We start from the raw sequence: 72,089 nt of genomic DNA, 5'->3' as shown, positions 1-72,089 counted from the left end.
CAAGAGAAGCTTCTTAGTCTGCCGAAGCATACAACTCTGGACTCGATGAGCAGCCGCGAAACCATTCGTGTAACTGAGAGTCCTCGAACGGACGAATTCTCCACTGTGGTAAATCCAAAACGCTTTGTTCGCTGACAGGACTTTTCGTTCTTCACAGAAGTCTGCGTTGTTTGTAACCCCTTCAGAAGCCTCGGGGGTTTGGTTTATTCAAAGGCAGGGTTTTCTTTTGACTTCATTTCCGCTTAACTCCTGCTGTCTTCCTGGGCCTATTCGCAACTCGGTGTATCCTCTGCATCTTGCCGCAGCACATTCATTGGTTCTGCTTGCGTCTTACATGTGCCACGTTGCGAAGCAAACCACTCCTAAAATTATTCGCTATCGGCGCGGCTCTGTCTTTTTTGCGACATTTCACGTGGTACATTCGAACTGCTAATTTAGGGCGCATAAAAAAGTGCGGAGGCTCCTGAAACGGGATAGCTTTTTCTTTTGCCCTTCAGATAAACATCGGCTGTCTATTTGTTGCGATTTCTTGTGCTGGGATACTTGAACTACTGCATTTGTTATGTCGCCAGCGGTGTTTTGTGCCTGCAATAGTTTCTCTTTATTCAAAAGAATTGCAGTTTGCTCAGAGCACTTATTGTCCGTTAGATTGCACGGGCATCTTAGGCACAGCAGCAAAGAGAGCCATTAACAATTGTCGGTATATTTGCAAACTGAATGCCTGTGTGTAATGGCGTTTCTGATTGGGATGGGGGGGGGGGCTAAGAATATTCATTTTATTCGGTGTCTCTATATTTTTAGTATCTATACCTTCATACCTTCGGCGTTGTCGGAGCACCTGCAGAATTCGGCATTTGAGTGACGGAATGCGAGCTTGCTGGTTAGTTCTGGACTAAGGTATCTTCATTCCCAATTTGACTTTTGCCGATTTAACACTGCCTTTTAAATCAAACGCATGAAACATCTCTTCTTCTAGATTCTCAATGTCCCCGGTGCTTTCTACTTTTCGGGTAATCTCGCTCAATGAATCGTTTTGCTCAGTCAAAGTTTTCAACAGGTGAATCAACTCATTAATGGGTTGCTGCTACATGCTAAGAAAATTTTCAGCCTTTCTGATCATATCTCTCAATCACTCCCCCATGATCTGCCGTGTTTTGATGAGGGCCTAGATGGTCCAAGGCATCCCAGATGTCGTTGATGATGGAATAGGATTCACAGGGCTAAGGATGGCGTGATCATTCCCGGAGGCACACCACCGCTAAGGCGCATTTTATAGGTCTCGGAAAGGTCAGCACAAACGGGTCCAGCTTGTTTCTTCTTGTTCTTTATGCGGATCCCGGCTTTATCGACGGGTACGTGGAAATGACGGCTTCATTCTTCCTCGCACAAGGCGGTCGAAGACACATAGACAAATTCGCTGGGAGTCGGTCGTGTCCGCAGGTGCCTTGGTCCCGGCTTTCTTGCGCGAAAAACGCGGAAAAAGGAACGAGCCGCCAAGACCTTTTCCGAGGAGTGCTTTCATAGAATATTGTAATGATGACAATGGGCACAATGGAAGCGAGGCATCTTTTTTTTTCAACAGGGTATTTGTGGAATCAAGGAGCAGGGCGCGTCGGGCTTTATTGTGCAGCACCATCTGCGGGTAATAAATGAAAATATCGGGGTGTTTGGGGGTTCGACTATGACAGCGCGTTCGGCGGCAGCGGCTATAGCGATTTCTTCTAGGGATGTACTAGCTGCGGAACTTTTTAAGGGGCAATGGTGTCTACAAAACGAGTACGGCAAGGCAGGGTATTAGCACCTCGTCTAGTACTGGAGTCACAACCGTCGTCTGCGAAGTTCATTCTCGTGGCATTCGGTTAAAGCCACTTGATGCATTTGTTCAATGCTTTTGTGAGTGGTGGTCTGCGGACGAAGTTGTGAGCAGGTTGCAAATGGCGCGGAATGTGTGCCATATCTATGCTTGGGAAGAAGCAAAAGGGAGGACGTTTGGGATGGATGGGATAAGGCTTCCTGTTGGGTAGTTTAAAAGGTGTTAGAGCTTCCAACGTAGAGAAGAGAGTTTTAAGCGTCCCACCTTGGCCTGAATGTGAGACGCGCTCTCTTCGTCTAGACTAATGTGGATAGGCAAGGCCGTGGGCGGTGGCACCAGAAGATACGCCATCCCTCGGCAAAACTGTATTCGACTCACTCACACTCACTCGAAAGGTATATTATTCTTCACGTACTCACTCGCACACACGCTCACCAAACACCCGCACCATTCTCACTTACTCCCGCTCACGCTCACGACTCGCCGTTAACACTGGCACTCACCCAAGCGGACCCCTCGCCGTCGCCACTCGCAATTACGCCAACGTTCAGCACTCGCGTTCACAACTGGGTCTTACTCGCCCGCATGCTCACCACTCGCCGTCGCCACTCGCACTCACTCCCGCTCCATTCACCACTCCCTCTCACCTGTCGTACTCACTTGCGCTCGCACTAATGACTCGCCATCACAATGAGCACTCACTGTCTCCTACGCTCAACATTCGACCTCATCACTCGCACAGCGTTCGCGCCCACTGCTCGCATTTGCCTTTCACGTCTCTGCACACTCAGTCTTCACTCTGGCTACTGCCCTTCGCAATCGCCCCAACCAATCGCATCCTCCATTCACACAGTCGTACTGCAGGTCACCACTCACACCCCCGCTAACCACCCACAACTCACAACCGCCCTTGATATTTAATTGCATTCATACTAATTTTGCTTCAGTTTTTACAGCATGGGAAGTTTACCGTTTGTTTCTCAACCACCTGAATCCTTCCGTCCGTCATGGGGAAGTCTTCAATGCGGGGACATCGAGGCTGATTCGTAATGCGAGTATGATAATTTCGTTACTTTACAAGTATAAAACACCGACATTTTGCTGCTTTACGGCAGGCCTCCACGTTGGCAACGAGGCATGCCGTAACAGAGTAAAGGAACTCTTTCAAGCACCCTGAGATGAAAGCGCTTTTTTTCAGTAGAAGTGTAGCGGATGGTCACACCAAAATCCCGAGGAGGAAGCATTATCTAGCATTTGCAGTATGAGCGAGCTCCTAAATGAACAATTGGTCTTCTATTTCATCGCCATCTGACCCTTTTAGCTCCACAGGCACGCCAATTATGAAGCGGTTACTGACTGTCCCCCCATTACCGATAGCCACGTCAGAAAAGCGCCACGTGAAGTTTCGAAAATATTTATATAGTTTTGCTGGTTGCAGTAGCGACTACACATGCGATGAAGAGCTATCTGGGGCCTCATTCGTTGGCGCCGCGAACCATTCGCTGATTCTACACAAAGTTCATAGAACACATCGATCAGGGCTGATCTTGGGCGCTAATCATCAGATCAGGCCTCGGCGAGGCGTTGCCGCGGCCCCGACAGCAGTTACGTTTACCAGTGCTATCCCGCTTTTGTTAGCTTTAAAAAACGCTGCCAATGCTTTTTAAAGTTTGTTCTCTTTTTCTGTGTGTGTTTGCGGCGAGTGTGAGTGGGCAGTGCGCATTTTGAGTCTGAGTAAGTATTAAAAGCGAATGCTAGTGGTGCGTGCGAGTGCAGTACTAATGGTGTGGTCATCGTAAGCGCGAGTAAGTGCTATAGATGAGGGCTGCGCTAACCAACACACATTTGTGTACAGAGGTTCCCGCAAAGGCGACCGTGCGTCTGGCCAGGTAGGCAGCATCACCAAAGGGTTAGAGGGGGGAAGCGGGACGTTAGACGGCGGGAAAGTTTGTAAGCGAGAGTTTTGGGGGGGACAAGCTTTTTTTCAAATGTGAGGCCGAGTCTCAGAACACAAAAGAAGCGAACGGTGCGCAAAAAACCGGCACCTGCGCGTAGGTGAAGCCAAGGTAAAAAAAACCAAAGGCGTAATAAGTGGTGCAGTTCCACACGAAGGATACCAGCGACATAGAGCCGCGGTTACGCAACAAACCGAGGCAAACTTTGGAAAGAATTGTCCAAAGAACTAATCTATCGGCAATGTAAAGCCGCTAGAATAGTTCTCTTTTAAAATATTTTTCACTCACTGTCTGATGAATCGGTTATCATTCCCAAGCATGGCACATCTTCCCACTTTAACAACCAAAACACAGTTTACCCTGCGCATGGCCGCGAAACTGTTTACATTCGGTTATATGTGTTAAAACAGCAAAGGATTGGATGACCTTCAGCCCCACCTCGTGCACGACTCCAGCCCCATTCTTTTCAAAACGCACATTAAAGAAACCCTGTATAAATGCCTTCCCATGATGTAACACCCCGCCCTGGTGTTTTCGAGGTATAGTAAATAAACAAATAAAGGAATAAAAAACAAATAAAAATTAATAAACATAAGATAACAAAACTTTATTAAAGAAGGAGGACACGTCGTTCGGCATGGGAAATAAAAGAAAACGGGGACAGGGGAGTTTAAAGGTCAGGCGTCGACCGTCGGCAGTCGGTGGTCGTCGACTGACGTGCGCGTGAACTCCGACAGAGAAAGCTGCATCTGGCGTGTAGTGGCGGGTTGCAGCGACGCTGTCAAGTCCACAAGCCGCTGGACGCCGGGCGGAAGATACTTAGAACTACGCGTTTGAAGGACGGGACACTCCCACAACATGTGGTGTACAGTGGGTATGGCTTCTGTGGAGTTGGAGGTGCAGGCAAATGCGGCCTTAGGTTACTCATCCTGGACGGCATGCTGGTGACGTTTTGGCACAAAGGCACACCACTTGGCCAACACATCGTTTAGCACGGCAGCAGCCCGCGCCTTGTGCAGAAGCACTTGTGCGCCAAGGGCAAACCAATGGGCAGGGGAGCGGGGTCTGGTGCAACCAAATTCCGTCCAGGTTGCTTGGACGCGCGCCTGGCTGCAGCTTTTGATTCTTACGGGTCGAGGTCATATTGTGCGAATGGGGCGGGTAACGCCGGGTTGAAGCGGAGTTCAAACTGTTGGCTCGCCCGTGCGTAAGCGTTCTCACTGCCCATCCGGCCTGCTTGTCCCGGGAGCCAGTCTACCCTAACGACTCTACTGCGGTGTCCTGCAGTCTGTGACAAATGGTCTTGATGAGATCGCAGGTGGTTCCGACGTATGTTGGCTGGTGGTTTTCACCGGTGCCGTAAGTTGCCTCAATGTGCTCCGCAGCGAGACGAACTGCCTCGAGGCGCGCCTGACATGGGCTTGGGAGGCGAAGAAACTGAGTTGTGTGGGACATGCGCATTTAACCGTCAATACCCGAAAGTGAAGCGTGCAATGGTTTTTTTACGACCACTCTAGTAAAGATGGCGCCGGCTCGGCGGTTAGCGCGTGCAGCATCAGCGGCGCGCTTACGGTGGCTATGGTTACGGACACTTAGGCAAGATAGAGGCTATAGCACACAAACCAAGACATCTTCCCAAGGGTCTTGAACAGAGGGCAGTTGCTGGGAAAGTGAGTCGCCCGGACCGGAATCCAAGTTTTACATCAGCAGACCAGCGCGGGTGCCTGCGCGTCTCCTGTTATAGCCTTCGGCCCTCTAGATTATAACAACGCGGAGCGGGGAAATGTGAATAGCGCGGATGTGTCGAGGTAAGTCAGTAATTGCTCTTAAGCTTTCGCGGTGTAATGTCTCCAGTCGATCAGATTTCGTCTTCGTAAGGGCAAAGCATGGAGCACCACAGCACTCCTTGGAAGTCAAGTCGGCCTGCGCAAGTGTGAGCAGGACCTGCGTTGTTCCCCGCCGAAGCAGCCGCCAGTTCTCGTAATGATATGAAGCTGCTTGATCCAAACATAAGTGATCTGCAGAATCCATTCCCTCTCCCTACGTCTTCGTGGACTGGCACGCGAAGTATCCGGAGCCAGCGGTCGGCCGCACGCTCGAGTGGTTGACCATTCAGCGTTAAGAGTATTTGTGCCTGCGGGTGGTCTAGCACTCCAATGATGAGCTATTTTGTATTTTCTGGAGACAAACTCATTCCATTCGGGGCAGGCACCTGCCAACAATATCAAGTCCCAGCTTAATTGCGTCGATGATGCGCTGCGTGTTGAGCGTAGTGCATCGAGGGTCAACCCAGATGGTGATGTCATTAGCATACATAGTGCGCTGCAGGTGTGGAATGTTCCCGGCCGCGGCGGCCGCTTTTCTGATGGAGGCGAAAATCAAAAACGCCCGTGTGTACGAGATTTCGGCGCACGATAAAGATCCCCAGGTGGTCAAAATTAATCCGGAGCCCTCCACTACGGCGCGCCTCATCGCCTGCGTTGCGTCGGCGCGTTAAACCCTACAATCTATCTATCTCTAATCTATCAATGTTATGAAGTTCTTTCGCAATCTTCCACATCGCTAGGTGAAACAGAGTGGGCGAGAGGATGGCTCGTTGCTGTACGCCAGTTTTATTGGTGAAGACGCGGGGAAGGTTTAGTTCTGTTCTAATGTCGAACGTCCGGCCGTTCAAAAAGCTATAAAAAAATTAATCAAGCGCCTACCCTTGCCAAAGTCCTGGAGAGCTTCGATAATGGCGCTGCGTCGGATGGTGTCGAAAACCTTTTTGAGGTTGAGTGCCACAATCACAGCAGGGATCTTCGTTCTCATTTCACGTCGGCGCTTCCTGCCGGTCAAGTTGCCGATGAGCACCAGGCTGTCATAAGTGCAAAGACCGGGGTGAAGTCCAGTCCCTGCGTCGTACTACGGCTCTGCGCCTGCGTGTTCAAGAATGTGGTTCGCTCAGGTTGCTTCCAAAGTGTGGAACTTGGGGAGATCCGCATCATGTTGTTGATATTCTTCACCTGTTTTTGTGCCTTTGGAATGGGGAAAAGTACAGAGTACTTCTAGTCGACTGCAGCTCACAGGACATCCACAATGAGTTTAGTTCTGACAACAGCTGCATTTTGGCGTCTTCATGCTAGTTCTGAAGCACGCATCATGTAATGTTATCTTTGCCGGGGTCGCTCTCCACGTTGATCGCCCCTAGAGCTATTGTCATTTCCTGTGGAGTGAAAAGCGCATTCTGGGCCGCATCATTCTCCGGTGGTTCCCATCGACAAGTAGTCGGCGGAGGGGGAAAGCTGGGTTGCGGGTAAAATGTGCGAGCCGCCTCCTCGTCAAATTCCGCAGCGGAAAGGCTGCTTGCCAGAGAAATGTTGCGGCACGTATGCGCGGCTTTATCCTTCTACGCAACGGTACGAAATGTGTGTCATAGCTTACTTGAACCAGTCTTTTCTTTGAAGGAGGCACAGTAGTCGAGCCTCCGCGATAATGCTAGTTGTTTAGCGTACTGTCGAGCCTGAGCCGCCTTTTTTCGTACACCCAGAATGCCTTTAAAGAGCCTGCCGTTGTTGACGTACTGAATGTAAAGTCGTTCCCTTGTATTCCAGAGGTTGACAAAGTGTTTGTCCGGTACCGGCATGTCCTCACTGACTTGGATTACGCGCGTGCAGTCTTTAACTGCCTGATTCATCTTTTCATGACGAAAAGATTGCTTTCGCATTCAGCCATAGCAGCACGGAAGGAGTCCCACTTGACTGCTTGTGTAGTACGCTTTGGCTGTCTGAGGCTTTGGGCGTTTAACTACAGCCATATCAGGTAGTGGTCAGAGCTCATGGGATATCCTCCGCAGCGCTACTCTTTAACGAGGCAATAGTCTGCTCATGTGAGATCTACGGTGGTATCGCGCTGTCTCACGTGAAGTCCCCGCCTAGTAGGTCATTCAGGTCATTGATGAGTGTATTGATGAGTGTATTTCAGGTCATTGATGAGTGTAAAGTGGGCTGCTTTAGTAGTCTCCTGAAGTTTGTTGCCACGTGCGTCCTCCGTGCTGTATACTCGGTCTGGCTGGTGTGCGTTCAACTCTACTGCCACAAGGAAGTGGTCCTCCGTGTACTGTTTTCTCTCATGTCGAGCACGCACTGGTACCCGACCTTGCCCCTTGAGACTGGCGGAGGCGGCAGCTGAGCTCAGGAAACCCGTTATCAGATGCAATGAGCATATTCTTTGTACCAACGGGTAAACTTACAACCACGATCTCTTGGAAGTTACTGCAGTATTGAGCAGCATCGATTTGCGCGTGGGGAATAACCGGGCGCACACACTCAGCCGCTTGTTCCTCCACCTGGTTTATTATTGTTGACTTCTGGGCGCTAGATATTGAATGGCTGATTGGAAATAGCCTTTCATTCCGGAAATACCAGGTGTATCTCCCCGCGTTTCTTGCAACAGGGGTGCGACGGGCTTACAGACACTACGGCACAGTTCCTTCCGCTGGGCCGTACACTGTCAAAGAGACCAGGAATTCCATTGTAGTAGGTCGGGACGGGTGCCCGATGTGGATGCTTTACTGGCTCGTTTCATTTGATGCCTGCTGTTTTCTCTCTGTAGCATGTTGTGGAACTAGTGTCGTGGTATTCAACGCTTGCTGAATTACGCCGTTCTTCAAAAGCAGCACGCTTATGTTGCCGTTCAATCTGCTTCGCTGCTATCTTCCGTGCAATCTCTGTCGTAAGTCGCAAACACGCCGTTGTATAATTCTGCATTTTCTTCTGTGCGAACTGTACCCTTGGAGTATTTCACTGGAGTTGCTGTTACTGAATCCACTCTGGAAGGGTTTTCCATTGCCTGATGTTGGCACTTTGACCGGACACTGTAGTAGGTAGCTGTTCTGGATAATTCCCGTTTCTTGTAATTATTCCACTATTCTCTTTTGCCGGACTCTCAGGGTTGATAGCGAGGTTATTGATGTGCTTAAAAAGCACGCACTACTTCTCCCTGTCGTTTGAACAACCCTCCGGCGCTTCGCGATGCTGCTTACCACACTTTCCAAACACGGCAGCACCTGCGGGGCAAGTTGCGCCTTTGTGGCCTGGGCGATAGCATCGAAGACAAACCTAACACCGCTGCTCGTATCGCCTGACTGTGTGGCGAGAACTTCAGTAAAAGACCTAAAGACCTCTTGGTGGGCTTGGCGACGCAAGCGTTATGAGGATGGTCCCAAGGCATGCAGCAAAAAATTTCTTCCATATCAGCGCGAAGAGCCTTCACCAATGTTTTGGATGTTCACAGGGCCTGTGACAAATAACTAAATAAATAAATAAATAAATAAATAAATAAATAAATAAATAAATAAATAAATAAATAAATAAATAAATAAATAAATAAATAAATAAATAAAAATAAATAAATAACTAAAATGTCAGTAAAACTCGACTGGGATGCCCATTTCGGCGAGCTAGAGTAGCACGCATGGCGGGGACTACAGTGTTCACGCAAAGCACAGAGCGAAATACGAAAAGAAACCAGGGCAACCAATTTTGGGGACCCCGGGGCCTAATTTTAAATGGCACATACAGTTTCACAGCCGTAATGGCTAGTGATCATGGATGAGAACCTATCAGAGCGAGCTCCGCGTGTGTTACCTTTCGGGATCTGAAGATGTAAAATATATATTGCAGAAACTCAACGCAACAGCAGGAATTCGTAATACCTGATTTGATAAGATGAATGAAGAGTTAGACATAGCGTATGATTCTTGCAATCCGAACAAACGCATACGCCAACTTTGGCGGGAGCCAAAGAACAAATCGAAGGTTCGCTGTCGGTGATCAATGATGACAAATACTAGCTCCTGTCCTAGTGAAGGAGAGCTAATTCATCTGCTGCAGAGTAGCGAAAGGTACGCACACTGGCGTAGAGAAATCAATCTAGTCTGTAAGCAGCATAGGGCAACGCAGGAATCTTGGCGCATTTTGCAATAAAACACCAGCGCTGAAGTTTTCAGGTGTGTAAAACAGGAACAGCAGCAAATCGCATGGGTAAAGGATAGCACCGTAATTGCCGAAGAGGAATGTGTGCCGCCGGGCCCGGGAGAAAGCGAAGTATCATGACATATCTTTGCCATAATGCTAATGACATATACTGATACATTTAGGATGCCAAGGTGTCAAAAAAGGGTACCTCTCTCCCAGCAGGCCATTTGCCACTCAGAACAGCTTTGCCTTACTGATCTGCATCACCATCATCATCATCATCATCATCCCCAGCCTAACTACACCCACTGCAGGGCAGAGGCCGCTCCAAGTATTCTTAAATTATCCCGGTTTTTTGCTAACTGCGACCAATTTATCCCCGTAAACTTCTAGATCTCATCTGCCCATCTAACGATCTGGCGCCCCCTCCCACGCTTGCCTTCTCCAGGGATCCACTCTGTTATCCTTAATGACCAACGTTTATCTTTCCTTCGCATTACATGCACTGCCCACGTCCATTTATTCTTCTTAATTTCTACTACTATCTCCCAACACTCGCTTGTTCCCCGACCCACTTCGTACTCTTCTGGTGCCTTAATATTATACCTATCATCTTCCCTTCCACTTCTCGCTGAGTCGCCCTCAATAACAGTTGAACCCTCTCAGTGAGCCTCCAAGTTTCTGCCTTGTAGGTGAGTACCGGTAAGATGCAGGTGTCATACACTTTCTTTTTCAGGGACAATGGTAGGCAGCATTCATTATTGGAAAATGCCTGCCAAATGCACTCCACCACATTCTAATCCTTCTGATCATCTCTGCCTCATGGTTGGGATCCGGGGTCGCAACTTGGCCTAAGTAGATATATTCGCTTACCACTTCCACTGCCTCGCCACCTATCTCAAACTTCTGTGCTGTCCCCAAGTTATTGATCGTTACTTTATTTTATCTGCATAATAATTTTTAGGCCCACGGTTCTACTCTGTTTTTAAAGTCCAGTAAGCATGCTTTACAGTTCGTCGCTTGAGTTACTTAGCAAGGTAACGAAATCAGCAAATGTGAGGTTGGGAGGTATTCTCACTTAAACCTTACGGGCACCGGTTCCCATTCAAGGTACTGTATATTTCTTGTAAACATTCTGTGAATAACATCGGAGAGATTGTGTGTCCTTCTCTGAAGCCATTCCTTGTCAGTATTTTACTGTTCTCCTTATGGAGGATGGTGGTAGCTGGGGACATCCCTACTGAAACTTTCCGTACATACGGAATTATGGGAATACGGAGTTCATACGGATTATTCCTCCCCCAAGCCCACCGAAAGTAGATGTCAGTATAAAAAACAGGGAATCACATTAGTGGGCGCAATAAAAACGTTTGGCACAGGTTTCATGTTATCTTCAATAATAAGCAAAATGACGCTCCGTATGTTTTCCTTATACTCCGTATTTACGGAATTCATACGGACAATGATTTGGCGGTTCTAGTAAACTTACAGACATAAAATCGGTGTCAAATATTTGGATAAGTATGCATTATTTAATTGATGGGTGTTTCTCAAAAATATTCCGTGTTTTGTTGCGGCTTTGTGTCATTCTAGGAAAGTACTCCATATTCCCATATTTCCGTATATACGGAACTTTTCAGGAGGGATATTGTAAATATTGCCCCGAACCATGTATTGGTTTCTTTATTCATTGTTTTTTTTGGCTGCCTGGCCGCGCCCGGCTCTGTTATCTGTGTCCCAAGCCAAGCGCGTGTCCTATTCTATATTTTTTTGCCGCACGGACTCTCTTATTCAGATAAGGAGACTGTTTCCCCCTAACGTCACTGGCCTAGAATAATCTTCTTTTATCTGCAATATTCTCGATGTAAATTGATGGTTCGAGAACCACGCGCGCCAAAAGATAAAAAGCCTGCACAGCCGACGCCGCGATATTTGATTCGCCGTCACCAGTCTGTGCACGTCACTTTGTTGACTGCTCTTTCGCCGCCCGTGTATGTTTTGAGTTGTTAGGAGAGCGCAAGTTTGCTCCAATAAACTTGTTTTTCCTTCAAGACAGCTGAGTCATCTTTGGCTACGTTACATCTAGTGGAGGTGCAGGGTACGCATCCTTTATGCTCCCAACGACCTCTGGAAGCCTCCAAGCCAGACCAACTATAGCCCGCCGCCGACTGCGAGGCCTGCCGCCCGATTTTGGTATCCTGCCAGACGGACCCAAGAGAAGGACCGCTGCACCCACCGCCACGGTGCAAGAAGCAACGTCACCAATCGTCCTGCAGCAGCCCTGGGAACCGCCATCATTCCGAACAGCCCCCGCAGAAGACCCAAAAGAATGGTTGGAGAAACTGGAGCGCGTCCGGATCTTTAACAGGTGGGACGACGAAGAAACGTTTCGGCATGCTTTATTTTACTTGGAAGATTATTCAGCTCGAACTTGGTTCGAGAACCATGAGAGCTCTTTTACCAACTCGTCTCAATTGAAAATCGAGTTCGTTAAGATCTTTCCTACCATGGTGAGAAAAGAATGCGAGGCACTTTTGCTCGAAACTCGAACACAGCACCCCAAGAAGCGGTTATGATCCTCGTCGAGGAGATAAAGCGACTTGTTCGCCGTGCGGAACCAGAGATAACGGAGGAAAACAAAATAAGGTTTCTGATTGGAGGGGTAAAGCAAGAACTCTTCGCGTGCCTTGTTCGCGCCCCCCCCCCCCCCCACCCAAGAGCGTGTGGGAATTCGCGTCCGAGTCCACTGCAATAGAAAAGACGCACGAAATTAGAGCGAGGCAGTATTACCGCCCAATCAATGCGCTGGTTTTGGAGGCGAGCGGAGCCGGGGCAATTAGCTCCGATACCCTACGCGACACCATCCGCGCAATATTCCGGGATAAGTTGCGGAAACTTTTCCCTACGACGCCGCAGCCCCAAGTCGCCTCCCTGACCGACACGATCAGAGAAGTTCAATACGCCCTGGTAACTTCTGCCCCGTCGGTCGAAACCCGTCATCCACAAGCTATGGACAATTCCGAGGCTGTTCGTCGACCTCGGCCAGCTCCAATTCGTCGTCAGGAAGCCCCGCTGTACCGCCATCCACTGTCGCCCGCCCGACCCCGTGTTAAAAACCAGACGCCGAGGAAGACGGATGTATGGCGAAACACCAATAACCGTCCGCTGTGCAACCACTGCGGACAAGCCTACCATATCTACCGTCTCTGCTCCTACAAAAGGCTCGATTTGCGAGGGTTCTTTGTAGGCGCACCACACCCTCGACTTGGCCAGCGCCCAGCTGAGATTCAAGAATACCTGTCCAACACCAGCCGTGGACCAGCCCGTTTCAACCGTTCGCCGTCGCCCTACCCGTACCAGTTGCCAAACCGCCGTAGCAGTGCTGACTTCGCACGTAGAAGGTCCCCAAGCCCAATCGAGGGAAACTAAGGGCAGCTACTTCTGGAAGTGAAATTGCACAAAGCGGAAAAACGAAAATCCTCCAACGACGCAACGATTCGCCAAAGACAATGACTTGCGACATGCCGTCATCCCGAGGACCCCACGTAACCCTGACGTGAAACCAAAACACAATAGCCACAAGGCGCGACGCGTGCCCGACATGACCGAGACTGCCCCTAAGAAGACTACGACGACGAGGACGCACAGTGCCCGACCATCAACACGCACAAGTCGAGATGCGAAGCCCCGACGAACCCAGAAATCGAGGAAGGCGGCGTCCGGCGTCAAGGTGCGCATCGGCGGCTTTGATGTAGTCGCCCTCATAGACACTGGAGCCGACTACTCAGTAATGAGCGGGTCATTCGCGTTCAAGCTGAAGAAAGTTACGACCATATGGGACTGTCCGCACATACGCACAGCAGAAGGCCATCTCGTAACACCAAGTGGACCGTGCACATCACACGTCACCATAGATGGTACCACGTACTCTGCTGCGTTCGTCAGACTCCCTGACTGCTCCCGCGACGTAATTCTCGGAGTCGACTTTTTGGCGGACCACGGCACAATAATTTATCTGCAAACCAAGTCGATAACTTTTTCTTCCATGACGCCGCCGCCCAACCCCGAATACTGTGCTGTTGTAAGGATCGCCGACGATCATGTCCCCCTGCCACCCCGCGCAGGCTTGATGATCACCGTATACATGGATTGCTCCGAGGAGTACCAGCATCTAAACAAGGGCGCTGCAATTACGTTCGTCGAAGGAACATAAGAAACAAGTCAAGTAATCGCGGTCGCCAACTTTAAACGCGCACGAGCAGATGCTTTCAAGCTGCCGCATCCTTTCGACGTCAACCCGGCGCTGCTGCAAGAAAACCGAGTCAATATATTAGATTTGCCGTGCCGCTACAGCGGGTGCTTTTCCTGGAACCTAAATATACGCCAGACACCCCTAGAGAAGCACCCAATTATAACTGAAAATGGATCCCGACCTACCTGACAGTCACCATACCGCGTGTCTTCCCACGAACGCGAAGCGATCCGGACACAAGTCGACGAAATGCTCATCGACGGCATTACACAGATATCAAAAAGCCCATGGGCTGCGGCGGTCATACTCATGAAGAAAAACGACGGAACATTAAGTTTCTGCGTTGAATACCAGGGACTGAACAAGATCACCCAAAAAGACGTGTACCCTCTGCCACGAATCGACGACGTCCTCGACCACCTCTGCCGCGCAAAATGCTTCTCTTCGATTTATTTGAAGGCAGGCTAGTGGCAAATTGAAGTAGACGAGAGAAACCAAGAGACAACTGCATTCAGAACCCTGGACGGTGTATACGATTTCAAGGTGATGCCAAATGGGCTGTGCACGGCCCAAGAAACGTTTCAACGAGACATGGACACTGTGCTAACTTACCTGAAGTGGCACACCTGCCTCAGATACCTCGACAACGTTATCGGTATTCGCCGGACTTTCGACGAACACCTTGCAAGGTTTGAGTCTGTACTCGAGGACTACAGTATGTCGCGGTTAACTCTGAAGCTTGAAAAGTGCCGGTTTGCGTACGAGGAACTGACGTTTTTGGGCCATGTTGTCAATGGCGCAGGAGTCCTGCGTGATCTGGCGAAAGCTTCAGCCATAGCAAACTTCCCAAGACCGAAAGACAAGAAGGGCGTGCAAAGATTTCTCGGACTGTGCGCATACTACCGGTTCTTGGTCACAAAACTCGCACGCATTGCAGAGCCAGCCACACTCTTGACGAAAGATAGCCCCCTTTCAGCTGGCAAAGTACCGAAGAGGAAACATTCTGCAAGCTGAAACACCTGCAAAGCCAGCACGTGCTCGGTCATTTCAACGAAAACGTCGAAACAGAAATGCACACGGAAGCCAGTGATATAGGTTTGGGTACCGTCCTCGTCCAAAAGCAAAGCGGTTGCGAAAAGGTAATCACCTATGCCAGCAGTTGTCTGTCGAAGGAGGAGAAAAACTACTCTTCCTCCGAGAAAGAGTGCTGGCTGTCATATGGGCCATTTCAAAATTTCGCCCTTACGTTTATGGTAGACCAGTCAAGGCTCTGACAGACCAGCATGTGCTGTGTTGGCTGGCCAATTTGAAGGACCCCTCTGGCCGTCTTTGACGATGGAGCTGGCGCCTACAGGAATTCGACGTTACAATTGTCCATAAATCCGGAAGGAAACACTCCGATGCCGACTGTCTATCCCATGCCCCCGTCGACCCACCACCTAAAGACTCTGATGCCGAGAGCGTGTCCTTCAGAGTCATGACGGATAGCGACCTCACCGCAAAGCAGCGTGCCGACCACAAGTTACGCGTCATGATCGACTACCTGGAATGACGCAATGTCGCCGTGCCTATGCCCTTCAAACGAAACTTACCAGCATTCAGCATGAAAAACTCCGTCCTCGTGAAGACAAATTTCAGCCCCGGAACGAGAACGAATTACCTTCTTGTCAACCCTGCAGACGTTTGTGAAGAAATATTGGAAGCGTGCCACGACGACTCGTCTTCCGGACACCCCAGCACAGCTCGCCGAATTGGAAAGGTCAAGGCAAGGTACTACTGGCCCCGCCTTACATCCGACGTCACCCACTACGTCCGGAGCTTCCGTGACTTCCAGCGACGAAACACGCCGCCGACGAGACCCGCCGGATTTCAGCAGCCGATCTCCCTCCCACCGAGCCCCTTCAAGATAAATTGGAATGGACTTTTGGGCCCGTTCCGAACGTAACAATCCGAGAACAAGTGGATTGTCGTAGCGACAGACTGCATGACGCGCTACGCAGAGACTGCTGCTCTTCCGAGGGGGACTGCAGTCGCAAAGTTCTTCATATCTCAAGTTGTGCTGCGATATAGAGCGCCTGAATTTCTAATCGTGGACCGCGGAACGGCCTTTACTGTGGAGCTGGTACAAGGAATGTTACGCTACAGCAACACGCATCACCGAAGAACGACGGCGTACCACCCCCACATGAACGGACTAGCGGAACGTTTGAACAAGACAGTTGCGCATATGCTGCCTATGTACGTTGATATTGAACGTAAGACCTGGGACGAAGTGCTCCCATATGTCACGCTTGCGTACAACACGGCTATGCAAGAAACTACGCAGATGACATCGTTCGAGCTTGTCTGCGGAAGACGGCCGACCACGATGCTTGACGCTATGCATCCGCACGTAGAAGACAACGACCTCCACGACGACGTCCGAGGATACTTCCAGCGTGCGGAGGGGGCCCGCCAGCTCGCCCTAGGTCGTACAACGAACCAACAGCTGGTGGATTCAGGCCACTACAACCTCTGATGCCGAGACGCCGAATACCACCCAGGGGTTCGCGTGTGGGTTTAGACTCCCGTCCGACAACGGGAAATCAGTGAGAAGCTTCTTCGACGGTATTTCGGAACCTACCAGATTCCACGACGTGTTGGCCAACTTACCTACGAAGTGATCCCCCATGGTGATTGCTGCATATCACGACGACGCACGCGACCCAAATTTGTCCACGTGGTTCGCCTTAAACTTTACTGCGCAAGATGGACTTTTTTGCTGTTGTTTTGTTGTTGCTGTTTTTTCGGGCTGCCGTTTTGTTTTAGCATCGGGTCGATGCACTCTTAAAGGGGGTAATGCCACGAACCATGTAGGGGTTTGTTTATTTATTGTTTGTTCTTATTGCCTGGCTACGCCCGGCTCTGTTATGTGTGTCCCAAGCGAAGCGCGTGTTCCATTCTTTAATTTAATGCCGCACGGACTATCTCATTCAGATAAGGAGACTGTTTCGCCCTAGCGTCACTGGCCCAGAATAATCTTCTTTGATCTGCAATGCTCTGGATGTAAATCGACGGTTCGAGAACCACGCTCACCGAAAGATGAAAAGCCTGCAGAGCCGACACCGGGATAGTCGATTCGCCGAAACCAGTCTGCAAACGTCACTTTGTTGACTGCTGTTTCACCGCCCCTCTATTCTTTCAGTTGTTAGAGGAACACAAGTTCGCTCCAATAAATTTTTTTTCCCTTAAGCACAGCTGTGTCGTCTTTGGCTACGTGACAATATCCTCTAGTATTCTCTAGTCAAATTCTTTCTCATAATCTATGATGGGTATGTATAGGAGTTCAGTATACTCCGAGCACTTCTCTATCACCTGATTGATCGTGTAGATATGGTCTATTTTTGTGTAGCTTTTACAAAACCCTGCTTGTTTTTTAGGCTGACTGAAATCTAAGTTGGCAGAAATTCGGTTATCGATAATCTCGGTAAGTATCTTGTAGACGACTGACAGTAATCTCATCGGCCTGTAATTTTTCATGTCCATCATGTAACTTTTCTTATGAATTAAGATTATGTTCCCGTTCTTCCAAGATTGCGATACACTCTCCATCATTAGGCACTGCGAATACGGTTTTGCCAGTGTCTCTAGTACAAATTTTCCACCATCCTTCAATGAGGGTCTTGTATTTGATCTTCACCAGGAGTTTACCCCCTTGCTTTGCTTTGGAAGCCTGCTTTATTTCTTCTGTCGTTACTGGTGTGATTTCCAGCCCCTCTGGAAATCACACCAGTAACGACAGTAACGACCAGTAACGGCATTATCCTGGATGTCCCGGCTACTCATGACAATTTTATCTGTATTTGTGATGAGATTGCCTTGCTGGTCTTTAGGTGCATACATCTGATTTTCCACACACCTAGACGCCTATTCACTGCTTTCAGTCTGCCTACGTTATTTACAGCATATTTGATCCTGTTCATATTATACTTCGGTATGTCGGTTGACTTACGCCTATTGATTACCTATCAAAGCTTCGCTAGTTCTCCTCTGTCACCAGAGGTAGTAATTATCATGATTTACCATTACCTAATTAGATATTTCGTCGCCTGGGAAAGTTTACCCCTATCCTGTATAGGCATCGTGCCCCCTATGCCTACGGCGCAATCCGTGATAATGCGTGTAACATTATCGCTGGCTTCCTGTGTCGTACACTCCACTTCCTCGATAAGAGCTGAATATCGGTTCTGCAGTGCGATCCTGAATTCTTCAACTTTACGTCTCACCGTTTGCTCATTGATCGGCTTCTTTCGTACTAGCTTATTGCATTCCTCCTGATATATAGCCTAATTCGAGATCTTACCGTATGGTGGTCACTACATACACCACATGTGGTGAGTGCTGCACATCCTGTACGACATCCGGGTTATCGCATAATATGAAGTCTGTTTCACTTTATGCTCCCCATTCGGGATCCTCCACGTCCAGTTCCGGCTCTCCCGTTTGCAGAAGAACGTGTTCATGATGCGTAGATTATTCGGTTCTGCGAACTCGACTAGTCGGTCCCCCTGCGGTTTCTGTGGCCTCGATCATAGTTCCCAACTGCCTTGTCTCAATCCTGATTCTTGCCTACTTTAGCATTGAATTTTCCCATAACTACGGTATACTGGGTTTTTTCTTTACCCAGTGCCGATTCCACATTATCATAGAAGCGTTAAACTAAGTGGTCGTCGTGGCTGTATGTAGGCACGTAGCACTGTGCCACCCTGAGTTGGTATATCTTGTTAAGCCGAATTACAGCTACCCTTTCGTTAATACTATAGCACTCATCTATCTTGCCAGCTATTCTTTTATTCACAAGAAACCCCAATTCATGTTGTGTTTTGTCCCTAGACTACGGTAACGTAGGATGGGTCCATTTTTTCAGCACCGTAAAAGCTTCACCAGTCTTGGTATCCTCCCTAAGCCTATTACATCCCGTGTAATGCTCTCTTAATTCTTCGAACACCTGTAGACTCGTTTTGTTGGATAAAGGTCTCGCGCAAATATTGCCAGGTTCAGTTTCCAATGGCGGGCTGTCGGGCTGCAGAGATTCTTAGCCCCTGCTGCGTCACAGGTTTGACCGCCGCTGTGGTCAGTTGCTTCGGAGCTACTGGAGACTGAGGGCTGCAGATTAATTGGCGTGTCCTGATCTGCAAATCCGTGAAAATTTGCGACGCCTGTTCCAACGTGCACGGGCGCTCACAATTACCCCTGTAACCTATAATGACAGCTGGAGCAAGTAAGGCATTTATGTCACAAGAAACTACGGTATTAAACCCCGGTGCCTCCTGATGCTTCCATCGCCGCATGCAGTGGTAGGTAAGTGCATTCACTTGGTTGTCACGGTGTTACCGACATCGATTCTGGCACAAAATCGTGGGAGCCCGAACAATCATTCGGCGTGTGTGTCAGGAGCAGTATATTGATGAGTCATCACACGGAAAAGTGTCAGTGCATTAGGGCGTCACACGTCCACCACTTTGTATCGTTAAATCAACCCGACGCCGGAGAGTAAATTTTACGCTTCCTCATAACATTTGTGCAGTAACGACATACTTCCGAAGCTAAATGGAATGGCGATGTTAACCAATGGCTGTGTGTACTCATAGATTGCGCCTGCAGTAAACACTACAGCAAGCGGCTCCTGCGACCAATATCCAAAACAGAGTACAAGCGCAAAAGTGGTTCTCAATGCGGTAAAGCACATACATCGCGCAAGTAGTGCGACTGCACTCGCCAATCGTGAGTAGCGATCGGGGCTGAGCACTCGCGAATGGTGAGTGCACTTACACGCCTTGATGGTGAGCGCGGCTCGCCACTAGTGGTAAACGCGACTCACCGCTTGTGGCACTAGCACTCGGGACTAGTAAGCGGGGCTCACCGCGGGTGGCGCTCGCAATGGCGAGTAGAAAGCGGAGCTGACCACAAATGCTGCTCGCAATCGCACGTAAAGAGCGGGCTTGCCGCCGCAATTGTCGCTCGCATTCACGAGTGGTGAACGCTGCTAACCGCAAGTGGCGCTCGCACTCGCGAGTGGTGAGCGGGGCTCAGCGCGAATGGCGCCCACGCTCACGCGCACTCGCACGTGCCAGCTCGAAACGTTGGTGAGGCTGATTCACCACTCACGCGGGGTGTGTCAGCGTGCACTCCCATGTGAGCCTGCTTACCCATCGGTACCCACAGTGCCTAACCATAGAAGGCACGGAGGGCTATTTCAAGGCGGGTTCCTAGGCAAGTGGGAGGCGAAGCTCGTATCGCGGGCAAGGGGCGAGATGTTGCTACATATTCCACGTTCCAAAGGTGAAGTTTTTAAGACATTGCTTGTGGATAGGAAGGCGCCTCAGTAGGTTGGTCTGAGCGATCTGGCAGTAAAGTACTTAAAGTTGATTTGATTTGATGATTTAAATTTGAGGTTTAACTCGTGGACCCTACAAATACGATGAGGCGCGCTGTAGTTGAGTGTTCCGGAATAATATTAGCCACCTGGGGAACTTTTACGCCCACCGAAATCTCGAACACATGGGATTTTCAGCTTTTCGCCTCCCCAATAAAAGCTGACCCCGTGGGTGGGAATCAAACCCGCTCCTTGGGCTCAGAAGCACAGACCCTTAGTCACTGAGCGACCATGACGGACAGTTGTAGTTCAGGAAAAGCCAGTATAATGACGGTGACGATAATGCCCAAAATTACTGTATCTGTTCGTGTTACTGGGGACGAGCCAGCCACTAGCTATATTACACAGCAATCCGGCTCATGGCCTCGTTGACTAGACACCCCTTAAAGGCCAATGCTTCCAATTATTTTGTATGTTCCCCCCTCCCAAAAATAAACAGCATAACCTGGGGAACAACAGCGAGGTGGCGCACTGCGATATATATGTGTTGCAGGCTGGGAACCTCTTTCCCTCTCACAGCACCTCACCTCACCCGAGGTGGCAATACCTTAAGGCCGATGTAATTGATATGACCGCTCAAGAACAATGTTGCACAGGGTATTTGTAATGTTTGCGCCGAATTTCAACAAGATCGTTACATTTCGCCAATACACGCTCGCCGCGCCGTTGCATTTCTATGCTTGCTACATAAATATGTGCATAAAACTGGGCTTTCTTATCTAACAACACCATTGCCCATTTCAGACGCCTACATAATTGTTAGAGCTTCACTCGCACATGCGGTAAAAAAAGGGCGTTCAACTAAGGCCATATCCTTATCGATCTTGCCGAGAGCATCACTTCTATTACCGTTCCGCCTTCGTTTCGTGAACGTGCGCAAGCATTTTTTATAGTACTAAGATCGCATGTATTTATCTCATCTTTGCCAAGTTCCGCCAACTTGCCTAATTCCACGCTAGTTGGATTATTTTGCTGTGTTGTTGAAGAATTTGTTGTACTCAGCCTGGCCTGGCACTTTTGTGCTGCTATCAGTGTTTGTATATGTGGCAATATATATTTTCGTAGTAGGTGTTCCCGTGTAGTACACCAGGGCGTTTCTCTCTCGTTTTGCTGTGTTTTGCTTTAGGTGTTCCTCTAAACGTTTAGCTTTCCCGGTTTGCTGCATATCAGCAAGACTTTTGGTTAATATATTTGCGTGGAGTGTGAGTTGCTACGCAACTTTTTCTGCTTCTTTTTCAGTTGCGCTTCTGTATTAATTTCTGCATTTTAATTTATGATGACCGCCGTGTCATTATTTGCAGTTTGTAACCGCCTTTGCCAATGCTCTCCTTCAGCCTGCGAGGCATCATAAACAAACAAACAAACAAACAAACAATAAATAAATAAATAAATAAATAAATAAATAAATAAATAAATAAATAAATAAATAAATAAATAAATAAATAAATTTTTAATAAAAATAAATACATAAAACATTTCCAGGGCTGCCAGTGTTTAGAAAATCTGCAATGTCTTTCACGTAGATGGAGTGCGTCAGGTTGTAGTCGTGGCTAATCGGAGGGGCAGTTATGTCAGCTCAGGTTAAAAAGTGTGGGGGAGAGTATACAGCCCTAAGAGATCCCAGATGAAAGATAGAAAGGCTGAACCTGTGAACGAGGTCTTGGAAACAGGCACCGAATACGTATATCTTGGGCAAGTCGTAGCTGCTGATCCAAAAATGAACGGGACATTACGCGCAAAATAAGCATGGGATGGTCTGCGTTTGGTAAGGACTACTACATTCTCACTGGTAAGCTTCTCCTGTCAACCAAAGAGCTAGTATTTAATAAACCCGTTCTTGCAGTAATTAGTCATGTCGCAGAAACTTGGGGTCTCACCAAACGACTTGAAACCAAACTTAGATCGGCGAAACAGGCCAAGGAAAGCCGAATGCTAGGAATCCCGTTGAGGGACAGGAAAATAGCCGCATGGATTAGAGAACGAAGCAAGGTGAAGGAAATTCTAGTTAAAATTAGGCGAAGGAAATGGGCATGGGCTTATCACGTGATGCGAATGAGGAACTGGTGGACCATCCGTTTGACAGACTGGCCGCCAATAGATCGCAAACGCTCCAGGGGTCGGCCAAGAACTCGTTGGAGAGATGGGCTACGAAAAATGTGGTGGAAAAAGATGGACTCAGCTGGCACTTGATAGGCACGACTTTAAATCTTCGGGAGAGGCTTTCGTCCTGCAGCCGACAAAAACAGGCTCATGGTGAGGATGATGATGATGATAAACCTGTCAACTGGGAAATAAATAGGCGGCAATGAAATCGAAGAGGAAGTGGCGACTGTAATTGTACACGCCACGGCGAAACGCTGTTTAAACACGTTGGGTTGAGGATGGGGGCATGAGCAACCCGAGTGAAGATCTTTTCTAAATTCACGGCTGGAATAGCGCACAGTTTCGCTGAGCTGGGAATTGGGCACACATCCCCTTTGAGGCGGAGGACGAAACACGAGCGCATCATGTGTCGCACCATAACTACTCCTTAAGTTTATGAATGTAACAGCACAATTGTTCGTTCAATCACAGCCAGTAAGCGGGGCACTGCTCCACTTACTAAAGCCCTTTCGGTTGCTTCAGTTTCTTTTGGCGTCTACAATGCCGGTGCATAATGCGAAACTTTCCCGTTAATACTTTCACATTCTCTAGAATTCAAGAAGTGTTTATTCGTGCTTTTACTTTGTTTCTGCGTGCTGATGACGTTTCCAGCATAGTGCTATCAAAACTGACCTAAGCAAGCACCCCAATATCCTGCACAGCGCCTAGGCAGAACACAAAAGCAAAGTTTTGTGCAATTTCGGAAATCTGAATGGATCGTTGCAAAATGGGGCTTATCTGGCAAGCGCGTCCAGATGTTTGAGCAACCTTCTTTTCATTGATACAAATTACTTATGTTATCAACTTTATATACTGTTATATTTTTATACCATCGCAAATAACTTCAGGTACCCTTAGGCTGCTAGAGACAACGCCGAGGATAATGTTATTACTGCTTGTGAGAAAGCGTACCGTATCGAATTCTCTAGTGCCGGTAGATGGGTTTCACTAAGCTGGACCTCTAAAGCATTCGTGTGATTTTGTAGTTTCAGACGCCATCATTTCGCCGGTGGTGGGATGCACAAACTGCAAGGGGAAATCACCAAGGCTCTGGAGCCTTTTAACCGATTTGCCAAGGAGCAGGAGTCTTCATGATGAAGGTAATAGCCTAATGTTTCTTCGCGGTACATGCTTCATGAAGAACTCGAAGTAGATGCTACTAAAACTGTCAGAATACATACTTACATCGCACAAGAGTTTACACACCATATTGGCCCATAACTAAAAACGACTGGCTGACTGACAGGGATGCAGTAAGCAATCTGTGACTCTTGCAAAGTTTGGGTTAACAAAGAGTCCAAAACAAAGCAAAACCGGAGGACCTGAATTTATGCAATTGCTGATCGTTCGGGTACTCTACATTGGGTGACTAGCAGAATCACCTTCATTATCATCCTAGGAATTTACCAAAAACGTTACAGCCACTGATATAAATGAAGTGGAGTAAATTGTGAAACTAGGCTGCCGTCATACTTTTAAAGCAACTTTACATACATAATTGTAAAAGGGGACAGTTTTTGCTTAGCTGGTTAAACATTGCGGCATCTTTCATCACCTTTGTTTTCCTTACCATTGTATGGTCGCGAACAATCTTGCTTATTATTACTTATGGTATGTTCTGTTTCTTCCGTGCGCAACAATGGGAGCAATAGTAAGACAAGAATACCTATGCATTTCAGCACAAGGATCTCGCAGACCCAAAATGTATTTTAAAGTGATAAGCAATAGCTCCATCGCCAGTGCTGGGATAGTAGTTTGGTATGTGTGGGTTCTGATTATTTGAGGGTAATTTTACTGTAGTTCTTGTTTATTCCACGCGGGAGCGGAGGGGAACTTAAAAGATAGAGGAGGAACCATTTTCGCAGAACAATCGTTGCATAGCCTACAGTTCAGAAAATGATGTCCAGGTAGCCTTTATCCTTATCCTGTGCAGTAAGTACGAACTTTTGGCGTGTTCGCTTGTCCTTGTCTGGCCGTAGCATTGCCACTGTTAGTAATATATAGGGAGTTCTTAGCTATGGCAATAAGATTACTTGCTGATATTTATTTTTTGTCAATAAGCATGAAGCTAGCCGACCTGTACTGCAGAAGAAGAGAATATCCCACGTAATATCAACAAACACTAAAAATTGTTGTAGATAAAATTCAACAAATAAGCTGAACTGAGATCCTGGCCATACGGGATGCCCATTTATTTTATCCCTGTTTTGCGTACTTCTTTAGAACGATGCATTTCGAATCATTTGTAATGAGCACACATAAAAACGTAGGTAGTCCATGAATCATTGCGCATATTTTAAAACAAAGTAGAAAAAAAAATTTACCACGCATTTTTTATATCCCGAGCACCATCTGCAGTTCCGCAATACGATGATACCACACCAAACTTTGCTCCAATAAGAACATATTGCGAATACAAAATACAGGCATTGTTAACACAGGAGTGTTGTTGGTTTTGCTGTGCCTATATGAGAAGTAAATCTTTGGGCTTGAATGGAATCGTCAACGGGTTTCTTGTGCGCTATGCAGAATGGCCCGCCAAATTTTGTATGCTTCAAATTTCATAAATCACTCGCTTTCTATGAACTTCCTCCTGACTGGAAGTGCGCTGAAATAACGCCCGTACCAAAACAAAGTAAAATTGCTTCATGACAACGTCCTACTGACCTCTTTCTTTATTTATGGATATATAAAATGACTTGAACACGTGATATTAAACATATTTCCAATTCACTAAATAGAACAGCAATCCAGACTCTCGGGAAGACGGTTTCTGGCAGGGCCTGTCAACTATCACGTAGATACTGGAAACCCTTTGATGGTTTTGGTAGAATATTAGATAAAAAACATCAAGTTCACGTAATTTATACTTTGAAAGTACATTCTAGAAGTTTTTCTTTCAAATTACCCAAATCGCAAAACCGTACATCAATTAGTTAAAATCGCCATGACAAAAATTGTAGACAAACTTCCCCGAAAAGGCGATACCATCATAATATGTCTGGTAAAAGGAGCCACATCTAGTGGTGGCACACATAAAAATGAGCCGAATCCATTTTCCCGAAGGGATTCCCTCAGGCGCAGCGTAGTATAACCAACATAACAGCCTCCTTGTGAATTCCGCACTGACAGCTCGAACTCTCAGACCGGAGTAATTAATTGATTTGGATATTAGTACTAGCTTATTTTTTCAAAAAATACAGTTTTTTTTATTGCTGTTAGTTTTGCTAGTTGTCTTTAACTTACCTTAGCTCTCGGATGAAACGTATTATATAATACCTCTGACTTAGTTGCATTTAGGCCGGGTAACAAAGTTTCCCTTTTTGTCTTATAATGGCTTACGGTCGATTTTGCCTTTTTCCAAAAAAAAACATTGCCATCGCGTCCGAATGAAAGGTGAGCGACGGCGACGGGTTTCTTACATCAAAACGGCGTCAAAATTGCGTGAAGAACTTTAAAAGTGCTCCCAGCCTTCACTGAAAGGGCGTCCAATGGATCCCCAAACCTTCGTGAACTAAATCGCAAATGAAGAACAAACTCATGCGACTATTTTTTGCGCACTAGGTAAACGCTTCTATGAACGATACAGATTTATTAATTTCTTGTTGTACACCAATGTACGTGTGCCCCGCTACGTTGTTCATCAGCAGGTACAGCGGGTGTATTATTGCACTCCATTTTCATTATCGCTGCGTCTATTGTATAACCTGAAATCGTTCCTTTTTCGCGATTTTCAAGTAGCTGCTTTGACGCAATCGAAACCCGCATGCGCGCATGCGCCGTGCATCGAGACATTTTATTAAAGCTTTTTGGTCGACCAAGCTCCATTCACAAACACCTCTTCATTTGAGGAGCGAAGCGCCCTAGGACCTCGCCTTGTCCAGGGCTTGGCGCCCGTGTACATAGTGTTGCTCGTGCGCAAGTAGCATTGGATGAGATTGGATTTGGATTTTATTTGTATTGGATCGGATTAGATTTAAATGAATTGAATTGGAATCGAATCGATTAAATTAAATTGAATTGTATTGGATTGCATTGTACTGTACACACGCGTTGTGACTCATTTACATGCACGAGCCGGCAAAGCAACGAGTAATGTACGGTAAGAACTATCCCCAGATCTGCGCCCTCTCGTCATGATCACTTCATGGAGATGCGTGAATGTTTGCTTTTATTATTGATACTGCTCGCGATATTCCTATCAAGATAAACCTATTTGCAGACGACTGCAATATTTATTGTGATACCTCTAACAATTCTCATCAGGTCCTATTAAATGAAGCACTAGGTAAAATACAAAATCGGAGTACCGTACTGCAGAAAAAGAATAAAACTTTGAAGAGAAGGGTAGTTGTGACAATCACACTCAACCAAAATCTCTTTCCATACACGTATAGCGTAACATATCACCTGGTCTCAAAAGCAACAGGTTATAAATACTTATATACTATTGTAACAACTGATCTAAAACGGAAATAGCGTTTTACTGACTTTCTGAAAACAGGCAATTCTGAAGCTAGGTTATTCAAGAACTCTAAGAAACTCCACGTATGGCACAAAACCCCAAGATTTTAAAAGCCACATGAGAGCATTACTGAAATACACCTCGGTCACATGAACCAGCACACCATTAAAACTAACTGGAAGCGGAGGACGTACACAGAAAAACTGCAATATTAGTATTTTATTCTTACAGTGCATACCCATAACTTACAGATCTTTTGAAACCTGCAAATAAAGAAAACCTCGTAATAAAGTGCTACCACGAAAAATAAAAATACTGTCTTTGCCTTACCCTCACAAATTTGGAATCGACACCTGTGCATACACCAAACCGTCTATTCGTTGATAGACACAATTCCATCGCGAAAAAAAAAGTTGCGGATTATACCTGTAGTGCTTTCTTTAACGAATTTTTGTTTCGTGAACACACGTGATTGAAACCTGTTACCGGCAGAGGTTGTACCATACCTAAATGTTGAGCATTTATCCAAGAACTTCCAAAGCCACCCAAAATCAGCCAGATTTGTGATATAATTGTTGTTATTGTTTTTTTTTGTTCTTTTTCTTTCTGTTATAATTGTATCGCCACTCGTGAATAAAGCCCTGGAACCCAGACTATCATTACCATTTAAATAAATATAGAAATAAAAAAAAATTAAAACACAAACTAACTACTAAAAATAAGCCTTGACAAAGTTTATACTCTTTCAAAACAACCGAATACAGAAATGAAAACTGCCAGCAAAGATCATTATAACCGCTCTTTTGACAGCAGCTGTCCCCACAGAAGTAATATTTCATGAAAAAAGTTAAACAAATTAAAGAGCAGAAAATCCCCTGGTACTCTTCTAGAACAAATCGTAGGATATAGGCGATCTCCCTAGTTAGATACCATATCCGGAATACTTCAACAACTATATTGCCGGAGTTGTTGGCTACTTTAATCCACATAGAAGAAACACTGGAGGTTTCCTTAATTATTTTTCTTTCTTTGATTGATGCGAAAAGCTTCCTATATTTCACGCGTCCGTTTGTCGGCATGTCCAATGATACGACACTGATCAAATTTCAGTTAGCACCCTCGCTGGCGAGACTGCGCAAGTAACCGGCCGCTTATAATCTATGCAAATAAATATTTTGGTTCTTAAGTTATGTAATTGAATTTTTTATGTGCTCGGAACATTCCAGACAAAAATGTAGTAGCTGAAGCGTTCCCCCGGGGACATGCTATTGCAGCTCTCCTAAGTTCTATAGCAGTGCTTAGGCGCTAAAGTTGCCTTTTTCTGGTTTATTACACGTAGAAACTACCCGAGCCACCACAACACAGCTCCTGTCTTCTTACATCATATAATACACGCATGTACAGCCGCTGTTTGGGGATATCTATTGTTACAAACTTTCCACTCAAATGAACAGAAAATACCGCCACCTACTCGTGGTGCCGGAACATGTCGACGGAACGACGTCGTATAAAAATACATTGTCATGTAAAAATAAACAATGAACCAACTATTTGTGCACTCAGGTACTAGTGAGATTGTTTGAACAAAAGAATTACACCAGGATGTTTACACTGCGAAATATTTCATTCCGGCAATCGCGCGATTATGGCTACTTTATGCACCGAAAAGTAGATCTTCACAGGAAAAGAAACCGGAGTTGTCCATTTACGTACGTCCGTAGACCTTACCTCAAAGTCAAAGCCGATTTGTTAAAGTAAGTAATTGGGACATTTTATTATAACACCAAACCGAAAACACGTGAACTAGCAATTATCAACGATCAGCTAAAGTCTCTCACGCTTCATGGCTGCGATCACCAAATACTACTCTGCGGCATTTATGTCCAAAGACGCCATTTCACAACATTCTAAAAATAAACTTTGCTCAATACGTCAGAAATTCCCAGAGTGGTATGGTGTCCAATTAGAAACAAAATTTCTCATCTGAAAATTTCGGTCTTAAAACGTAGGCATAAAGTCAAGGAGATGGGAATCATGAAGCTAATACGCTTTGAGTACTTGCAGGAGTACTTTATTATCGTATTAACATTCACATCATAAACGGTCGCAGTGAATTTATTCAAACCTGTTCAGAGCCGAGATGGATATTCTCTGTGATTTAATGCAGTTTGTGCCCTCGTGCTGAACCTGTCGTTTTGTGTAAAGAATCTCCACCAGAAGTAATTTAAATTGGTTTTCGAGGTTCAATATATAAATAGCATCATTATTGCAAATACGTTTGGACCAACTCCATTTGTAAAACAAAAACAAAATACATATACACTCCCAGTCACATCCGCAACAATATCATTTCGGTGTTACCTTACGAACAGACTGGGGCACATAAGCGAATTTGGTGGTGAATAATGTGTTATTTGGTAAAAACTTCATGTAATCAGTCATGTCCGAAACATATATTCGTCATACTCGGCATTAACACTGATGTTTGCCCTTGCTTTGTCACGGAAAAAAGTACAGTACCAAAAAGCATATTTGCAGCTATACCACACAGAAACTACTTTTGTGGTTACATTGTGGTATCAAAATCCTCTATAGTAATAGTGAAAAAGCCGTATCGACGACAAGCATACAACAAAACCAGGAGCCCTGCATCCATATCTACCAGCATCTAAGCAAAAGAAGGTTTCTCAATTTTTTTCGATCTTCTGACCTAACCACATGGCAAAAGATTTACTTTGGATCCTTAGAATGCGTTTCTGAAACAATGACATCAGATCGTGCAATCGGCTATCTGCAAAGCCCACATGATTGTTTATATATTCCTGGATCGATAATTATTTTTTGATCGCAAAATTCGACGGTGCAACCATAAGAGAAGCCCGTCTGCTTCTACTCACAGTGGATATACCATTAAGCGAGCAGTCCAGTGCTGAGGAAAACAAGTACGAGCAGCATTACTTTGGGTTAAATATATGCTGTTCTTGTGCAGGTGGTATTGAGGTATACCAGCAAAACTATTTTCTTATGCTCAATTAGCTCTCAGGCCCTCACTAAAAAAGAGAAGCAGACATAGTGTTTGAACTCGTATATTATTCCAAGTGCAGAGTAGCTGCAGAAATTCAGTTTCTTTTAAAAGACTAGTGTTCATCTGGTTTTCAACAGATTCCGATTCAACAGATTCAACAGATGGTTTTCAACCGCAGCAATAGGTCAGAGGAACGACACTCGCCTTGAATGCGGGAGGTACCGGTTTTGAATCCTGGTACCGCCGGCCCACCATCGGTTTCTTTATTGGGTGCATGCGTCCCTGGTCGAGTGCGGACCTTTGAAAGGGGAATTCACGTCTGGAAAGGTGCCTTTACCCTAGCGAGAGGGGCTCCTGACCCTTGTCAATCTGGCGGGGGGCGCCATTATGACGCGTTGCTCCATTGCCGGGGTTGAAAGAGTCTGCCGGCATGTCCTGCCACACGCGGTGGAGAGTTGAGCTTCCGCCTTGGCTATGGAAGGCACAATGTGCATTCGTGTGTGTTAATGGCGCCGAGAACCTACCGGTAAAATAGGTACAAGCGACTCCCCGGCCTAGCACTCAGCCGTTGTGTGGGACTACAAGCTTGGGAAGTTTACCCGGCTTGCACGGGAAATCGCCCCTATGGAAAGCGGCGGCTGCAAAAACGCAGGAACTTTGTTTTTCCAGATGGAACAGTTCATCGACAAAGACGCTCTCAAAATATCTTCGGATACATGAGACCAGTTGATCGACCAAGAAGCTCTGACAATATCTCGGGATACATGGCGCCTGCGTGAAACAGGGATTATAATGGTGTCGAAACGGTTACTTGAAAATCGGGAAAAAACAAAACGTTTCTAAATAAAAGAACGCACGCATCGACCTTGAATAAGGAATGCAACAGTATACCTTTATCTCTAATAAACCACGTATCGGTATATATTTCGATGGTTCGCAAATGCGTTTGCATAGTGTGCTGAAACTCGTCGTATTGGTTTGTTTATGCTTTGCGGCTTCGGAGAATGAAGGTTTGCCAATTGATTAAAAGCACTTCGGCGAAGGTTTGACCCACTCTGAACAATAGCTTTGACGCACGTTTGACTCAGTTTTTACTGGGAAAGGTTTAGCACTTTTGTCAGCTTTATTTGAAGGGATAGTAGAGTTTTGAAAGCGTAAAAAAGCCTACATAGGTTACGCGAGAAAAAGCAGAGTGTTGGAGTTCTTTCTCCTCAACCTACATGCGTGTTTGTTTCTTGTCGTTTCAAAGATGAAAATACGTCAACTGTTGAAGAGCGTTTTTTAAATATTTGCTTGGTGAAAGGGCCGTGTACATGCTTAATTGGATTTTCAGTTTCATACGTTCAAGACAACCCAAAAAGTTTCAAGGTTATGCGAAATTCTTTTGCAGCAAGCGAAGGAACCTATGGCGCCGCCGAATGGTCGCACCCGCAGAGTACTACACGAGTGAAAAAATAAAGCGCCTTACTCTAGCCGCAGAGGCTATAGTTCAGGTAAGTGAAATATTCTTGTACCGGATTTTTGATAATCCGTTGCATCTATTTAAATCAGACGAAAGATTAGTTGTTGAAAAAGCTTCCCTTTTTTCGGACTTCCAAGTGCAAACAAATTGTGCCTACATTGTTGTAGCTCCTACTAAACACTATTATTTTTGTTACGGCTAGTTTTGTTGGGCTCCCGCGGAAGGAACAAGAAATACGTGTTAAAAGCAGCCCATAAACAATGCAGGTCTTGGCAGATTTCTCTTTGGTGTACTGACGGGCTTGTTGGTATGGGCTTCTTTAAACGATATATTGCATTAGCCGTACTACAGACAGCTGTACGTCTTTGTTCCACACCGCCCCACCTTTAACTATTTAAGTGTATTCTTGCTTATGTTTAGCTGAATAATTTGGCCGTATACCTTGCAATTATCTAGAGATGAGCCTAAGAAAAAATTCAATAACAAATGCGATTAATGAAGTTGACCTTGATTGGACTTATTCCTAAATGCGCTGTACCGTGATCCTCACAGACATATGCGCTGAAGTTTCAGAATTCGTCAGATGGTCACAATGAATGCCCCGAACGAAGTATTCAAATTTACGTTTCGCAAGGCTACTCCGCAAGAAAACACAACATATAATAATGTTATTCGGCCTAACCTTTCTACGCAGGGCTTTTATTACCAGCCTATTGAGAACACGACCAGCTTTATTGACAGCAACCTGCCCATGCTCGCCGATTCCGAATGACGAATTTGTTATTGCTTGTTTGGCTCATTTAAGGTATTTACGACGCCACTACACCGGCTGGCGCTGCATTTGATCCCCATTTCTCCACTGCATACTCGTTTGCTCGGTCTGGCGTCTTCGTTATTATGTCTTTTTCTTAGTCTGTCTGACTCAGTCCTTCCTGATACACATTGGGCGAAGTGTGCACAATGTTTAGGCTTGATGTCCTGCTCAGATAAGAGACTTTTGGCTCGAAATTGGTAATTGGCGATGCTGGGAAAGCGCCCACCCGGCCTCCGTTTTATGAACGTGCACCCACCCAGACGTCGTCCACGAAACAAATGCCCACAGCTGCTATCTCTTTGTTAACGGGTTTCATGGTGCTCCCAACAAGTTTGGTAGCACCCGTACACCCGAAAGAATAAAAGCCCGTAAAATTATTAGCGCGTTCTGTTCCATAGCCCGAATCTGAAACAAATTAGCAGGAAGAAGCACTTTCCGTGCAGTGTTTTACATAGTGCCTGAAAAGAAAAAAGAAAAATGGATAAAACACACAGTGCTTGGTGAATTCCCACTTGCTTACGACGTATTACAAGAGTATAGGCGAAAAAAGGAGCGTACGTCAGAAATTTCCTGCGTATTCTTAGTTGGCCTTCAGCTTAGGTGTAGACAGTGCAGGAGCAGCATTATAAATTCTTCAGAAACTACCAGCAGTGATTCTGATGTCGAGGTTGTAATTTCTTGTCGAACTTGGCAGGAGCTAGGCTAGGCGAGAAGCCTAGCCTGACGGAAGGTTTTCCCGAAAGAATACGCTGAAGGATCCCGGATCACTCTTTCAATAAACCTGTCGTACGTGATGGTATTTGTTGCTTACAGCTGAGCAAGCCCAGCTGGCGTACGGTAAAGCCAATTTCTTTTCACCACGTTCCGATCGCTAAAAAATGTTCCGAAAGCTGTTTGAGGACATCTTTAACTGCCTCAAAAACTGTGTTGAGGAACTCGGTAGTCGATGGCTCCAGATTAATTTTCGCCACCTGGGGATCATGATGCACGGCGTGTTTGCTTTTCGCCTCAATGAGAAAATTGGCCGCCACTGCGGGAAAAAACAATCCGCGTCCTCGTGTTCAGCAGCACAACGCCTTAGCCCCTGAGCCACTGAGGTGGGTTAACTGTAATTGTCACCGCTAGCACAGATCGCGGACTGCTGCAATGCCCAATTTTGTTATTTGTGGGAATCGTAAGCCCCCGGGACGGAGATCCTACAAGCGTGGCACTCCAGTTATGGTGAGAACGCCGCACTGCTGAAAAGGTTGCCGTCGATTAGTCCTCCGTTTGTTTGAAGAAATATTTTGTTTTCCCGCAAAAAGGACGGCTCTTACACGAATGCATGGACTCGTTTGGGTGGTTTATAGCAATTCAAACCTTTCCTGCGGAAATTTGGAAGTGAACAGACGAGCTTAACTTTTTCTGCATGTCTAAAGAAACGAAAATTCTAAAAAAAAGAATGCTAGCCGAGCAGGCGGGTATAGAGACAGTGCGCTGCAGTGGTGTACGTTGATGCTTGTATAGCTGAGAAAGGGGTATAGGTTTAACCATGACTTTTTGTTGCTTGCGGGTATTATATTGTTACGAGGATATAAGAGGGAAGGAACACAATGTATTTACGCTATTACAGTATTTACTGTAGACAGCACAGCAAGCCGGAATCTGACGTGATCCTCGTCTTCCTTCACGAGCCCCAAAAAATGTCCCTCGTCGTCGCCGTCGTCATTCACTTCACCGACGGGTAACATAACCCCCCGGGACGAGGCGCCGTCCCGGCGCACTTTACAGAGCTGTTAGGTTGGGGGGGGGGCAAACATATGGCTTGAGCCGGACAACATGCACAATGTCTGTTGGAGGATGGGCAGGCGAGGACTGGAATGGGGATATCTCGTAAGTCACATCAGTGACTTGGCGCACGACTCGATAGGGGCCTGAGTAGCGAGGAAAGAGTTTAGCGGAGAGGCCCACACGACGCGTAGGTGTCCACAGAAGCACTAGGGTACCTGGATGAAATTTGGCTGTGGAACGGTGCTTATAGTAGCGAAGCTTGCTGGAGGCCTGGGATGTCGTAAGACGGGTGCGTGCAATTTGACGAGCCGCGTCGGCCTTGGCGATGACGTCGCGGGCATATTCAGTGGGGCTTGCCGCCGAGGGAATCAAAGTGTCCAATGGCACGTTGGGGTGTCGCCCGTAGAGTAGGTAAAATGGGGAATACCCCGCAGTGTGGTTGCAAGAGGAATTGTACGCGAAGGTCACGTATGGCAGAGCACCGTCCCAATCACGGTGGTCGGGGGAGACGTACATAGATAGCATGTTGGTGAAGGTTTGATTGAGTCGCTCCGTTAAGCCATTCGTTTGAGGATGGTAAGCGGTTGCCAATTTATGTTTAGTTGAGCACGAGCGGAGAATGTCAGCGATCACTTTGGAGAGGAAGTAGCGGCCACGATCAGTAAGCAGCTGCTTAGGGGCTCCGTGGACGAGAATGACGTCGTTGAGCAGAAAGTCTGCGACGTCGGTGGCGCAGCTGGTAGGAAGAGCACGGGTGATGGCATACCGGGTCGCATAATCAGTGGCCACCGCAACCCACTTGTTACCTGCAGTCGACGTAGGGAATGGTCCCAAGAGGTCGAGGCCTACAAGGAAGAATGGTTCGGACGGCACGTCCAATGGTTGAAGTGGCCCAGCTGGGAGAGAAGTTGGTGTTTTGCGGTGTTGGCAGGTGTCGCAGGCGTTAACGTAACGTTTCACAGCACGGTATAAACCCGGCCAAAAGAAACGACGCTTGATACGGTCATAGGTGCGAGCTACGCCAAGATGTCCAGCTGTGGGATGATCGTGGAACTGTTGAAGTATGTCTAGGCGAAGTTGTTTTGGTACGACCGGTAACAGCTCAGGTCCATCGCAGGAGCGATTTCGTCGGTATAGAGTACCGTCTTGGAGGTGATAAAGGCAGCACGACGGTTTCGAGAGGTTAGAGGAGAGAGTGTCGATTAGGGACCGTAAGGAGTCGTCGCGGCGTTGTTCATCGGCCAAATGGTGCAAATCGGAGATGGCGAAAACGACGGCGTCGGTGTCATGGCAGCTGATGTCGGGCTGATCGACGGGATAACTGGACAAACAGTCTGCATCTTGGTGTAATTTTCCAGATTTGTGCACAACAGAGAACGTGTACTCCTGGAGACGCAGAACCCAACGTCCGAGGCGGCCAGTAGGATCTCGTAACGACGAAAGCCAGCAAAGTGCATAGTGGTCAGTGACCACAGAAAAATCTCGGCCGTATAAGTACGGGCGGAATTTAGCTACGGCCCACACAAGAGCCAGGCATTCGCGTTCAGTTATTGAATAGTTGCGCTCCGAGACAGAGAGAAGGCGGCTGGCATAGGAAATCACTCGGGTGTGACCGTCCTGTTGTTGAGCGAGGACAGCTCCGATACCGTAGCCGCTTGCATCTGTGCGGAGCTCCGTAGGGGCAGAAGGGTCAAAATGTGCCAAGATGGGAGGTGTGGTTAGCAGGGTGATAAGAGTAGCGAAAGCGTCTGCTTGCAGAGGTCCCCAAGAAAAGGGAACGTTCTGTTTCAGTAGGTCCGTTAGGGGTCGGGCAACATGGGCGAAGTTCTTAATGAAGCGCCGAAAGTAAGAACACAGCCCGACGAAGCTGCGGACATCTCTCGCAGACATAGGTTGGGGAAAGTCTTTGACGGCACGGATTTTAGCAGGGTCGGGCTGAATGCCAGTGGCATCAACGAGATGACCAAGGATGGTAAGCTGTCGCCGTCCGAAATGGCACTTTGATGCGTTAAGTTGAAGGCCGGCGGTACGAAATATCTCTAGAACTGCGGAGAGGCGCTGAAGATGGCTTTCGAAGGTTGGTGAAAAAACAATAACATCATCTAGATAGCACAGGCACGTATGCCAATTAAGGCCATGAAGGAGCGAGTCCATCATGCGCTCGAAGGTTGCTGGCGCATTGCATAACCCAAAAGGCATGATTTAAAAATGGTAAAGTCCGTCTGGCGTGATAAAAGCGGTTTTCTCTCGGTCCAATTCGTCCACAGTAATTTGCCAATACCCTGAACGCAGGTCGATCGATGAGAAATATTGAGCACCATAAAGGGAATCGAGGGCATCATCGATGCGGGGCAACGGGTATACGTCTTTTTTGGTTATCTTATTCAGGTGCCGATAATCCACACAGAATCTCCAGGTGTTGTCTTTTGTTTTCACTAAGATGACGGGCGACGCCCATGGACTAAACAAGGGCTCGATAATGTCCTTAGCGAGCATTTTGTCAACTTCCTGTTGAATAACTCGGCGTTCGCTTACAGACACACGGTATGGGCGTCGACGGATAGGGGTTGCGTCGCCGGTGTTAATGCGGTGCCTCACTAGAGTGGTCTTGCCTAAGGGTCGGTTGCCGAGATCGAAAATGTCACGATAACGGGTCAACACGCGGCGAAGGTCCTCCGCTTGTGCAGACGGGAGATCTGCGGCGATCATCTGGTCAAAAGGGTCGTCAGAAGACACAGAAGGGTGTGGACCATGTGAAGATGACGGGGATGCGGACGCAGACAAACTGAAGATATCTGAGCGTGTCAATGGAGAAAGAGTTGCAAGAGACATTCCAATTGGGAGTATTTGGGGAATGTGGCCGAAATTGAGAACAGGAATGCAGATTTGGTTGTTTTGAACTCTCACAACGGTATGAGGGAGGGTCACGTCACGTGAGAGCAAAATGTCCGTGATAGGCGAGATGATGTAATCCCCGTCTTCAACTGGGGGGCAAGGCGACAAAGGGACGCATGTGGCAGCTCGTGGCGATAACCTAACGAATTTCGTGGAGCGGAGGCGGGAGGGCATGTCGTCGACCGTTGTAGCTGTTTGCGGAAGTTCAAGGCGCACGAAACCCGAGGCACAGTCAATGAGGGCAGAGTGTTCCCCCAAAAAGTCCAGGCCCAGTATGAGGTCATGGGGACATTGCGGCAGCACATGGAACAAAACGGAAATGGGACGGTCGTCTATTGTTACGCGTGCAGTGCACATTCCGAGTATAGTAGGGACTCGTCCATCGGCGACACGCACCATGCGAGGTGGAGCAGGCGTCAGAACTTTTTTAAGTTCATTTCGAAGTCTTGCACTCATGACAGATATGTGCGCGCCTGTGTCAACTAATGCTTGAACCGGGACGTCATCGACTTGTACATTGATAAGATTGGGCCGGGCAGGTTCAGTGGACAGAGGATTTGAGGGCGGGGTCGTACATGCAGCGCTACCTCTCGGCGCTGCACCATTTATTTTTCCGACGATGGGGGGCTGTTAAAGGCGGCAGAAGGCGAGCGGCGAGCTTGCGGCGAAGGCGACTGGCGGCGGCGAGGGGAAGGGCAGCGGCTAGTTCGGGACGTGGAGGCATCGGCGGGCAAGTTGTCTTGCGCCTGGTAGGACGGAGGTCGATGAGAGGGAGTTCCCAAAGGGCGATAAGTCGGAAAACCAGTGCGTGGAGGTGAGGACCAGCGGTTGCGACAGTAGCGGGAGACATGTCCGACGCCGTGGCAGCGGAAGCAGATTGGTCGGTCGTCAGGTGTGCGCCATTCTGCGGGGTTGCGAGCACGCGGAAACGAATACTGACGCCTAACTGGTTGGGCGGGGCAAGGATTGCAGTTGCCGGCATGATGAAAAGCGCAAATAGACCGGGCTCCCAAGTTGTCGATTTCTTGACGGACGACCGTCTGAATGAGGGAGACAGTAGCGGCGTCAGGTCCAGCGAGATACGGTGACTAAGTAGCAGGGGACATGGCTTCGACCTCCCGGCGGATAAGTCGTGTTAATGCCGGAGAAGGGGGCGCTTCGGGATGTCGTAGGGGCTGGTCCTCACACGTTGATGTCGCGGCAGTATTCGGCAGCCGGGCGAAGTGCTGACCGATCCGGCGGCTTTTTGCCTCCTCGAAGCGTCGGCATTCAGCAATCATTGCATCCACAGTTGTGAAGTTCTTGAAGACAAGCAAATTGAAAGCGTCGTCGGCAATGCCCTTAAGCACGTGGCCTACTTTTTCTGACTCGGGCATGTTGCGGTCAACCTTCTGACATAAAGCCAGAACGTCTAGTATGTAGGAAACGTAGGGTTCCGTCGCAGACTGGGCTCGGGTAGCAAGTTCGTTTTTGGCAGCAATCTGGCGAGCCGTGGACTGGCCGAACAATTTCCTGAGCTCCTCTTTGAACTGGTCCCAGCTTGTGATGGTCTCCTCGTTGGTCTCGTACCAGACAAGTGCGGGCTCTTTTAAGTAACAATTCACATTGGCTAACATGATCGTTTGGTCCCACCTGTTGTGGAGGCTGGCGCGTTCATACATCTTCAGCCAGTCGTCAACGTCGATGTTACCGGTGCCGGAGAATTTCCCGGGGTCCCGCGGCTGGGAAATGACGATGGGAGGAAGAGCCATGGGCGGGGATGTTTGAGTGGCTTGCTGCATGGTTGTTGCAGAGTATGTGCGCCCACTGCGTAGCTCCGTAATGGTTGGTAGAGCTTGGAACCCCAACTGGACCCTTGAGTCCAAGGAGAGACGTTGCAGAGAAGGGGCGCCGGAGGGGAACGAGTCCGCACACTCCACCAAGAGATGTTACGAGGATATAAGAGGGAAGGAACACAATGTATTTACGCTATTCCAGTATTTACTGTAGACAGCACAGCAAGCCGGAATCTGACGTGATTCTCGTCTTCCTTCACGAGCCCCAAAAAATGTCCCTCGTCGTCGTCGTCGTCGTCGTCATTCACTTCACCGACGGGTAACAGTATGTAATCATCGGTAAAACCAGCAATCATTGAGTGGTACAACCGCTACGGTTTGAGCGAGCAGTCGCAGACACCGCCGCGAACAATGCGAAGAAGCTAGTGTGTTTGGCGATTGTACAGCAATCCCTCGATATAACGGAGTCAGCGGGACGGCAAGAAATTGCATTATAAGCAGTTCTTTTCGATATAAGCGACCACTTAGAAAAGCCGAATTATTTGATGTTTAATTTCGCCACAGCTGTGGCAACTCAAACCACGATGTATCCAGTGAAACCAAGCTTTATTTAGGTGCAAAAAAGGCAGATAGTTTTGGCTTTTTCGAGTTCTTGCTGTGCGCGAGTAACCCCTGCTCCAATTTGGCGAAGCATTGCATGACGCTGTGGTCGCCGCACATAAAAGTTGCAGAGTCAGTGGCAACTTTTATAGGGGGCGTGCCCGCGTCACGGAAGGTTACGATAGTTTTTTGCTTGAAAGCGCCGCAAACGCAGTGGCTCGAGTGTGAGGTTCTATTTGGTGAGGTAAAGAAATGATTAACGCTCATTGTGGGTAAACAGCACAATCATAAAATCCGAGCCCTTTTTGCACTAGGGGCTTTGGATGATCACTGGGAAATTTTTTTTCTGAGCTGTGTAGGCGCTAAGTTTGCGAAACAAAAATTTTTTGGTGCCTTGTTGACGACAACACAAATGATTCTATAGAACAAGTGGCGGTTTTCGCGCACTATGTCGGCCACGTCATTGACCAATGTCTAGGAACAAAATTTAATGGCCCTACCACACATTTGGATCGTTTGTCTATAGTCGAATTGGGCGAATCGAGCACGAACGGCTCGAAGAAATTGCTGGAGAAACACCACCTTGCGTTTACCCGCCTTGCGTTTACCACCTTGTATTTGGCAGCCTTACTCGCCGCTCAGTCGCCATTGCTCGGCGGCTCCTCCGCTTTCCACTTCGCTTTAAGCGGGTCAAGCTCTTCGCGCACTTCGAGTAATGCGGCCTCAAATGCATGTGTTTGGGTTGGGACCAGGAGAAATTTTGAATATAGCGATATTTCGAGTAAAGCGATTCGTTATAAAGAGGGATTACTGTAGTTAGCCTCACCTGATGGAGTTTGCCGTCCCTACAAGGCACTTTTTTTGCCACGCTGGTGCCCCTAGTCGCCGGTTGGGATGGGCAGGTCGCATCTGCAAAACCAGTCCTGATTCAGAACGCTCATATAGCTTAGAACAACGAAGAAAAAACCAAGATTGTGTTTCTTATAGAGTGGTGTTTTTACACCTAATCTGCGCATATCTTTGTGAGGAAAACTAGACGTTCGCTTGTAACTTTAGTGAATTAATTGTGTTTTTTTTTGTTGTGCCTAAATTTATATAACCGAAAATAACGTTAGTTTTGACCCAAAATTCTACTCCCGGCTGTTGCCCTATCAACCAGAATACCTGCACCTAAGTGATGTGCGTCAGAATGCCCACAAAACAAAACATCACCAGGAGGAAGCACCCGAACTCCCTTCCAAATTCTTCTTGCCTAGCGTAGCCCTACTATGTCCCATTGAATATCGTGCTGAAATAGGGATACTTAAAAATGCTTGCGGAGTTGTTAACTAACTAACTGACTGACTGACTGACTGACTGACTGACTGACTGACTGACTGACTGACTGACTGCAACGGCTTACTTGCAAGAATGCTTTGCTCTGTGGACAGCCAATGCACTCGCCATTTGTACAAGTCCGGCACGCACACACACAGCTGGCTGGCGCCGCATCTTTTCAAAGTGCTACTAGTTGTTCCGCGCCTCCGCCAGATGGCGCCACGGGTCCCGCGACCGAGAGAAGACGCAGTGAAACATCCCCCTCGCGAGGGGCACGATCAAATGCAGAGCATTTCCGGGGGCGCACGGCGTTAAGTAGTTTGCGTTACGTTAATGTTGTTGCGCTTGTGGCAACTGCTGACGAGAGAGCGCTCGTCAGCAGTAATTAGAATGAGTCAACGATATAAGGCGCGTTCGTAGCGTCCCATTCTGTGTCGGCTTTGTGGCGCAGTGGGTAGAGCACTATGTACATTGCGTTCCGCCCGCAGGTTCGAGGGATCAAAACCGGGCGCCGGATAGTATTTTTTTTATATAGTAGGGACAACGACGGTGCGGACTACGGACGTCAACGCGGGTGACATCGTGAGTTACTGAAATGCTCTGCATTTAAAAAATGTTTCTGAGTGAGTGGTGAAGAGACCGAAAGCATTTCACAAGAATCGCATCTTCGAAAAACTACGGTCGGATCCCAGTGACGCCAAGGTTGATAACGCAAGGCTTACGGCAGAAAATGCTGATGTTCACGCCGAGCTGGGCGCCATGCGTCAACGAATTGTAGATGTTGCATCCCGCTTGCGCCTATCAGTGCAGTACACCGAGAACTGGAACATTGAGATTACAGAAATTGAAGAAGCCTCTTCTGAAAACTTAACTGACACTTACTGAAAAATTCCCCGCATTTCCCCGAGGGGAAGAATGTGAAAGTGCGAATGCACGAGTTGAACATAATAATAAAATATTGTTTCATTGTTGAATAAAACTTCGCTTTTTGTTATTAGTGTTTGCTACCTCCTCAACTAGTCGCACTTCAATCGCCACTCCACTAACACTTATACTGATGTCGCTGGCAATAGGTTCTGAAACGCTTTTCGCCCGAACCTTCGCTACCATTTATATTCACCTTGGTAATTGTCTCATCTATTTTGGCCAGAGTATTTACAGCAAAAGTGTTTGAAAGCCGTTGTCAGATGTCACCTGCTGCCGCAGGCACAGTTTCGTAGCTGGTGTTGCCATAACAAATACGGAGTTACTGGCACATTGCAGGCACAAGAAGAAAGTCACATTGAATGGCTGCAGAATATTTAACTAAACTACATTACCTTATTTGAAACAAATTGCCTCCGGACTTCCAGCAACAGAAGTTGAAGGGCTCTAACGTCTTTTGGAGTACTATGAAGACATATTTGACTTGGGTGACCACCCGTTGGGCCAGGCTTCTGCTGTCAAGCACCGGATAAACCCAATCCGCAGGCGGCCGTGTTGTTTGTCGCAGGCTGAACGGCTCTTGATACAGCAGGAAGTCGACAAGATGCTCGACAAGGACATCATAGAGCCTTCGTACAGCCCATGGGCTTCTCCCTTCGTACTCGTAAAAAAGAAGAATGGCACCTGAAGTTTTTGTCTTGATTACCAACACCTAAACAAGATAACAAAGAAAAATGTTTACCCTCTACCGCGCATTGACGATGCCCTTGATTGTCTACATGGAGCCAAATATTTTTCATCAATAGACCTACGATCATGCTATTGGCAACTTTAAGTGGACGAAAAAGACCGAGACAAGACCGCTTTTGTGACACCCGACGACCTTTATCATTTTAAAGTGATGCCCTTGCCCTCTGTAATGCGCCGGCTACTATTGAAAGAATGATGGACTCACCTCTTCACTGCTTTAAATGGTGCATTTCCCTTTGTTATTTGTACGACGTCATCCTTTTCTCACCCACCTTTGACAGCCAGATCTCCCGTCCTCAGAGCACAATTACTCTATAACTGAGCGCGAATGCCTTGCTCTAGTGCGGGCAGTCGGCAAATTCCGCCCCTACGTATATGGTAGGCACTTCGCAGTCGTGACGAACCATCACGCACTGTGCTGGCTCTCCTCCTTGAAGGACCCTACCGGTCGGCTTGGCCGCTGGGCGTTGCGCCTTCAAGAATACTCTTTCTCGGTAATTCACAAGTTGGCCAGAAGAACTCCTGTGACGAACGTCACCTCGTTGTTCGCTTTTCTCTAGGGTCCCTCACTTACTCTGGTGTCCGACTCGTCGTGTGGGACTTTGTGAGACGCTGCTTTCCCGCTATGCTGGCCCTCACAAATTACTCCGTCATTTTACGGACGTTACGTATGAAATCGTCCCCGTCATTCCTTCCTGCTCTCAACCTCGGAGTGACATCATCCACGTCGCCCGCCTGAAACCGTACCACTCCCCTGATTTACCTTCCACATTGTAGCTTCACAGCACCGAGTAGGTGCTTACCCTTCGGGGGAGCTATGCCACGTGGCGTTTATTAGAGAAATGCGCTCACCAAGAAATGTGCTGTCCAGAGACTCGACTTCCAAAGGGCGCAATGCCCCCCAAAGTGGGCATGCAGCATGGTTGTGGGGCAGCCTATCTAGCCGTCGAGGAAGAAGAAGACGCTCTGGTGGAGTAACGTGGGCATGAGCTGAAAGACCTAGCTGCCTGTCTGAATTCGCCTTGCTCAGTATCTTCCAATAGAGGATAATTCGTTTATTACTTTCTGGGCGACAGTCGACGCACGACGCTCAGTTAATCTGTCTGAATGAGGGACTTATTAATGTGATGCTCAACTATGTGATTTGCTGCAAAAAAAAAATTCCCCGCATTTCCCCGAGGGGAAGAATGTGAAAGTGCGAATGCACGAGTTGAATTTGCGCGGTTCGGTAATGTTCACGAAAGAGAGATCACACACACACACACACACAACTACAAAGAAAGAAAGATGCATTTATTCACAGACACCTATTTGTGTTGTCGTTGTACTTGATTGCTAGAGCGGATCTCAGCTTTGAAATTTCGTGTCAGTACTCCTTTAAGCGGGTGCATTAGCCCTTCTGACGCCCGATTCCTGGTCAATCCCCCACGTGGGTATGTGCCATGTCAGCGGCCAGGCAGCGCGCGCCCATCTCCCCCCGTTGCCAAGGAAGACGAGGAGATTCCTGGCCAATCCCCCACGTGGGTATGTGATGCGGACATCACCGGTGGACGCAGGTTCAGGGTCGCTTAAGAAGTGCATTGCACTTAACATTCGGGGCCTTTCAGGTGTCACCATTGAGGCTGAACACATTGAGGACGTTCACCGAGTACCTTGAAAGGTAAAGCCTAGCGGTATCGTGGTGAAATATGCGAAGCGACAGAAGAGGGTTGCTCGCATCAAGAAAGCCAGAAAACTGCGCCTCAAGAAAGGGAATTCTGGCAACTCTTAAGCTGCACCGGTTTCGGTAAATGATCACCTGTTTCCCATGCTGAAGCGTATTCCTGGCATGGTGGTTGCTGAGAAAAAAGCGAATGGGTGGAAGTATGTTTGGTGACGGGGCGGAAAGATAAACGCAAACAAATCGGATAATTCTCCAACAGTCATCATGAAACATGAACTGGACCCTAACAAGATCCACTAAAGAATCGCACGGTCGCACCATCACCAGCTTGCCTACCCCTTGTTATCTAATCAGAGCAATAAAGTCGACTAGAAGCAGTATTCTCATAGAGCAAGCAAATACACCCTACTCTTTTTAAGCCTATCGACCTTTCTGTGGTATATGGCTGAAACGGCGAACAGTATCCGATGTCATACAACCACCCTTCACCCAAGCTGTAGCAAACTAAACTGTCTTTATATCTTCGCATGATAGTTTCGGCACGACACAAAGAATGCAGCTTACAATGAGACAAACAGACAAATTCCGTCCCCGAGGCGCAGTTGCCTGGTTGTTGGCCGCTGTAGCGTTCTTCCTTTGTATAACTTGCTTTGTTCCCACTTGCTTTCACCTTTTTTTAGGCACGCCAATTTGTTCGCGTGACAAAAACGTTTCTGCGAAGGAAATAAAAAATACCTAAGAAGTAGCATTCGTTCCGGTTTTATTAGCATTCATTTCACTTTGCACTCAGGTAAAAGCAAGTACAAGCATTTGGAGTGTTTTTTCAATGAAGTAAACATGCGTTTTGACACCGCATTTTTTTATAAAACCTGGTTCACCCTTGAGCTTGACGTGTTTGTGATGCCTGGATATCAGCCGTTTTATGCGAATCGTTCCAAAAAACTAGGCGGCTACTTAGAATGAATTCCTATGTAAATATCATAACATTTTAATAGAATAACTCCAGGCTCTCAAACAATACTTGATCTTCTCATCACCTAGTTTCATACGTGTACCTCAGTCGGTGTTGTCAATACCTACGCCAAAAGTGACCATTTACCGATTTTTCAATGTGCTGACAGAACCTCAAGGCCACTGTGTGTATACAACGAGACTCGTCCTATCGATTGATTAAGGAATTCACGTTAAACATATATTCGGAGAACAACTGGGCAATGTTAGGTGGAACAACGTGCTAGAAGATGACAGCCCTGAGTAGGCCTATGAAAACTTCATGACTAAATTCACCAACATTTGTTATCGTCAGTTTCTTCTTAAAATTTCACACAGTTAAAAATGGCGCGCAAGCCATGGGTAACTGGTGAAATATTCAGGTTTGTAAAAAAGAAGCCAAACACATCACAGATTATTTTCTAGGAAGGACCCGGATGCAATAAGGAAATTTAAAGAGTTTGTATATCATTTACACAAGGACTACGCGCTTCTAAATAACCGAACTACATTAATATACTTCTTGTTGCAGCAAAGAGTTCTAAGACACCTGGAAAATAATGAACTCTTTACTTGGTCGCTTGCCTTAGCCTGTCACTAAAAATTGTCAAGGGTAATGTCGAGTTAACTCAAATTGACCTTGCAGATACCTTTAATGATATTTCCTGTCACTCGCTCCAGTGCCTACAAATACAGATTAGGACTTTCCTTATTATTGCAACGGGGTGGCAGAAGTGATGAGGAGAGCCATGGCGAAAGGTGATGAACGATCTATTTACACACCGTATATGTACAAGGTGACCATGGGTGAGACCAAGCAAGGCAACATGCCCCACCCAGCTTCGTCGTCGTCGCAGATTCTCGCAGGGAGACTACACGCCGCTGTCGTATTCCTCGTCTTTGGTGGCGTAACACCACCCCCTCCTCGAAGACGACCGACCCGGTCGGCGCCACGGTAATATCATGAGTTCGGTGAAGATGAACGATGTGACGAGAATATACAGGGAAGAAGCTCTTGCCACCACGGATGTAAGTGATGGGTTTGGTGAACTCCGGCCTGCAGCGGCGACATCCACAAAGAAATGACGAACCGGTGAGGGCTTGCTGCCACGTCGGACCACAGGGCTGGGGAGACGTTGTCACGTTTTGTGGCACGTCTCGACCAGCTTAGAATTATGGACACGGGAGAATCGTTGGCACGTTTACCACAGCACACATGTATTATGCACAACTACAACCCCTAAGCAAAATAAACAACAAAGCAACCAAAGAACTCAAACAACGAAATTCCCACATAATACTTCCTTAACAAAAACCCAGAAAAGTCAGCAAACCAAACCAAAAGTAACTACAATGAAGTCCCTAATAAATCGACCCGTCCTAGTTCCAGTCGATGCCACGTCCATATGAACAATCCTAACAACAGTGGTTATATAATGCCAAGTCTCTAGCGGACGGGCTTACCGCTGTCCCCGGCGCTGACCAGCGTGCCCATGACACGCTGGTAATCGTAGTTGTCCGCTGCCGCGGTGTCGGTGGTGGTGGTACCGACGTATTTGTGCGTGGTAGTCACACGGTGGACCGCTTTTCAGCTACCCCTCGTGGTAGCCCTCTTAGCAGGAAGCAACCCCTGGCCTCGGGGCCGTCACCATGGAAGCAGGTAGCACCAGGGAGCTCCGGAAACGTCGCCGCGTGGGGACCGCCAAGGCGTTAGTTGACGGTGCATGCTCGCTGTACGCAGGCGCCCGACCGTCGCCGCTGGCGCCACCAAAGCGCAGGTTGGTGGTACGACGCGGAAGTAGGAGCCGATGCAACGTCGGTCCACTCCGGCCCAGGATGACGTGGCTCTGGTCGATGGCGTGGCCTCGTACCCCCGGCTTGTTCCTCGGACTCGTGCCACCTGACCTTCCTGCTGTGGCGTTCTTCTGATCTCCCTCTCTCCCGGCCTGTGCCCCGGGAATAAATAGCCTCTGCCCGGCCGTCGCGGCACTCTTCATTCGCTGTGCCCGTGTCCGCCGCACGGGTCACCACCACATTGGTTATTTCTCCACGTGCCTCCATCGCGTCACCTCGTCATTGGTCCGCCCTCTTCGCCCCCTCTTCAAGAGTTTTTTTCCCAAAAATACTGCTCACTTGTCGACGATGTATCTTCTGATCACCACCACTGTTCACTACTCACACACAACAACCCACATTACACACAATCGTTTACTTGTTCATCACTCTACAGTTCACTTCTTTCTACACACCATATTTTGTCCACACACCCTTCATCACTTTACAAACCCCCTAGTAATCATGTCTCACACAAATCTACTCACGCAGTCCACTGTTCACCACCCCTGCTCACTTCTTTATTCGCACTTGTCACTTCACCCTTCACCTCACTTCCATTTCTTTCATTTTTATCACTTGTTTTTAGTTTAGTGCCCTTCACGGAACCCACACGTAGTGTTAACACAACTTTTACCGCTTCTATTGCCCACCCATTGTTTCTCAGACAGCAGTCTACACAAATACCGTCACAAACACGTCAGCGCAATCAAACGCTTCAATGATCTCGGATTCGACAACACTCTTTCCCAATCCACACACAAACAAACGTTTCTCCTCCTCCTCACCCTCAATCCGCACTATGCAATGACTTTTTTTATATCTCCACGTCATGCACTTACACCACTCTACTCATACAATCTGTTCGATGACATCACCGAATCAAAGCCATCAATTTTCTAATATTCGACATCCCTATTTCTCATTCGGAACTTTGTCACTCACTCATTCATATCCCTAATGCTGCACCACAATACAAAACTTGTTTCGTCACCGTTATGTGTCCTATTTCTGGCCAAGTCGACTCCATGATTTCAACCGGGTTCGTTCACCTACGGCTTCATCTTCACCTTCTTCCGCCTCTTCCATTCAGCACCCTTTGCTACACAATCCACTCGGTTATCACAACTATCGTCCTTCATATTGCTCGTGTGTCGGTGGCACACAGCCTGGGTCGATGGTCACGCTAGAAACCACCGCATTACAATTCCACCTGCCACTCTGCGCTTGCGCGCTGCTTTTTGCCCCCTGCGAGCTCCCAAGCTCCTTAGCGCGTCACCTCTTTGTCGTGAGGTACCCTTCTCGTGGTCACTGTGGGCGTTTTTCTCACCCTGTCTCATCTTGGCACCTCCTCTGTTCATCCGACCTTCTGCGCGCCTTGTCTGGGCAACATTTAGAGCCAGATCGCCTTTCAATTTGGTATTCCTGTTGTATATTGCATCCGGCCTACTGCTGAACGACTGTGATTTTCTGCACAGCTTACTTTTTTGTATATTTGCAGGCTTTTCCTTACAGCCGTGTCCCTACTCTTGCTTATCCGAAGCTCCTAACGTCCTTCTGCCCGGGATCACTCACCCCTGCACTGCCTCCCTGTCACACTTCTGTAGATCTAGCTCTTCATCGACGTTACAGATGTTGGACTGAGGGCGCAGTTCCAGTTGGTCATTAAGCTTGTTACGCGGCTGTACACTTTTGCCCTTTGTAATAGCCTCCAATGCCGAAGTGTCCGACTTAATAGCTTCTAAACTTGCCCTGGTCTTATGAGCAAAAAAGCTACTCTCCTTACACACAGGCATTTGGGAAGAACCACCACTAAGGCCTTCTGGTCTGACGCTATTCCCTGCGCTTCGTATAGCAGACGCCCCATTTATACTTGTTAATATTTCGGAGACCATACAATCAACTAAGTCTCTTGCGCTACAAGGCGACAGAAAGCTGTCCTCGTCCGGCCCGTTCCCGGTGCGCTCACCTCCAAGCGGCTGACCAGCGATTGAGCCACGCCCGGCCAGTTCACTGCCTCGCGCTACGAACGCGCCTTTCTCCTCAGCAGGTTTTCTGAAGAACCAATCGTTTTCTTTGAGTTGATTTTTACTCGCGGCCTTATCGTGATCTGCCACCTGTGGTCTATCAAGCGCACGTCTTCCTGCGCCTTCGCAGATCTGCGTGATTTCCTCCTCACGCGCCTCGTATAGGTCAGCGACCCGCGTTCCTTCAGGCTCACGTCCGGCGCGTCCAGCGTTCTTTTTGCTTGTCCCTTTTTCAAGCCACTGTTTTATTCAGCATGTTCTCTCTGTAACTCTGCCCGTTTTACTTCAATTTCTCTCTTTTTCTCCTCAATCCTTTCTCCTCCTGAATGCTTCTTTTCTCCGTCTCAATCCTCCTTTTCTCCGCCTCAAAATTTCTTTCCTCTGCCAAAAACCTTCTTTCCTCCACCTCTGACCTTTCATTTTATTCATGAGACTCTTCTTCCAACAATTCAATAAACTGCTTCTTGTTCAAACCACGCTAATGAAGCAACGTCAACAACCTTCCGAAATCCATTCTCGCAGCTGGTAAGACACGTGACTGGGCCTGATGTAAATATCGTGGGTGAGGATAAATCTATCCTGGCAGGCTCGCCAATTGTTTCTCACGTTTTGTGGCACGTCTCGACCAGCTCAGAAGAATGAACTCGGGAGAATCGTTGGCACGTGTACCACAGCACACATTTATTATGCACAACTACAACCCCTAAGCAAAATAAACAATAAAGCAACCAAAGAACTCAACCAACGAAATTCCCACATACTAATTCATTAACAAAAACCCAGAAAAGCCAACAAACCAAACCATGATTAGAAACAGCGCAAGAGACAGGACGAGGAAACTGACAAGGACGGGCGCTGCCTTGTCCTTGTCAGTTTCCTCGTCCTGTCTCTTGCTCTGTTTGTAATCATGAATCCAGCCTCGCACACTTGTTCAATTTGTTTAAACCAAACCAAAAGTCACTACAATGAAGTTCCTAATAACGCAACCCGTCCTAGTTCCAGTCTATACAACGTCCATGTTAACAATCCTAACAGCAATGGTCATATAATGCCAAGTCCCTAGCGGACGGGCCTACCGCTGTCTCCGGCGCTGGCGTGTCGTACCCGTAGCATGGCCGTGACACGCTGGTAGTCGTAGTTGTCCGCTGCCACGGTGCCGGTGGTGGTGGTACCGACGTAGTTGTGCGTAGTAGTCACACGGTAGACGTAGTGCTACCACAATGGGCGTTTAATATTTTTTATGGGGGGTTTAGGAAATGCTGCAGGTCTCCCGATTGCGGCGGAATATTTGTATGTTTCACTGCCACAAGTATAGCTGCTGTTCCGATTCATTGTAGTTTGGGGTGCCTGATCTGTTGAATTCTGGCTACCGGGCGCGATAAGTCATCGTGTTGTATGCGCACTTTCGCAGGTGTCGCGATGCCGGTAGCTTGACGCAGTGGCTGTGTCTACCCCCCCCCCCCGCCCCCATGTGTAATGCGGGCTCATAGAGATCGGCATGCTATTTGCGTGTTAGTTTGTTGTACACAAGTTCAGAACATATTTTTGATTTTCTCACCCAATGATTCTCATGTAGGATATATATTGCCGATTCTGCTTTTTACATGCGTTGTGGTTGTTTCCCTGCCTAGGGAATACTCAGGCTTCTCGTTCTGCCCGCCTTTTTTTGGCGGTAAGACAGTTGTTCTTTTCGAGCCTGTGTACGTATTTATTTCTGTTCGATTTTGAGGCTCTCGCGCGCATGCCTGTTTATTCTGGTTTTTCTGAGCATGTTTTCTTATGTGGCCCTGTTTAAAAAGGCTAATTTTAGGATTTTATATATTAAAATGTTTGCTATTGCAACAAAAGTCTGATTTGCACAAGGTCCTGATCTACCCTGCCGTTGTTTCTCTCTTGGACTCCGGCGGAAGCCTTAGGATCGTTTTTTACACACAACGGAGCCCACTAGTAGAACACCGTCTGTTATAAGCTCTCTTGTGTTTCCATTGACTTGACCTCGCTAACCTGTTATCGTTCACATGACCGCGTAGAGATGGCATTGGCAGGCAGCCACTGCTGCCAATAAAGTGGTCAAAGGAATCACCGAGACGATTAGAGCGCGAAGCATGGGTCGGTGGGTTAGAGGAACGTCCGACACAAGCAGCGCTGCAAACATTTCAAACTGGAGGGAGGGATGCAGAATCGGCTGAGCCTCAAAATTGCTAACAGGGTCTAGGTGGTGAGGTTGTTCTATAAATTTACAAAGAAAGCTTAATTTACTTCTTACGGTAAAATAGCTAAGTTAGGTTAGTTCGCTACCAAGAATGTTTGTTGTTCGCTTCAACAATTTTACGTGGTGTACATATATTCGATGTTAAAGGAGACGTAGTAATGCATGTCAGAAAAAAATGCAGTAAGATTTGTTTTCAAGCTCGATACAAAGCTGCTGGACAATGGAAAAGCCAACGGCTATTTGCCTGCTTAGGTTTTGAATAAACTAAAGGATAAAGAAGGATATAGAGGAGCATGATGCGGGATGGAATTTGGTGGCTTTAAGGTGTATTTCTCAAGCAGTTGGGGCAACAGCCTTAAAAGCTTTGGATATGCGGAGAACAGATCTTCCACATTTCCGGTATTCGCACGAGCACCTTCCTTTTGATAACATGAGCTCATGGAGTGCATAATTTGTATCATTGCAACGTACTCTATAACCAGTTCTTTCACAATGCAGTATCCTTGAAACAGCGAGGAAAAAACGGCATTGACAGGACCTAAATGGGACATCGTGCAGCTTCCTGGACGGAGTTTGTCGCCGCTCAATAAGAACATCAATTATTTGAAACACTGTTTTTCTTGCTTTCTGAAATAACTATTGACATAAAATCTAGTCGAACCAAGGGGCAACAATAAATTCAGGAAGGATACGGAACGCGATTTATTGCATGTCGCGAAGGATTGTCGTGCAAGTACTTGATGAGGTTCTTGACCCCACACTAAACTCCAAATCTGATTAAAACATTGTTATTATAAATTTTTTGCGTGGGTAGCACCAAAAAATGTACAAACTTATGGCCAAGCGAAAATATTCTGGCGCAAATACGCTAAAGGTCCGCATAAGCATATGCATTTCATAAGTTACACAGAATGAGTAGCCCAAAGTGATAGCACGAAAGAAAGGACGAAGGGGAATGCACTATAAAATGAACAAAAACTGGTATTCGTATTAAGATTTTTGCAGTGCAGGCATTCGTGAATTTTTGAGTAGTGCATTGTTTTGTTGTGGCAAGCACTGAACATTTATGACATTATTTGAAATACGGCTTGAAGTAGTAGAAATTATACTTTTTCTCTAGAAATCTCAACTGGTTCCCAGCTCTATAACTTCTGTTTAGGACATTCAAATTAGAGTATGTGCCAGAGATAGTTCGACCTTACCTTCTGTCTATTGTTTCACGCATGCCACACTCAATTTATAGCATTTGCAGGAAGCAGCTCTCTTAACGGCCGGTTTTAAGCTTTAACAAAGAGATTTTCATTGGCGTACTCTTTTCCTGATAAGCATCGACGAAAGAATTTCTTTACGTATTTTGAAATACTACGACACAACGAAGCGTTTAGTTCTTTCCACACCGGAGCAGGTCAATGGCTATTTCAAGCAAAAAATCTTTATGAAGGCGCCGAAGAATTGAATATGGTGACCTGAATATCATTCTGCTTGTCAAAGGCCATTGTCACCACTATATTGTTTCTGGTTGAATTACCCCCTCGGTATCCGTGACTATTTCGAGTATTTACTCCGGGAGCTTTCGCCGTCTTAATGAAAACAAGTAAAACGAGCTTGAGAATGCACGTACGAGCCGTAAAATGCCGTGTAAAAACGTCGAAGATCAATTGTACTTTATTTCTGTTGTGAAATACTACGCACAGAAGTTCACCCTCTAATTACCATCCTACGACAAGACTCACGCTTGAGTTCCCCTCTGTAAAGTGGTGTGTAAGCTGGCCTCATAAAGCATATATGCGGCATGAGATTGCTCAAAAGTGGGTGTGGTGTGCCACATTTTGTATATTATTCTTTCTGGTGCCTGTTAACACCACTTGAGAGTAGAGAATCCGACGTTCAGACATCGTTGCGAGCATATTTATTGACTTAAGAAAGCAAGCGGGGTTAAAGCAGGTCCAAAACGCGTGAGCTGATAAAAAGATACAGTGGCGTGTTACATCCGTAAGGTGGGTTATGCGGAATCACGTTGGGTATGTCAAAGATAATTTTATCATACGGATTGGCTGTGCGAATGACGGAATGTTGCAAAAAATGCCAGGGGCTACTAATCATAAGACGTAGAGCAGTCCCTGTATCTAGGTATGGGCTACTCTGAGTGCAATGGTTGCCTAGGCTTGAACTTACGCGTAAATGATCCGGAGTGAGCTTATGGTTTAACTAAGTGCCTGTGGTTTAACTAAGAAATGGGTTGACCGATTCTTCTGCGCAAGTGTCAGGAGCATCCGTAACAAGGGTGCGGCAGAGGACTACATTGCTGCTCACAAAGCTTTGCTCATTACACCACGCCGGGTAGGGGAAATCTGTGGCTGTGTATTACTTTACTGCTTCAAAAGGAGCAACTCTTCGGTGCGTGCGGAGCACCGACCTTAGCCCTAGCCAAAGGTTTGCATTCTTTCGACGTCGTAACATACGCGTGTACATTTACTCCTTATTCTACTCGGAGGCGATTGGTTATATCACATCTAAAATAATGGCTAACGTCGTGGTTTTCATGTTATGTTAGGGGACCTACGTGTTGATTCTAACAAAACACTAACGTCATTCTTTCAACACCATACTGGCTGTCATCTAGCTCGAGCAGTACGAAAGATCAAAAAACATCAAGTTACGATTACGTCGGGTGTTGGCATGGTAGCGTGGTCTCGTGCCTCTTCCTTCCCTAAACCTTTCCGGCCCCTGGTTTGCAAACGAAAATCGTGTGCGATCTTGACAGTATTATGGCAATTTCCCAGACGGGTCACTTATATATATATACGTTAAAACTAAAATTTTCTTCGCCAAGAACGCGTGTACCTACAACCTACTCAAGAAACGACCGAGGGGCTGTGCACCAGCCCAAAGCGTGTTGACGTGCCAACATGTATCTGAGCTGCTCCAATACTTGGAAGTAGATTTTTAATTGCAGAAAGGGGATCCCGTGAAACACTGTGGTGTACAAAAACAACTAGGGGAATATTGTTGGTGGAGTAAGGTATACCATGAACAATGTTATTAGGCATATTTATTCCTAAGAGGACGAGTATACTTGGAACAATATGCGGTAATTTTCACAGTATTTTCTTGCATCAGAAAGCGCGGCGGTTTTGATGTGATTTTACGAGGCCTCCCAGGTAACGGAGATGCTATATCCCCTGAACGGGCCCTTGAGTTTTTATGGTGATGTTGTGGGCGACCCGCTGAAACCCCAAACATAAGATGAAGCCAACCATGGCGATGAGTTTATAGGTTTTATTTAAGAAACCACGAATGGTGGCAGTCTGGGCTGTGGTCAAGCTCCGGTCGACAGACACCAGAGAGAGAGAGAGCTCCGGAACCACTCTCTACATCAAAGTAAACACAGCGAAGAAAGTAAACCCGTCCCCTCCTCTATACAATAGCATATTGTGTTTTCTAACCCCCCTCCCCCCAAAACCAAATTATCGGGAACTGAACAGCGGGTGCGCCGAATTAGTTTTCCTCTGTTGCCAAGCATTACCTTTCCTCAACCAAACAATTACTCTTGATATCTTGTCATGGAATCTCTCCACCCACCTTCCAGCGTCGCAATGAGTCTTCTTGAATGTAAAATATCCTGAAGCTATTACTGGAACATCATACAAGTCCAAAAGCAAAATACTATAGTGAAGTTCTTGTGGCGGTAAACAAAAAACTGCAGGCCAGAAGGCTCCTAGATTAGACTCGAATGGTTAATCTGCACAGCAGGATGACACCTTAGCCCTAACAGCTCTACCGGTGAAATATCTGCGCCAGGTCTGCTAAACGAAACAGATGCGGCCCTCTATGTGGACTTGAAAGATGAGGGCATCATGGCTGTGGGGCGCATCAACATTAACTGAGGCAATAAAAAAGTTTCACCCATTGATTGATTGTAGGGTTTAACGGCCCGACGCAACGCAGGCGATGAGGCGCGCCGTAGTGGAGGGCTCCGGATTAATTTTGACCACCTGGGGATCTTTAACGTGCGCCGAAATCTCGTACACACGGGCGTTTTTGCTTTTCGCCTCCTTCAGAAAAGTGACCGCCGCGGCCGGGAATCGAACCAGCGACCTCGTGCTCAGCAGCGCAACGCCTTAGCCACTGAGCCAGCGCGGCGGGTAAAAAAAAATTTCACCCAGTACATCCTACTGACTTTTGACCGCTCAGCTCTCCTACAAAATATAAAAGCAGCTTTTATCTACAGCTACATACCGCCTACATTCCAAAACCTTCTCGATGTCTTAAGTGCCAGTGCTTCGGGCATGCAACAAACTCCAGCTGTCGTCGACGTACATACATGTGCAAAGTACTCGGCAAATGACCACCCGACCGAAAGCTGGAAACTACAAAATTCATCTGCAGCAACTGCTAGGGTCTGTACAAGGCATATTCCCGCATCAGCGAAAAAGTTGTACTTGAGAACAAAATCATGAATATAAAAATCACCGAGAACATCTGCTTTCCAGATGCGCGAACAAAGTTCTCCTTTTTCACCCTTGGGATATTCGCCGACGGAGATTCGCCGACGGAGCTCACCGGGAGGAAAGCGGCGCCTGATCTCGGCGGTGACAAAGTACAGCCTGTCTGAACTTCTTTCGTCCCCGCCCCCCAGTGCGCTGCTTTCGGCAGCTCAACCCGCCACGCCAGCATGCAGTGCTGCAGCGGCACGATAGACACGAACACCGCACTAAGCGATGCAGCTCATTCCACGCCCACTCCGCTACCCCGAGAACCCTCGAGGCCACTGACAAGATGGACACGGGACGGCTCGCAGCTGCTCTCGTTTTCTCTTCACCACCAGCGCCACCGATGGCGGCCTTCACGGCTTTGCCTGTGGCGGCTGAGGCACAGATTGCCGGTAGGGGTCCTATGTGCAGGAATCCCGATAAACCAGTATTTCCCATGAGATCAGACGACGAAGTGAAAGTCACCAAGCTCCTGCCTCCATCGCTCCGCAGGAAACGCGCTGCGATTTGAAAGCAACGAAGAAGCCCAAAAAACCTTTTGCAAAAACTCCCAAGCATTTCCCCGAGGGTGAACATGGTTAAGTGCGAATGCACGGGGTGATGCTATGAGGAGGAGTAAAGTTAACACCCGCGCAGCCACGGCGAGGAGGCGGAGCGAGCGCGGTCACGTGGTGAAGTGACGTCACCGCGCCGTTGCTACCGACGCTCCTCTCCGCTCCACGCCGTTGCTAGGGAGAGGAGGACTGCGGACGCCGCCGCCGCCGCCGGTGGTGGAAGGTTTGGGGTCGCTTATAAAGTGCATTCGCACTTAAAATCCGTTGGCTTTCGCCCGTGAGCGCGCGCGAGCCGACCCACGGAGGTCTGGCAATTATCGCTGCATATATAGGGGGGTACGCCGCGCCGAGCGCGCCAAGCCAGGTGGCTGAGAGAGGAGGCGAGCGCAAGGGGAGAGGGACAGCGGCGCACGGCAGCTGCAGCCGAGCGAGGGGGAGAGGAGAGAGTGTGACGTCACGGTGGAGAGAGAGGCGCGCGGCAGCTGCTGGGGAGAGGAGGCGCGCTGTGACGTCATACCATGACGTCACGGCGCGAGGAGCGGTGCGGGGAGCGGCGCGCACCCGCGCAGCCACGGCGAGGAGGCGGAGCGAGCGCGGTCACGTGGTGAAGTGACGTCACCGCGCCGTTTCTACCGACGCTCCTCTCCGCTCCACGCCGTTGCTAGGGAGAGGAGGACTGTGGACGCCGCCGCCGCCGCCGCCGCCGGCGGTGGAAGGTTTGGGGTCGCTTATAAAGTGCATTCGCACTTAAAAATACCAGCCCCGAATGACAATGACGACACATACACACGCATGCACACGTAAGTCACTTTTAACACTAAATAATGGACAAGAAAACTTCATACAATTGAACTGTAGAGACCTTACAAACAATCTAATGATGCGTACGAGATGCTTCATTCAAATCAGTCAATTGTCATACGTGTTGAGGACACACACCTAAAAATTAAGCATACTAATTTTTAAATAAGCAGAATACGCGGAAAATGAAGATCGCGCACGAACATATGGATCTGAACACGCAAATAGCGCGATTTCTTTCCATACAAGCCAAAATGATGGGCGGCTTGGTTAAAAAAACACAGGCGGAAATGTGGCGTTCCGAATGTAGCAATACCGCGCTATTATTAGAACTCAACGAAGGGTATTTTTCAATTTTGCTAGTTGTTTTCGTGTTCGCGCTTCGTTTGCCGCGTATTGTAAATAGTATTTCGAAAATACAGCCCTGGTTGCAAGTGTTCTTCAGATGGTGTGGCTGTAGTGGTTATAAAATCCTTAACCATCCTGGAAGCTGTCACCAATCGAAGAAATATTTTTACAGGTTTATAAGCACGTGCTTCCTATACATCCCTCCTAATTACAAACACTCGAACACTGATTTTGCGGCTCTGATAGATGAACTCCCTGAACCGTACGTAGTTATAGGTGAGGTGAATACACGAAATTCACTCTGGGGCTCTTCCCGCACAGACGCCAGAGGTGGTTGTGAGGTGTAGCTATCATTGTGACGAAGACAACGCGGACAAAACACGCCCACGGAGTGCCCGTGGCGCAAATGGGGCTGCGGGATCGCCCTCAGTGGGGGTTAGACTTGCAAGAACGGCAACAATCCACACGAGGCAATCACGAGGACGAATGAGAAGTTGCGACACTGATTGCTTGCAGGGTTTAAGCGCCGACGCAACGCACGTGGTGAGGCGCACCATTGTGGATTTCTCCGGCTTAATTTTGACCACCTAGGGATGTTTAACGTGCGCCGATATCTTGTGCACGCAGGCGTTTTTCCTTTTCGCCTCCATCAGATTCCCGAACATTACCATACACAGGCAGAGGCATATATACTTCCCTTCCCGTAACAGAGTTAGTGAGGCAAGAGCGAACTAGACTACATTTACAAAGACATCTAATGTAAAGCACACCTCTGTAACACACCTGTAGGGGCCGACGCAGAAGTAGGCTACCCTATTCATAATAGCACATATAATCGATGCCTGCGAAATGCCCATTCCCGATGTTTCTGGTGCCCCGAGTAACCCAATGCAGCAATGCTGGAATGAAGACCAGAGGTGAGTGCGAGAGTCCCAGGAAAAAGCGTGGGGTGTCCTACGTCGTTAACCCACATCCATTAACCTTCTAAAACTTAAAAGGGCAAAGCCACTAGAAAACCGCATGCGTCGTGAGGCAAAACAGGCGTGTTGGCGCAGCTACATATGATCCATACATACATACAAATACGCATGTAGAATATGCGCACGTATACACAAACTCAAAGGAAAACCGACAAACAGCATGCCCCTGGTTGGTACCGAAGGGGACACACCTTAACACCAGGCTAACAGTTGCACAACACTTCGAACACGTGTCATGTTCGGCACACTTCACAATCACTTTTAAGAAACACAAAAAGTGTTGCCCAAAGTCCCTGCATGACACCATTAGGTTGCACACTTCTTGGAAGTCTGGTTTTGCGATATATGAGCTAGAGGCTGTTCCTAGCCCATGCAAGTCTTCAGCTCTAGGCGCAGACAAGGTTACGTACACCATGATACAACACCTACGTGGAGACCCACCAGAAACACTCCTACATCATTACAATAAATATGGCTTTCGGGGCATATTTCGAGGTCTTGGAGAAAGGCAATTGTAGTGCCTCTTTTGAAGAAGCGGAAGGCCCCGTCTTATCCCTCAAGTTATCGTCCCATAGGCCTGACAAGCTTCCTGGGCAAGCTTCTCGAGATGTTCATCAATTGGTGACTCATCGGCGTCTTATACTGCAATGGTCTTTTCGAGAACCACCAGTCCAGCTTTACGGGGGGGGGGGGGGGGGAGTTGGGGGGAAGGATGGTCAACAACAATAACCTTGCGGGATTACAATTGTACATAAAATATTCCTTCGTTCGCAAATAGTTTATTCTATCGGTGTTTGTGGACCTCGGGAAGGCCTATGACACCGCTTGGCGCCACGGAATACTCAGCGGCCTGAAGTAATTTGGTGTTCAAGGCAAAAAAAAATTTCCTGTGTTTTTGAAGCCACCTCTTTCGTAGGGGCGATTTCCCGTGCAACCCGGGTGAACTTCCCAAGCGTTGTGGTCCCACACAAGGGTAGAGCGCCAGGCCAGGGAGTCGCTTGTACCTATTTCACCGCTAGGAGCCCTGCCCCACCAAGACACGTGAATGCACATGGTGCCTTCCACAACCACGGCGGACGCTCAACTTGCAACCCCTGTGGCAGGACATGCCGCCAGACTCTTTCACCCCGACAATGGCGCAACGCGGCATTACTGCCTGGGACCCCGCCAGATCGACAAGGGTCAGGGGCCCCTCGCAAGGGTAAAGGCAGCTTTCCAGGGATAAATTCCCCTTTCAAGGCTATGCACTAGACCAGGGACGTCTGTACCCATTAAAGAAACCGGTGCGTCCCCGCGGGACCAGAATTCGAACCCGGTACCCCCTGCTTACGAAGCGGGTGCTGTCTCTCTGAACCATCGCTGCGATTACCCTTGCTGTTATTTGTCCAAGAGAAAATGTGTGGGACAGTTGGTTGTGCACTCTAAGGGGTTCACTTGCAAGAAAATGCGTTGCTTAAGGAGGGGTTTTAGGTTGCACACTGTTTATAGTCAAGATGAACTCCCTTTGAAAGACGTTGCAACCTAGAATTTCCTACTACATGTATAAAGACTATGTGCAAATATCTCTTCAAGAATGTAACATGTTCATTTGAAACGTCGTCCAGCTACGCGTCAGCAAACTTTTTGACTGGACAGACAAGAAAGGTTTAAATTTCAGCCAGAAAAGGTAATTGCATTGATTGATTATCAGGTTTAACGCACCGACGGTACGAAGGCGATGAGGCGCGCCGTAGTTGAAGCCTCGGTATTATTTTTGATCGTCTGGGGATCGTTAACTTGCGCGAAAATCTCGAACACACGAGCGTTCTCGCTTTTCGCCTCCATCAGAACAGTGGCCACCGGTGCAAGGATTCGAATTCGCGTCCTTGGGCTAAGCAGCACCAATCCTTAGCCATTAAACCACCGCGGCGGGTAGAGTACTTGAATTGCGTTCTCTAGATGTGGAATACATCGAGACCCTGACATCACACTCAATGGCGTCTGAATTTCTACAAAAAAGGAGCACAATTTTTAGGGGTCGAGTTGGACGAACAATTCCCATTCATCCCTTAAATCAAACTAGTTTTGTAATAATGTCCAGAACAATGAAGATTATCAAAGTCGTTTCGCACTAATATCACACCTGTTAAAGCTGATAAACAACTCTTGCTGCCGCTTTATGCAGCATTGGTAGGATCTTGGGTGGATTATGGAAGTGTTTGTTTATGGGTGCGCCAAAAAAAACAGACAAAACAGCTGGACCCAGTGTTGTACCTGGAGCATCGCCTCACATCTGGTGCCTGCGAACTTCCCCGGTCCAAATCCCGTATGTAAATTGCGGCAAATCTTGCATAGAATACAAGCGAACATACGTGTGCTTCCTCTATGCGTTAAAATTTCATGAATGCATAACCACACATTTAAACCAGGTCTTCACGATGCATCCACAGCCCAGCTATAATTAAAACCTCCATCTATTCTCTGCCCTCTTCATTTAAGGTGAGACAAACAGCTTCGGGTCTCACCTTCCGTTTCCTAGACTTGCATACGTCATCTTTTATTGATAGTTAGCCACCATGGGATTTGGGCCATGTCTCCTCTGATTTGCCTTAACGAACACCCAGAAAAGCAGAGTATCAAGAATTGCAATTTCTCAGCATTTCCTGTCTCTGCAAGACAAATACATGTGCACAGAATTCTACAGTGACGCTTCCAAAAGTGCTGGTATGGTTTCCTGTGCTGCTCATTGGGCTTCCCCTAATTATTATATGCAGACCTATGAACGTACACACCAGCATTTTCACAGCGGAGGCGTTTGGTATCTTACTTATTTTAAATCGCATTGTCCAAAATGAAATTTCTGTGCCCACTATTTGCGCTGACTCTTTGAGTGTTGTCCACGCTGTTCAGCAAAAAATCGTAGCAAAAACCACGCCATCAATCTTGTGCTTCCCGCGATCCTGGCCGCAAACACTGGAAAAGAGGAAATGGGTATATGCTGGGTTCTGGGGCACTCTGGCATTGTAGGAAACAACGTGCCTGATGGAAGGGCTGATGCTGCTGTGCTTAGGAACACAGGTGACAAAAAACTAACCTAAACTGACCTCAAGCGACACTTTACAAACAAGACGTAATAAAGCCACACTTGCGATAATAAACAACTCACAATTACCACAGACACACATGAGTTGCCTAAGCTAGGGTATGGATAGCCCCCCCCCCCCATGTGATGCCGTCATACCTGCTCACTGCTTCCTCAAGACATCTGTGTACCAAGTGTTGGGAGGGCCTCTTCGTGGTTCACATCCTTATCCTTATTACACGTAAAACACCGAGCACAACAAGTCACAGGCATTTCTCTGAACTCTATGGATAATAGATTCTGCATCACCCATCACTATTTTTAAGCGACGGCCCAATCGTTTCTGTCAAACGCATTTGTAAGCATTTGTCAGAAGTTAAAATTCAAACCTCATTTCATACCACGCAGAATCAAAACGTGGCCCTTAATGGAGCCATGAAGACAAAATACGAGTTAGGGTTTTTAGAAAGACTGCTTAGTCCCAATAACAATGATACCAATATCATCGCAATCTTCGAGCAAATAACGGAGATAATTAAGAAAACGTGTAACGCAGTCGCGACCTTCTTGCCAATTTCCTTCTACTTTTCTATGACGTCACGGAACCTTGTTTGTGCGATTGGCGGCCGCCTAACTAACCTGTCGCGACGACACATGACTGGATGGCTGTAATGGGGCCTCTAGTTTCATTTGGCCGCATCACTTAAATGCTAACGTGCAGTTGACGCACTAAAAATTGTTTTATTGTTGGCCCCTATGACGTCATTATTGCTCATAACACGTCATTTGGGCGCACAATTTGAAAGTTTTTAAATAATTCTTGCTTTTGTTTGTTAAAAAAACAAGTTTTGTGGCAGTAATGGAGCTGAGTGAGATACTGAGTCCTAGTTCTTTCAAATTAACCGAAGTTGTATTTTCTCTTCATGGCTCTTTTAACACCAGCCACCTTCATATACTGTTAGGAATATCACATATATTTTTTGTAAAAGTTTGTTTTTCCTTTTTGCACCACTTACACAAAATATATTTTTATATGGCGCTCTTTGCTCAAAGTTGGCATTGCGCCATAAAACGCCATTCATCAACATCAGAAAAATATGCAATGCAATGACGGGAGAACTAATATAACGGTGAATATGAGACAATGTTCAAGATAGCGCCCATTACTGTGGTTTGGTGAGCTGGCCACTCAAGACAGACAAAACACTCAGGGGGTTAGAACAGCTGACGTCGTGGTGCGATCCACTAGGCGGTCATCGAAGGTGTAGGTTCTCAGTCTTGGAAGTGTCTTGCATCGCGGGATGAGCCATGAGCCGACGCTAGAAGGCCAAGAACACATCGGAGGCTGGACAGGCCAAGCTATAAGGTGAAGAAAAAGTGTTGGCAGCAAAGCGGTTTAAGCGAGAGGAAAGAACACACAAGACACCACGAATTCGGGTCCCGCCGAAATGCGAACGCAGTCTGAATCCTAGGGGTTATGACACGATAACGCTCTGGAGTTACTTGACCAATCCGGTAGGACAGGCCGAGGCGTTAAGAGGCGTTAGGAAAGCAGTTGATAATCGCACGAACACGTCGTGCAGAGATCGACCACAGTAATGATGCCCTGTCCTGGTTGCGCTTTATCTACCCATGCTGCAAGATCTTTTGCGCAAGCCCTTAACACGTTAAATGATGAAAATACATAGTCAAATCATGCCTCTATAATTTTCTCCTAAATTACGTATTGGGCAATAAATAATTTCGACAGTTGCTTATGATAGAGAACGCTCTTTTAATATCTGTATCTCCCTTTCTGTATACTCACTGTTAGCGTTTATGACTACTTATGTCGTATAGTCGTACTTTGCAAAGGGTTACATACGGTATTCATGTATGTGCCGGCTCTTGCTCCGTGTTCATGAACACGGTTACAGTTTCTTGAGTTCATGGTAACTGGACCAACATAGTGCTTCAGTAAGAATGATGACCATGTTTCCCATTTGAATTTTTTTACCCTACAGGATTGATGGGATATTCGATATGCCAAACTAGTGACATGTTCTGCAAAGTTTGCATTCCTCAAGCAAAAGCTCATTTTCCATCTTTTTGAAGCTTTTCTACAATAAAAACCATCGAATCTCTCGTAAAAGACTTTTATTTGCTATAACTCTATGTTGAGAAAAAACACAGGGCAAGTGTGACATGTACATTGAAAGAAAAAGTGCAAAATGCCAAAACCAAACTACAAAGATCACAAAAAGCAAAATACCAAAAGTATCAAAGGAAAGCAAAAAAAAATGACTTTGTATTGGTGCAAGAAATGCTGAAACAACAGGGAGGAACCAAGGACAGTCATCACGTCCTTGTTCGATTGCTTTCTCACCGATATGAATTCCAACTGGCCGATCTCCCTCTACTGCATCACAGAACTTCAGTGACAACACGACACACTGTGCGTATGTCGCATAAGCCTGAACATCACGTGAAAGACCCGTTTCTGAATCCTTTCTGTGTGTACCTTACGAAGACTGATATCATTCGGGTAAATAAATCTGACTGTTGAGAGCTAAAAATATAGCTAGGAAGAACACGGGAGAGCGTGTCATTCCGCACACGGGAGCAGCCCGCGGGCGCTCCGGGTAACTTCGCACGCATGCGAGATTCGTCTCCAACGAGGCCATCTGTTCATCGCGTGGAAAAGGTCACCAAGACGGTTTGTTTTCGTCTACAATGCTGACTGTCGTCTGCTCTCTGCTATTTGGTTGCATGAGGCAAGCAATACGCTGCGTTGTGAAACTATCAGTAGCAGCTTCCTTACACTCCCTCACTCGTTTCCTTACTATAACAGGTGGCAAGTCACACAGTGAACTTGTCGGTAAAAATGTGCATTTTTTTGCTAGGAATAACAAAGCCATAACTCTGATGTATGCCACAAATGCTGCCTTTAAAATTTTTGCGCTTTTCGTTGTCTTTATTCACCAAGCCATTTCCACCTGCATCACAAGGTTTACAACCCCCGTTATTAGAGCCAGGGTATTTTAGGTTCCGTTGGGAGGGAGAGATGACCGAAAGCGCTGCTTTTCTTGTTATATTTTAATTTCTGCGAACCTCAGGGCAGCTGTCGCGCGTGCAACTTTTTAATACTTTACACATTCAAGAGGAACGTAGCATGTCACGGAGGGCGGTGCATATATTCTTCGCGTTCTTGCTATCCCCAGATTTCAGCTTAAGAACTGTACTTTACGTGTGCACGTTCAATCTCCGGTTCAAATGTTTTTTTTAATTCTTTCTTGGAAAAACATGTCGAGAAAAGGTTGGTGGTTTGCTATTCTCTTGCAGCAAATAAGCCTGTTCATTTTTACGGACACATTTATTGCGCGTCATGTTTATTACAAGGAAACAAACGAGGTTGTTTAAGCAACGCACTACCAATAGTTTTACAACGCAGCTGCTTGCTTGGCTCACACAACCAAACTGCAGACAGCAGATGACAATCTGCAGAGCCGACGATAAGCAAGCGTCGTCGTGACGCTATGCGGGCGATGAACACAAAGCGTCGTTGCAAAGGAACGGCGCATGCGTGCGAAGTTCCCCGGACACCGACAGTCGGCTCCCGCGTACAAAATGACACGTGTTCACGCCAACTGTGATTAAGAGTGTTCGTGCGTGGTTCGCGTAGTTCCTCCACTGCAATTCCATCCTCCTCGACAAGCGCAGCAGAAAAAACCAAAAAGCACCAAGCGTTTTTAGAAGTATAGTTTTCTCTCTATCTGTCGTTCCCACAAAATAAAATGATGTATAAGTAGTTTGCGATGAAATGTTCGTACGCCCTGGTCTCGGCATTTAGGCAAACGGAGACGGAAACCTGCGTATTGTATAAAGTACGGTGGGCGCTGGCGTACACGCTTTGGTACTACAACGAAGGTTACTTCCGTCGCGTGGGTCTTAACACTGAAAACACGGCGACGAAAACTACGAAGCCTGTAGAGGGTCTGCTGGACTCTTTGGTGTTCCCATAATAGCAACGTCTCTGGCGTATATAACACCACAAAAACTAGGTACCATTATACCTACGCGCTGAAGATGTGAGGATTACAATAAGGACGATTTAGAAAACAGCAGCGCGGCGCGATGTGCTTATTTTGACACCGTATTATAAATTTAGCCGCGTAGTAGCGCGCGTATGGGCACCGTGTTAATGGGCGCAACCATTTGCTTTACCCATGGGAGACTGTCACCATGCCAACAAACGCACCAATCAAAACCAAGTGGACGGGGCGTGAAAACGTCACATCGTGTCCATTCAGGCGGCTAGGTGTGTTATTTACTCCGCCGAAACGTCGGCCCGCCAGTCTAACTGAACTTTTCATCTTCTACATGGACTTCTGTTTCGCACACGTTTTGTGGCAGCTTCGAGTTCGTTGCGGGCCTACTGCGCATGGCTTGATGACCCTATTTCACGGCACTCCTTGCAATAACGAGCACAAGACAAAATAAAGTGGTCCTACGGAAAGATACAGAATGCATTTTTACGGTGGGAAAACAAAACGTAGGGACCCGGTACAGACATCTGGCCGCAAGAGAAGCCCTCGATTTCGCACAGTGCGTGCCACAAATGGGATTCCGGTATGCAAATTGATAAATATGAATTTGGTTGTTTTTTAAAAGCCAAAACACGCCAAGTAGTTCTAACAACAGTCCTAAAGGCGCCCAAAGCTCTCTGGCTGTTTTTAAACATAAGTGCTGAACCATGAATATAAACTCCAGTACTTTTACGGTACAAGCATATGGCATTTTTCTTGAGCAAATCACATAGTTGAGCATGATGCTAATAAGTCCATCATTCATACAAATTCGCTGAGCGTCTTGCATAGACTATTGCAGAGAAAATCTTAAATACACCACTTCGTTCAACTTGTTTAGAGACAACTGTGACAGCCTATAAAGCAAACCTTGAAGTGACAGTGTGTTGGCTACCAGGGAACTCTGGCATCACCGGAAATGAGGCGTCGGATGAAATGGCCTTCACAGCTGCAGTCCTAAACACAGTCATTACACCAACACAACCTTACACATACATCAAGCCACACATCAGGCAACTCCGTAAAACGTAACAAAGTGACAGGAGCGAACTGACAGACAATAAACTACACGCAGTAATACCAGACTTGGGTCGATACAATAATTACTCACACAGCAAACACACCGAAGTGGTTTAAAAAGGTTACGGATAGGCCACTCCCACCTGCTCACTGGATCACCAAGTCCCTTGTTCCGCGAGTGTGAAGGCCTATTGGTAATCCACATAATCTTTCAATTCAAATAATTGCAAATAACACGACGGAAATACTTACCACAAATATGCTGACTACAGATACCAGTACACTGAGCCTTTTTTTTCTCCCTCACGATTTCATGCTTTGTGTATTTTTAGACCTTATTTTATACCACGTATAAGATGAACAGCTCTGGCACTCATTCGCGTGGCCATAGGATTGGACGTGATCGAATCCTGAAATTCAAACAAGTTTCACTTATGGTTCCATGAATCACATACTTCACATCCCTCGTTATCGTTCGCTTGTGTTCTGGATATCTCAGGAATCGCCACACCGCGCTTCTGCTGTGTTGTCCGCTGTAAAATCCGCAGGCCGAGACTCGACAGATATGGCACTGTACCCGCAAGCCCTCGCAGCATTTGCAAAACAAACCGCCAACGAGAACTCGCCACCGCGTGTCACTGTGCGTGCATTCTGCGAACTCGCTCGTGGACAAATGAAGGGCTGAGCGCAAAATGGTGAGTTGAAAACACAAAGGGAACCTAAAACACATGCGCTACAGAGGATAGGATTCGAATTTGAGAATTGCAAAGGAAATCAATAAAATGCAATGTTGAGTGTAAATCTTGAAGTATAAAATGCCATTTTGATCCGGTTAGTGCTGGAGCAAGGGTTCCCAAAAGTGTACGTCTTGAGTATTATTTCATCGCTAATATTACACAGAAACTCCCAGGCGTTTCTTTGCGATTAGACTTCCACTTGAAATTCCGCCGGAAGGCCACGAAGGAAAATGCAGAGGTTTCACAAAAACGTCAGAGTTGACGGAAAATTCGTCCTCATGTACGATACAGTCGTACGGCTGCTTTTCACAGATGAGAAATTTTCCGTAGGCCGATACTTGCCGTGTGCTCGGTTGCATTATCCGAGGATGATTATCTTGTCAATCTGATTTTTAAATAAGGTAATGCAGTTCATTTTAAATATTCTGCAGCCAATAATTGTGACTTCGTTATCGTCCCTGCTGTTTCAGAACCGGGAAAAAACACCTATTCACAAGTAGTAAACGAATGATTCTCATTGGCAAATAATTAGCAAGGCAAATTCAGGCAGCCAGCTAGGTCTTTCAGCTCATGCCCACGCTAGTCCACCAGAGCGTCTTCTTCTTCCTCGACGGCTAGCTAGGCAGCCGCACAACCATGGTACATGCTTACTTTGGTGTCATTGTCGAGTCGCTGACAGCACATTTATCGGTGAGCTCATTTCTGTAATAACCACCACGTGGCATAGCTCCCCCGCAGGATAAGCACCAACTCGGTGCTGTGTAGCTACAATGTGGAAGGTGAATCAGGGGAGTGGTACGGTTTGAGGCGGGGGACGTAGACGACGTCACTTCGAGGTTGAGAGCAGGAAGGAATGACGGACACGATTTCATACGTAACGTCCGTAAATTGACGGAATACTTTGTAAGGGCCAGCATAGCGGGAAATCAGCTTCTCATAAAGTCCCACACGACGAGTCGGACACCAGAGTAAGTGAGGGACCCTAGAGAAAAGCGAACAACGAGGTGACGTTCGTCACAGGAGTTCTTCTGGCCAACTTGTGAATTACCGAGAAAGAGTATTCTTGAAGGCGCAACGCCCAGCGGCCAAGCCGACCGGTAGGGTCCTTCAAAGAGGAGAGCCAGCACACTGTGTGATGGTCAGTCACCACTGCGAAGTCCCTACCATATACGTAGGGGCGGAATTTGCTGACGGCCCAAACTAGAGCAAGGCATTCACGCTCAGTCATAGAGTAATTGTGCCCTGAGGGTAGGAGATTTCGCGATCAAAGGTGGGTGAGAAAACGATGACGTCGTCCAAATAACACGGCAAATGGACCATTTAAACCAGTGAAGAAGTGAGTGCATCATTCTTTCAAAAGTAGCCTACGCATTACCGAGCCCAAAGGCATCACTTTAAACTGATAAAGGCCGTCGAGTGTCACAAAAGCGGTCTTCTCTCAGTCTTTTTTGTCCACTGAAATTTGCCAATAGCCTGATCGTAGGTGTATTGATGAAAAATATTTGGTTCCATGAAGACAATCAAGGGCATCGTCAATGCGCGGTAGTAAATGCGTGTTATCTTGTTTAGGTGTCGGTATTCAAGACAAAAACTCCAGGTGCCATCTTTCTTTTCTACAAGTACGACGGGAGATGCCCACGGGCTGTACGAAGGCTCTATCATGTCCTTGTAGGGCATCTTGTCGACTCCCTGCTGTATCACGAGCCGTTGAGACTGCGACACACGCTACGGCCGCCTGCGGATTGAGTTTGCATCACCAGTGTTCATCCGGTGCTTGACAGCAGAAGCCGGGCGCAAAGGGCGGTCACCCAATTCAAATATGACTTTAAAGGACTCTAAATGGCATTAGAGCCCTTCAACTTCTATTGCTGGAAGTCCAGAGGCAATTCGTTTTAAATAAGGTAATTCAGTTCATTTAAAATATTCTGCAGCCATTCAATGTTACTTTTGTTTTATCCCTGCAATGTACCAGCAACTCCGTACTTGTTATGACAACACAAGCGAGGGAACTGTGCCTGCGGCAGCATGTGACATCTGAAAACTGTTTCCAAACAATTTTGCTTTAGATACTCTGGACAAAATACATGAGACATTTACCAAGGTGAATATAAATGGTAGCGAAGGTTCGGGCTAAAAGCGTTTCAGAACCTATTGCCAGCGACATCAGGATGGGGATTATGGGAGTGACGATTGAAGCGCGACTAGTTGAGGACGAAACAAACACTAATAGCAAAAAGCGAAGTTTTATGCAACAATGAAACAATTATTTATTATTATGTTTGTGTTTAATGGCGCAAAGATATCTGGACCAAAGAGCGCCAAGACTCCGTTAGGTGTCCGTCTATGTCACGTTTGTGCTTAGAATGTGTATGAAATGAGCATGGTACGGCACTGGCTAAAAAACTATATATGGGTGGAGAGAGCCCGTAGACTAAAACATACAAATGCTTATAATGCCGAATGACAGGAACAATGGTTGACACATGACAGCGCCTGGAGCCTCAGAGCATGCTGCGCAGCCCGGCTCCCTGTGCGCCCAAAACAGTGTTCAGAATCACCCTAAAATAAGAGGGAGTCTGAGGTCTGAACTCACGGCCTGTGTGAATTGAGTTTTAAGAAATTGACATCGGCAAGATAAGTTAAAAGACACTTGTAAGAGAACATTAGTTCGTCTCGTAGGAATAGTGAAGGGTGTAGGAGAATATTGTGCGCGTAGAGTTTAGGGAAGTGTCGTTTTCTGGCATAATTCATGGACGTACATTCAGTTAACACGTGGAGAACAGAGAGCCATTGCCCACACTTGTCACAAACTGGTTGGAGTGCTCTATTCAAAAGATATGTGTGTGTGGCGTGCGTGTGGCCTATTCGCAGTCTACAAATGAATACCTCTGTGAATCTGTATTGGGTCTCGGTGAGATATTTACCTATGTAATGTTTAACTGTGTGTAATTTGTTGTTGGATTCTTTGTTCCATTCCTGCTGCCACATTTTACGAAGTCTCTGTCGTATAGCTGGTTTCATGTCCAGATATAGAACCACAGGTTCATCCACGTGAGGGCGAAGAGCAGCTGCCGCAGCATACAGGTCGGCGATTTCGTTCCCCCGTATGCTGCTGTGCCCCGGCACCCGGCACACTACTATCGTCATATCTGAAGCATTACCGACATTAACTTCCTCATTAGCTGGTTTATTATAGGGTTTTTACTTGGTTTTGCCAAATGTTATGCCATCATGACACTACAAGACTCTGTAAAGATAACACACTGTTGTATATTTGTTTCTGTGATGTGCTCTAGCGTAATTAAAATTCCGTATGCTTCTGCTGTAAACATGTTGCAGTTTGCGTTCAGTGTCATTGTACTAGTGAACTTGGGGCCATGTGCAGCGCATGACACAGCAGAAGCGGACTTCGAAGCATGTGTGTAAAAAGTAGTGTAAGGGTACGCGCGTTGTAAGTGTAAAAAATGCTGTAAAATAACTTCTCTTGGTGCATTTCTTTTTCTGGTTTGTCTAAAAGATACATCACAGGACTCTTGACGCAGGTGCCAAGGAGCAACGAGGTCGGTAGGTAGGAAGCTTGTGTAAGTCATTAAATAACACCCGATGTTCCCGTGCCTGCATTCCGGTTCGGAAGGGGAATGGCATGGTGATAGATGGAGGGTTAAAAAAGAGATTGCTAGCCGACGTATCAGTGATGATAAAATTACATCGATGATTATTCAACAATGCTACAATAAAACAATGTTTATAATTTACTAATGATATTTATTTCTAAATCCCATTAATTTAGGCACAGTTTGCAAAGAATTCATGAAATAGTTCTTCATTCTCAAAAGCCTTTTTTGCAGCGGCCTCTGAAGAATGGGGCGTGTCATTGCTCTGTGATGCAGTACTTGTAGTAAACTGAAATTTAATTATACTCCAACCAATACATAAACAACACCCGACGATTCGAAGCCGGCTCGGCTTCTTCTTCAGGGGTGACTGGGGCTACGCTGCAGCCGCGTCTCATAGTCTTTCACTGTTGCTGCCCTCGCGCAAAGCCTTTCGCTGCGGCAGGTAATCCGGTCCTCTGACTTCCGGTCCTCTAACTTGTCTATCTTTGAACGGCATTTACAACTTGCCACAAATAGGCTTGTAAAATGGACTGACAAATACCCCTTTAAGCTAAATCCTCAAAAGAGCACACGTGTCCTATTTTCCAAGAGGCGTGGTATTCACAGTAAGCCCACCATCTAGCTCAGTGGAGTAGCTGTGCCTGTGAAGAAGGAACACAAGTTTTTAGGCATTGTGCTAGATGAAAAGCTGTCTTTTATTTCACATATAAAGCTAATCAAAATAAAATGTATAAAGATAATTTATATTCTTATAGTCCTATCCCACCACTCGTACGGCGCGATAAGATGTGCCTGCTGCGTCTCTACAACAGTGTAGTGAAGTCACGGTTGAACTGTGGGGGCGTACTGTACGGGTCAGCTTCGAAAACCGCTTTAAAAATGCTTGACCCTGTTTTGCACCTGTGGCTTCGCCTTTCGTCATTAGCCTCCCGAACGAGTCCTGCACAAAGAGTATATGTCGAATGTGACCAGTGGTGCCTGGAAGACCAGCGCTTATACACAGACCTATTGTATGCCGTGAAGACAAAATCTGTAAAAAAATCATCCTTCTTTGTTTATTGTCAATGACACCCCTGCCATGCACTCATTTCTCAGTCGGCCCACTATATCTATGCCTTTTTTGTTGAGAGTGAAAGGTCAAGCTGAGGACCTTGGGATTTCTTTTAGTGAGACCTACAAAACTTCAATCGCAGACCTTGTTGCTCCTTGGGAAATGTCCCCTGTTTCTTGTAATTTATCTTTTAGAGCCATTAACAAAAGCACTGCGCCAAGAGAACTCATCTTGCAGCACTTCCTACACCTACGACACAAATATCCTTAAACAATGTTTTACACAGATGCCTCCAAGTCCGCCCATT

General features: G+C 47.1%; 1 long non-coding RNA gene across 1 annotated transcript; it reads left to right on the top strand.

The window, feature by feature from the left end:
- The first annotated feature begins 23,516 nt into the window (after window positions 1–23,516).
- Window positions 23,517–63,424, top strand: LOC144145025 (uncharacterized). The gene is made up of 3 exons (XR_013317399.1): window positions 23,517–23,634; window positions 31,415–31,517; window positions 63,297–63,424. It is a non-coding gene; the product is annotated as an uncharacterized LOC144145025 (long non-coding RNA).
- The last annotated feature ends 8,665 nt before the right edge of the window (window positions 63,425–72,089 follow it).

This window comes from Haemaphysalis longicornis, unplaced genomic scaffold (assembly GCF_048455015.1).
Source record: "Haemaphysalis longicornis isolate Haplotype H1 unplaced genomic scaffold, Haemaphysalis longicornis Haplotype H1 scaffold_7, whole genome shotgun sequence".
Taxonomy (NCBI): Eukaryota; Metazoa; Arthropoda; class Arachnida; order Ixodida; family Ixodidae; genus Haemaphysalis; species Haemaphysalis longicornis.
This window is presented reverse-complemented; position numbering and strand designations above follow the sequence as displayed.